The 72,089-nt window shown below is 43.5% G+C and overlaps 1 protein-coding gene across 1 annotated transcript; it reads left to right on the top strand.

Moving 5' to 3' along the window:
- Positions 1 to 41,686: 41,686 nt before the first annotated feature.
- Positions 41,687 to 48,777, top strand: LOC132569063 (zinc finger and SCAN domain-containing protein 29-like). Its single transcript, XM_060235248.1, has 8 exons — positions 41,687 to 42,152; positions 42,778 to 42,861; positions 43,366 to 43,443; positions 43,779 to 43,949; positions 47,534 to 47,617; positions 48,012 to 48,164; positions 48,425 to 48,526; positions 48,630 to 48,777. The coding sequence occupies exons 1-8, from the start codon at positions 41,687 to 41,689 to the stop codon at positions 48,716 to 48,718; spliced, it is 1,227 nt and encodes a 408-aa protein (XP_060091231.1). The 3' UTR covers positions 48,719 to 48,777.
- The last annotated feature ends 23,312 nt before the right edge of the window (positions 48,778 to 72,089 follow it).

Genomic DNA, 72,089 nt, shown 5'->3' with positions numbered 1-72,089 from the left:
TATACATGCAGGGTGTACGTGTGTTCACCATAATGTGTGAACATGGATTGTGTACAGCAGCCTGGGCTACTTAGGTAAGACAAAAATGTAATAGGTAAACATAGCAGAGCAGGAGGAATAATATTTTTTCTCCATATTTTTTCTGAGTTTGATTCAGTAATACATTTTAACTCATTTACATTTTGTTTTTGAACTTTGTATGCTTGCAGTTCCCTACTTTACAACTTCTGTGCAAAAATATATGTTCAGTTATATTGACCAAATCAGCACTAGAACCATATCTCCTACAGAGTCTGCATCCCTGTCTTTGTCTAGTGCACACAAACCCAAGGATTGTTCAGTGGCTACACTACACTTGGGATATGATTTTTTTCCACAGACTGTCCAGAAAGGTCCTTTGAGCTGGTAATAGCCCATCCATATTTAAACGACCTGTCCTTTCCATGTTGATCACTAGATGGAGTTCCTAATGGCTTGGATCCTAAGGCATCATTTCCTTTGTGCTTTTTGCTGGCTGCTACCCAGGTGTTGTTTTTTTGTAGTAGAGCTGGTTTCCTCTGCTGCTAAATCTCTTGACTATCCAGGGTCTCTTGAAAAAAAATTGACCTTACATATGTGGAAGTTCCAGTGGTGAAAGGAGCAAAGCACAGAGGAGAAAGGCCTCCTCAGTGGCTGGAGAAAAGTGTGAGGGGAACAATGTCATAGAATCCAAGCAGTACTTTCTAGAAATTTACGTTCATGATCCAAACCTATATTTTCGGTCAGTATGGCTTTCTATAATTCATCAAGTTACAAGCCAGTACACAGCAGACCTCTTATTCTAAAGGTGTTTTAACAAGTGCTGATAGTAATAATGACATTACTAATGCTTTGCAGTGTCCCTGCACTATGTCTAAAGAGTGTCTTGACCTACCAACCATAACTTGCTTCCCTCTCTTTTTTTACTGTTGGGAGCAGGGTCGGCTCCATTCAACAGACAGAGATTTGTGGATTTTCCAAATCAAATGGGAAACCAAGGGGTGGATGTTATACAAGTATTTCTAGCCCTGTGTTGTTTCCCATACTTAGTATTGACACCCTTCTGAATTTCAAAGCTGTTTCTTGTAGGTCATACTAAGGAGCTATGGACGACCATCACTTCCAGCTATGAAACTACTTGTCTCATTTCTTGTTTTTGTGCGGCAATGAAGCAAATGATTTCTGATCCAATACCAACTTGAATAGTCTATATTCATTTTAATGTTTTTTAGTTTTTGATACGTCTCTTATGAATGTTGCTAATAAGACAGTCAACCATTTAAAAAACCAATATGTGTACTAGCTAATGCCATTCCTCCCCCCCCCCCCCTCAGATAGGGAAAATCACAAAACAGTTTAAATGACACATAGGAAAGCAAACTTAGATAAGGATGCTGTTTGTATATGTAATCTCCATAGTCATGACTATCAAGAATGCTTTAGGGAACTCTGATAACAAATAGGAAGAGGAGCTGTCGGCCATTATGAGGGACATGTTATTGCTGAGACAATTCCTACCATTTAGAAGATTGTCAGAATTACTCGTCTTTTCTGATAGGTTTATCTCATTCAGTTGCTCAATTGAGCAACATGGTTGTATTGGGACTGTAATGTAAGAAGGCTTGGATTTTTACTGGCGATATCAAAGAAAGCAGGGTCAATTCCACACTAGACCTTTAATCCTGGTCCAGTCCTGTCCCCAAACTGATTTTCTACACTAGAATCATTGAATCATAATCTCATAGAGTTGGTTTCTATGATTCCATGATTCAAGTGTAGAATGTCAGTTTGGAGACAGAAAGTATGGTATATTTGCTTTAATATAAAGATGAAACTTGTGAGGAGCGTGGAAAAAATGGTGTAGACATTATTTCTCCACTGCTGTATCTTCCCCTGGGCCCAGCTCCCTTTCAAGGCTCAGACCTTGGCAATGGATGCCCAGGAATAATTTGCAAAATACCAATGAGCCTGATTGGGGAGAGAGTTCGAGCAGCAGTTTTCTGGTGTTTTTTTCTCTAATAAGTAGGGAAGATTAGATAAGAGTCCTGCTGTCCCTGACCTCTGAGGTCATCCATGTGTGAACAGAACAAGTTTTAAAACAGGGTGTAGTTCTTAGTTGTGCAATAATAAAGCTTTCAGTTAATCATCTTACTTGCTTTTGAAAAAAAATGAAAAGTTGGAGAATCAAACTGCAGAAAAGGGTTTCCCCTCCTTTCAGTCTAATCACAGAAAAGAGTTTTGATCTATGACCAAGGGTTGTGATCTTAGGCCACAGGGATACCTAATTTGGTGTCCATAGGTGCCACAGCACCCACTAAATGTTTTTAAAAGTTGGTGGGGCTTTTACTCAGCAGGGCTTCTGATAAGCTGTGTGTATGCAAGAAAATGTTTTTAAACAAGTTCATTTTAAAAGGCAAACTGCTAAACAGAGCATCTGCCTGAGATGTTGAAGGATTACTATTGAATTATCCATAACTACACTCCTTGACATTCTGTGGTTGGCTCCACCTCCTGCAACAGCCATTTTGTAGTTGTGCCCACCACCGTGTCAGTATTCAAAAGGTGCCCATAGATTAACAAAGGTTGGAGACCTCTTCCCTATTGACATAACATTCAGTTCTTTGAAATCTGTAGTGTTTAGTTTCATGTGTTGGTTTCAATTCAACCAAAGTTAGTTGCGATCAATTCCTGGTTAAACCAGTGGTGAATATTTACCTGTAACTAAAGTCCATTGGGAGGGGAGACACCATGGTATAGTCAGATCTCATCAGATCTCACAAGTTAAGCAGGAAAGGAGACCACCAAGAAGGACTCTACAGAAGAAGGCAATGGCAAAACACTTCTTGAAAACTCTGTTGAGGTTGCCATAAGTCAGCTGCGACTTGATGGCACTTTCAACACACAAAGTCCAATTATTTTCAATGGAGCTGACATAGGATTGGGGCCACAATGTTAGGACCAGAATGACAATATACTGAAGATTCAGCCCTTATAGTTTCTCATGTATTTCCTCCCCTTCCCCGACATTTCAATGAAATAGTGTTTGTTTGCATCGTGTTTTCCAACTGGTGCATGGAGGCCTTCAGACAGGTTGCATACATCAAACTGGCAGGGTGGTGAGTTAAATGAGGTGAAAGGATGTTGTGATTGATGTTGCCCAGCATGGTGCCTGTGTATCACTGAACAGTCATTACCTAGGAAACTGATAAAAGATACAATTCCTTATGCAACGAGATCCTAACACTCTTCTAGTGGCGTTACCAAGCTGTCAGGGGAAACTCTTTAACACTATGAAAAGGGCCATGTTATTAAGAACTTGTCATATGAATGTGAAAATGGATGAGTTTTCTGGATGTTTCAAGTCTGTCTGTATTGACAGATAATAAAGGCTGATTGCACAACCGTTCTTTGGGCTTCTCATGTATTTGTAAGGACTGTTTTAGTCACCACAGATGGAAAATTGAATAGGTTGTCTGAGTACGTCATTATGGGCCCAGCTCCAGATTTAGTGTATCACCACAAATATAATATATGAATCATCTCCAACATTAAATTGGGAGATTGACTTGCATACAGGACTCAACAAATTACTTCATCACTTCAATTGTCTATCTTTGGTGGCAAAAGAAGTCATTTCCAGTTTAATTGAACAGTCCAGAAAGTGTTGTGTGTTGTGTGAATGCTGACTGTGCGGGAAGATATTATTACTGTTATGGTCTGCCTATCTTTGTGGAACTCTAGTTGTGTGTAGGATTTGTACAAGGTCTCACTTTGGGTGATGTCATACAAAATATTTGGCCTAACTTACCACACCTCCCTTTTAGATGTAATGTGTGTGATTACATGCACACATCTGCCCCTGAGTCCCATCTGTACTTACCTCGTCTTACGACTGGCTGGGACCAGACTAAATAGCTACCGGGAAATTCCTAGTAGCAAATCTCTAAAACATATACAGGGCAAATTTCCTGACTGAACAGCCAGGGCACATGATGCACCCACCCGGAACACACTGGAGCAGTCTGGATGCTCCCCTTGTGTGTGTGTGGCCCATGCCTCTCCTAGTAGTAGAGCGGGGGCTGTGTGATTGCCATGTCATGCATCAAGGAGGACTGGCTTTTTCAAAGTCAGGATACCGCTGCACCAAATTCCCAGTATGATCCTACCATTCCAGGCACTGACAAATATGGATGAGGCTTACCTCCACCACAGATTGCCAGTCAGGAGACAGGAAGGACAAGGCCAAGTCTGGATGGCCCCTGGAGGTGGAAGGGGTGTGGGCTGGAGGTGGGGGAGGCTTGCCAATTGAGCTGTGAGGTCAGAGTCCAAGGAAAGAACTTTTAGACATCTCCTCTTCAGACTCTGCCCTCCTTTGTCTTCAGCAGTAGCTTGCCCACCCTCCTTCCCTTTGTGTTCTTGCTATTAGTGCTAGCGTTCTATGTAGTTCCTTGCTCTTTTTATTGTCACAGCTTGGCATTTGGTGGTATTAGGATAGCTCCCAGGGGGAAGGCATGACAGCATGCATGCCTCCCCCATTTTGGGGGTCCCCATAAGGGGCCCTAGGGCATGGAGTCACTCAGCTACAGGCCAGGTGAGAGGGGCTGCAGGTTGGCTTCCACCTGACGTGGCAGGGGGACCATGCAGAGGTCAGCGCCCGCATATGTCCCAGTATCTTGTCACTTGACAGACAGCCCTCAGCAGACATGCTGGGGGGTGGGGCTGGGGATATCAGGAAGCCAGCAGGTTGCCCAATATTAGGACCTGTCCCAATGCTGAGCCACTGCTTTTTCAAACTTTAGAAAATAAATAAAGTAGCTGTGGCCATGTTTGCTCCAAAATAGATGTGATGTGCGTGATCTGTCCTTTGGAACCTCCCCCACCCCATACCCTCTTTGAACCCACAATGGCAAAGTCATTGCTAGCTTTCCTCTTCTAGCAGGATTGAAACATTTCTAGAGATGACCAGACTCTCTCCCTTTAATGTGTGTGTGTGTGTGCGTGTGAGGGGAGGTGTAGTGAGGTCATGGCTGGGATGATCTGTTTCCCCCAGGTGAAGCTGGCTATCCTTGCTTTAAGGCAACCATTATATTGGAGAACAATTTTGCCATGCTCCCATGTTTGGTAGCTAAAGGGGAATTTTTTTATTATACAGAATTTTGTGTATTCTGAAAAAAAGGCTCCTATTTTTTTAAAAAAAGTTTATTTAACACATTCTCTATACATATCACTCCACAAGGGGGGGGGGAGGATGGAAAGAAAAAAGTTAGAATATTCTGGTATGTGGATTAAATTTTGACAGTAAAAATTATAAAAACAAAAACTTTATACAATCAAGGAAAGTATCAACAGAAAATCAAGGCAGGGAAGATCAACATTACATCTCAAGTTTGATTGGAAACACAATATTTTTGAATCTGCCTCATACCTCAGGGAAAGGATCTCTGCTTCTCCCTTCATCCCTAAAATACCTGGGACCTACCAATAATAAAAAGGAAAAAACTCCAAAATTCACATGCAAACTAAGAGGAGAAAGGAAGAGACCAGAACAGTGGACTCACCATCCCAAATTCATATATATATACATAGTACACAATGAAAGAAGAGGAATAAAAAAAATGGGGGAGGGGTATTTTGGGAGGTGACAAATTTTAACAATAAAATTTATAAAAACAGAATTATACAAAAAACAGGTTCCTGTTTTTAATGGGAAAATGTCAAATCACAAATTCAAAACCAAAAAGTGGAGGGAAGCAGTGCTCTAGGTTGTGCGTGGCACACTCTGTGCTCCAAATTTCCCTACAACCTTTTACATGCCTTCAAACCATACCTTGGGATTTAGAAATATGTTTAAATTTTGTGTTTCAAATTATGGACAGAGATTAAGGAGTTTTCCTAACTTTGAATACACTTGTTTTTGTGGAAAGAGTTAATTAGATCTTTCCTCAGATTTTGCATGGGTGGCCAGCTGTTATCAAGGGAGTGCAGGTCACACAAGCAGCAGGAGTTTGGCCAGCTTGATCAGAAGTCTCAGACAGTAGAAAGAGCTTGGCTGTAGCACAAAGATAAGCCTGAACTCCAATCTGTGTTAAGCATCTCACTAGCCTAAAGGCAAAAGCACTTCAATGCAAAACAGGTAGCAGTAAATGTAATATGGTACACCACACATAACACCAACTCATCATAGGACTTGATTTCTGATTGTTTTTTTGGTTGGAGAAACATTGGTTTCAAGGCTCAACAAATTACAGAAGGAATTAATGGTAGTTAAGTAATCTGGCTCCATCTATAGAGTGGTTCTGTCTGCTAAGCAGTCATCTTTCCTTAAGAGGGACCTGAGGGACTGTTGTGTATTGCTTTTAACTGCCTTTGAACTGAGCAGATCTCCCTCTGGGGGCCCCAGACAGTCTGCTTCCTGGGATTGTTCCTTCTGTTTTTACTTCATTCATTAGATTGTAATTCTTTTAACTTTGTTATTGCTTTGTAATGGGAAACATATACCAGTTTTTAACTTCTATGTCTTCCCTCAATTTTGTATGAAATTTTCAGGGATTTGATTCCACCCCAATCTGACAAATTTCAGAAAGAGGAGACAAAAGACCCCGGTTTTAGAAGCAATTAAAATTCTCACACAGTAGAGGGAGGAATCTGAAACCCTAAGAAAGATGCTGATGGCTGCTTACAGACTGCTGGCTCAGGGCAGCAACAAGCCAACCTGGAAGTGAAAAGGAGTGCCCAGGAGCATGCAGACGGCATGTGGCCTGCCCCTGGAACAGGGATGGGCTATGGTGTGTGGAGGAGCGTCCAGAGCATTCATGCACCCGTCTGCTGTTCTCTGACCACTCCCCAGGTGCTTCCCAGCCATCCAGATGGCCAGGGAGGTGCCTCAGAGACACTTCAGATTTTAGGTACCACTTTGGACATGATGCCTTTCTGAGGCGACTCCTGGCCAGACCAGGATGGGGTGAGTATGGAATGGGAATGGCAGGCAGATGTGCGCGTTTGGATGTGCTTTTTAGATCCACTTGCCCGCCATCCTTGGGGTGGCTTAAAGCATCCATCTGTAACCAGCTGCTGATGCCCTATAAGATCCCAGTGAACAGAATGCCCTCTACTGACATGGGAGCTTTTGTCTTACTTGTAAACTTCCTCATTTATATAGCGGCAGTTATGTTCTTTGTCAGTTTGATCTAGGGGTGGAACTAGAAAGGGGTGTCCATCTTTCCTGTCTTCTTAGTCTTTTTTTCATTGACTTTAATATACATGTTTAGGTAATATGTTTGCTAATTTACTGTATTAGGATGGAGAAAGCTGTCTTGTAATTTTGAAAGCATCTCGGGGAATGACTGTCTGTGGGCAGGGAGAGGGGCAATCCCAGTGAGGAGGTTGCTGTACAACCCACCCATCCCATAGTTACAGGCAAACTTCTCATTTTAAATGTTTCTTTCCCACAGTATACTACACTTGACTTCACACCCTTTTAAATAGAAGTCAACTGATGTTTTACTATTGATTTTGACAGCAGCAGGTTTGGTTTCTTACTGATGTGTGTTTTAGATAGTACTCAAAGAAGCCAGGAGTGAGAGAATATGATAAATTTGTTCTGGCACATAGATGAAGAATTCAGTGAACATTTTAGAAAATGGTACAGAGATTATTTGCAGTCAAAACTCACGTATCATGAAAAGAAAAGGGTAATGGATTACCAAATGTTATCCCTCAGTTCTCAGAAGCTATTTGTTACAATAGTAAAATAAGTATCCCAAACAAAACTGTCCTTCAAAATTAAATTATTCCAATTCTACCAAAGGAAACACAACAAATAAAAGTTTTCTATGTATTTTCCATCTGACTACAATCAACAGAGTTAGGCTGGAAATATTTATTTTCATGCACAGTTTTCAAACAGTTACTCCTGGAAATATTTGAATTTCTAATTAGGGATGGGCATGAACCAGGGAAAGGCAGTTTGGTTGATGGTGTGCCCAGTTCATGAACCACAAACCACTATGAACTTTTAGCTACCAAATGAACTGATTCCGTTATGAGGTTTGTGATGCAATAGAACGGTCCCCTAGAGTGTTAGAGACACCAAACTCCCAGGTGATCTCCAGCTCATTCTCCCATGAAAGTACTTTTGGGGGACATTTCAGACACAGGTACAAAAGTGTATAGAATGGACCCCCTGCAAGCTACATACACTGCATAGGGAACCTCACCCTGCTGCCTGCTCTTCTATAGTATCTCCAAGTTGGGGCAGATTACTTTTTTGGGGTCCCAATTACAGACCCCCCCCCCCAAAAAAAAGGTCTCGCACATTTATACCCTCCACCCCTCCTCTCTGTGTCATGAGGGGGAAATTAGGTGCACAGGGTGGTCCTCATGGGGAGAAGAAGTCCTCCATCCCCTGGGTACCATAGGCCCCCATCTCTGGGCACCAAATCCATCCTGCCAGCCCACTGGAGCCCAGCCCTAGCATGGCATCACCAGGGGTCATAGAGCTTCCTTCCCCAATCTGTTCCTGGGTTCTCCACAGAGACAAAAAAGTGTTAGCACTGCCCAGAGACACCAGCACTTGCTAACAGTCTTTGGAGAAGAAAACTTTGACAGCAGCAGTTCAGAGGGTGTTTCCACCATTTGGAAATGTTTCTGCACACTCTCCAGTGACTCCTGTGTAGCAGAGTGCCAGGTTTGAAGAAAAAGGAGTCACAAAATGATGATGAAAAAACAAATTGGTGCAGAGGAAAATAGTGTTTTTAATATTATACAGCCCCTATGTGTTTTGCACGCAGCTTCGTCAGGGGGGAATCTAATGAAACAATAAAAAATAGAACATATTTGATACATAACTTTTAAAAAAAAATGATAAAACACAGGACATCTTCACAGAGCATGTGCAGAGTGCCATTCAAAATTAGTTGTTGATATTAAGAAAATCAAACCAACATTAACATTTACTACATATTGCATATTTACAAAGGAATCATAATTTAAATTGTTTCTTAATGTGGACACTAAAAAAAAATCATACTGACTTTAAGATTCGTTTTAGTCCCATTCTCATAAATACACTATAACAAAATCCAGGCTTCTTCTGCTAGGAGATGTTCTAATTTAACTCTTTAGAGTGCAGAATTTTAAACTTCAAAATCAACTCAGCTTCTTTCCTTAAAAGAATTCTATCATCCTGTCTATCAGATTTGAATATAATCCCAACAAGAAGTCTGTAGGTTTTTGCTTGTACTCTGAGAAACATTCCACCAAAGGAGTACCAATTCTTTTATGAGATATATTACTTTTATGTTCAGAGAGTCTTAATTTAAGAGGTCTACTCATCTTGCCAATATACATTTTTTCACATTCACATGATATTGAATAAACCACATGATCACTACTGCATGTTGTGAATTCTTTAAGATAATATTGTTTATTGTCAAGTCAAGGAAAGGAAAGGTCCCCTGTGCAAGCACCAGTCGTTTCTGATTCTGGGGTGACGTTGCTTTCACAACGTTTTCACAGCAGACTTTTTACAGGGTGGTTTGCCATTGCCTTCCTCACATTATTCCATCACATTATTGTCAAGAGGATTAGTTAAATACTTCCTGGAGTTTGTATTTTTGCAAAAATAGCAATGCCCGCAGGGAAGTAACTCAGTGGAGGGCTGGATCCTGTCAGAACAGATGTTGCTGTGTACTAAGAGATCTTTCAAAGTAGCTGTGTTGGTTTTTTTTTTTTAAATAAGCAATAGGTACTCTATTGTGAATTGAAATAATGTCCATTATGTTCCAATTCTTGTAAAGGCTCTTTTTCAAGGCTGCCCTTATAGAATTGTAAGTCAAACTGTATACAAGCCTTCCAAGGTCACTTTTTCCTTTACCCAATAGAATCTCACTTCTATCTTTAGCGATGGCCTTGGTAAGAAATGTTCATAGAACCTGCTGTGGGTATCTTTTCCCTGCCACTTTTTTCTGTAATATTGATGCTTACCTTTGAAAATCTTGTACATTTCTCCTAATTCTGAGAAACTGACTGAAAGGTAAATTATTTTTCACATGTGGTGGGTGGGGTCTGTGGGGCAGGGTGGCAGCATTCGCACTTGGATCCAGGCTCCCAGTGTGCCTACTGCCATGCCAACCCCACTGAGCCTTCCCAAGACCCTGGTCAGAGTGGGGTCAGTGGGGGTCAGCGGGCACCCTCACAGCCAGGCTCCCAGTGTGCCTGTTGCCATACCAACCCCAATCAGCCTTCCTGGGATCCAGGAAGGCTGACCAGGGTTGGTGGGATGAGGTGGCAGTGGATGTGCTTGGTTCCCAGTGCGCTCACTGCAGTGCTAACCCCTGCTCAGTGGTCTCACTGCCTCCAGGCCTTCCCTCCCCCCACCGCTCAGGTGCATGCTAGGGTGAAGCCCTGGCTGTGCATGTGGGGGGGGGGGAGGAAGCGCATGCTGTGCAGACAATGGGAGTGGGGGTCCTGTCTGGGGGTTCAGAACCCCTAGCACTGGCCCTGATTGTAGGTGGGTACATTACTCTTCTTCCAGGGGTTTCAGGCTGACACACACACATGGTTCCTGCTGTCTATTTTATCATCACAACAGGCCTGAACATCACCTCAGCAAAAATGACTGGGTCAAAATCACCCATGGAGCTTCAAGGCTGAAAGGGGATTTGAACCCTTTCATATCTAAAAATATGTGATGTGAGGTGCAAGATATTGCAGGCTAGGAACCTTGGCTCTTTCTAATGCAGTTAGAAACTCTTATCTAGGAGAACTGGGTTTGATTCCCCACTCCTCCACTTGCATCTGCTGGAATGGCCTTGGGGCCATAGCTATTGCAGGAGTTGCCCTTGAAAGGGCAGCTGCTGTGAGAGCCCTCTCAGCCCCAGCCACCTCACAGGGTGTCTGTTGTGGGAGGAGAAGATACAGGAGATTGTAAGCTGCTCTGAGTCTCTGATTCAGAGAGAAGGGCGGGGTATAAATATGCAGTCTTCTTCTTCTTCTTCTGTATATTTGGTAATGCTGGACAGGTGGTGCATACTAAGACAAACACAAGAGAACAGCTATTAAGATGGCTTTCTTTCTTTTAAATGAATCCACTGAATTTCAAAATGGCTATTACAGAACTTACGTACTTAGCTATTGGTACTGAGAATCTAAGGTACTGAGGTATTGGTTTTCCCAACGTCATGCTGTTGTCAACAACTGCCCCTCCCCCACATTTCCCTTGACCTCCCTATGGTTGCCACACTGGGCTGGCAACCCCACCTTGGACTGATTAAAACAGTAGACTTCATTTCATTTTTAAAAGGGATTATCATTTTTGCTTTATCAAATCTTCTCCACCATATCATTTCACTGTTTGCTTTTGAATCCTTACTTTGTTTTCTGGGCCTTCTTGCATTAATAAGCCATGTATCTTCTACAGGAGCTCTTCTTCGCTCTTCTATTTTCTCTTCACAGCAGGTCTGTGAGATAGCTAGGCTGAGAGTGTGTGAATGACCCGAGGTCACCCAGCAAGCTTTTAAGGCAGAGTGGGGATTTGAACCTGGGTCTTCCAGATCCTAGCCCAAGACCCTAAGCACTATACCACATGGGCGCTCAATTCATTTGGCATACCTATTTAAATATATGTATAATTGTGTCATTATGTATATTAACCTTTTATTTATTTATTTATTTGGTTTTTATCCCACCCTCCCCACTGAAGCAATGAATAATGGATAAATATAACAATACCAAAGATTTACTGCTGAGAAAGATTTCTGTCAGTGGAGCATAACTTTCTTGCCCCTACACTCCTACCGCAGGGAGAAATGCCATCTGAAATGCTGTTTCTGAAGGATGGGAGACCCCCAAGATCAGCATGAGTGAGGAGTCCATTCTGCAGTGGGAAGGGGAATGAATGAAAATTGCCCCATTTCTGTCATTAGAAATATTAAGTGGGATCATCCAACTCACTGAATGAAGATGTGAGGTATGTTAAAGAATGACAACTACATGAATAATGCATGATCAAATAATGAATAATAATTGCATAAAATGGGTGAAAATATGTGACAATATGTTAAACAATGAATATATGAATAAATGATCAGTGGAAATGATGAATAATAATTCGTAAGTAAGTGAATGTCACTTAAACACAAAGTCTCTGTGGGAGAGAAGGGTGATGTTACCAGTTCTCTTGTCCTCCTGCTCTTTCTCACACTGGTGCCAGGGGTATTCAGCTCTTTATAACCAAGGTGGAGGAAGGAATGTTATGAGTCCTTCCCTCTTTCAGCTGCCTTCCTCCCATACCTGTCACAGTTCACTGTTGACAACAAACCCCAGAGCAATGAATTCCACAAATCAAATTATTTTCTGACTGGAGAAGTACCTCCTCTTGTCAGTCCTGAACCTGCTTTTAACATCCTGCAGTCTTGAGCTATGGTGACAGCAGCTGCATGTGCTGTGAGTGGCCAAAGGGGGGGGAGCATGTTTGGAGACTCCTTCCCAGTGATGTGCAGAGGGTCTGCAGTGCAGAACAGAGGGCAAGGTGTGAATGATGATGCATACAAGGTGAAAGCATAGAGAGAGAGAGAACTAAGGCTTTTTAAAGAAAAAGCCCAGCAGGAACTCATTTGCATATTAGGCCACACCCCCTGCTGCCAAGGCAGCTAGAGTTGCATTCCTGTTCAAAAAAAGCCCTGGAGAGAACTGACTTTCATATGGAAGGGAAAGTTTTGGGGCAAGAAAAGGAGAAGGCAGGGGAAAACAATGGAAGGGAGGAGTTCTTAATGCTGGGGAGGGCTTTTTTTGTAGTAGGAACTAATTTGCATATTAGGTCATATACTCCTGATGTAGCCAATCCTCCAAGAACTTACAGGGCCTACTGTGAGCTCCTGGAGGAGTGGCTACATCAGGGGTATGCAGCCTAATATGCAAAGGAGTTCCTGCTACAAAAAAAGCCCTGAAGCTGGGCATCCAAAAAAGGAGGTGACATAGTTTTAAACAGCAACACAATTTACAGAAAGTCCATTTTTTCTGTGAGTAGAGGCTCTAATAATATCTTCCTTTTTCTCTGTTCTCGTACTTGCTTCAAGTTTTCTTACACAAGATGTGAGACCCAAACAGGTTGGAGGCAACTCAAATCATGTTTCACATCTGCCCAGGTTTCACCTTCAAAATAGTTGGAGGGGCAAATTGGCTGTAAAGAATGACACAGCAGCTGGCGGTGCTACCTGTTATATAATACCGTAAATAGCTTGAACCCCACAAAAATGTACTGGTGGCATAAGGATTTCTATCAGTGGAGCACAATTCAACAACAAAAAAAAGGGTGGGGGGAGGGAGCAAGGTATTTGTCCTGCTGCTGGTTACACATGTCTGCCCACGTGTCCTAGAAAGAATCCCCAACCTGATTCACATTTCACTTCTCAAGTCATGAGATGTTCAGGCCTGGAGTGGATGAAGGTAGTCTGAAATACTGGTCTTGGCAGGGCTTTTTTTGTAGGAAAAAGCCCAGCAAAAACATATTTGCATATTAGGCCACACCCCTGATGTCACCATTGTTTCACACTAGGCTTTTTTAGAATAAGCCCAGCAGGAACTTATTTGCATATTAAGTCACACTCCGTGATGCCAAGCCAGCCAGAACTGCATTCCTGCTCAAAAAAGCCCTCGGTCTTGGTTGTCCCAAACACTACAGGGAGAATGGGAAGAGACAGAAGTAAAAACTGCAGGAAATTAAGATGAAAAGTGGGCTGAAACTAACAAAATTCAACAGAGTCAAAACCAAAAAAGAATGCAATGATGTGGATGGGGGGCGAGTACCTGATTTGATTGAAGTGGGAAAGATTTCTGAATCACAAGCAGCTGGAATCCAGTTTGTCTGCTTATGGATTGAATTCAAACTATAAGGCTGAAAACATGAATAGTATGCAATTCATTTCATACTGTTGATGCCTACTATACTTGCCTCTGGCTGATGTTTATTGTCAATGTTAAAAATTAAGTTAAAACAGGTTAAGTTCTGCTTCACACACCTCATTATAAAAAGTGCATTTCCCCATACAACCGTAAGATGGCAGTCTTCTACTGTATTTGTTCTAGCCGCCAGTTTCTAATGTACCGATGTGGACCGAATAAAACAAAACCCACTTGGAAGTGATGTTAGATTTTCAGCTAAGATTATCAGAGTTAGTCTTACTTGGAAAAGATCAGAAAACGCGTTTTTCAGCCTTGTTTCAGATTATAGAAAGAAAACCCTTTCTGGAGCAAATAAATTGATTTTTTTCTTTTTAAAAATTCACCAATAAGTACCAAAGAATTGTGGTGTTCTTTATTAGCCACGAGTATCTCCTCTATGGACTCAGGGCTATATTTTTATAATTCCAACCATATAGGTCAGCCATAGTATAGACATGTCCAGAGACAATTCATCAGGGAGGGAATGATAGCAACAAAGAGGAGTGAAATAACAGGGAGTTCTTTGACTTGGCGAATATATGAAAATAATTTTAAATTAGAACATTTTGGGCCATTTTGGTATCAGATTTCTTGATGTCTGACAACTGTTTCCTGCAGCTTCTTGGGCTGCTTTATCTTGCCCTAGAGGCTGAAGTATGACAAAGGATCAGATGGAAATTAACTTGAGCACCTTTGCATTGCACAAAAACGGGGAGGGGGGATGTTAAAATGCCAGTGAGCATATTATGCCAGACAAGTTCAGTAGAGCCTGTTGTAGAAGCTGCACCAGGACCTGCACACCAGCACCCTTATAAGGCTTGGCTACACTGCTCAGGCAGGAAGAAGAGGAAGGAGATCGACGGATCCTATGGAAATGCTTTGCATGAGAACAAATTTACAAAAACATATTTGGGGTTACACCAGTAATGGTTCCCTCCAGAGAATCCTGGCATATTTGATGAGACTGCTGAAAATGTATACATGGATAATAGGCTTGCCAATCCCCAGGTCCCAATGGGGGTTCTTCCACTTTCCCAGGCTCCTTCCCGCTCCCAGTCAGCTGGCCAGAGGGGGGAAGCCCCGCCCCCACAGCCATCATGTGCCTTTCCACCTCCAGAGACTTCAGACTCCGATTGGAAAGGCTTCCTCTTGGGATGGTGTGTCTGTGCCTTAAAGGCTGAATGAGGTCAGGGGCAGAACAGTGGTTGTGAAAGCAGCCCAGACCCTCCGTTGGTTGCACAATCTTTTCAGAGGTTGTTTGCATAGGAAAGGTAAACTTGAACCTTTGTTTGCTCTGTGTTACTTGGAAGAAGTTGGAAGTTCAGCAACTCATAAGCAGAGATGCCAATCTCCAGGTGGGTAGTTAGGCAAACTGGAAACCACAGTGTACAGATTGATAAGAAAACAACAAAACACTGTGTAAATTACACGCTTCAAATAAATATTTATTTGAAGCGTGTAATTTCACAGTGTTTTGTTGTTTTCTTGTCAATCCCCAGGTGGGAGCAGGCCCCCTCCTGCTTCAGAGTCATCAGCACCAGGCCGGGGGGGGGGGGGGAGGAATGTCTGCTGGGCACTTCATTATTCCCTATGGAGATTGAGTCCCATAGGGTATTTTGGAGAATTGATCTGGAGGTATCTGGGGCTCTTGAGGGGCTGTTTTTTGAGATAGAGGCACCAAATTTTCAGCGTAGCGTCTAATAACTCTCCTCAAAATGCTCTCCAAGTTTCAAAAAGATTGGACCAGGGGGTCCAATTTTATGAGCCCCAAAAGAAGTCGCCCCTATCCTTCATTATTTCTAATGTAGGGAAGGCATTTAAAAGGTGTGATGGCCAGAACTCCCTTTGGAGTTCAATTGTGCTTGTCACAACTTTGCTTACGGCTCCACCCCCAATATCTCCTGGCTCCACCCCCAAAGTCACCTGGCTCCACCCCCAATGTCCCCAGATATTTATTGAATTGGACTTGGCAACCCTAATGGAGAAAGAAAAATTATACAGATAATTTAATATTTTGAATTTCTTTCTATATATTTTGATATTTTCAGTTATAATTAGAAATGCATTATTGGACGTTTGCTACTTCAAAATGGGAGCAATGAAGCTTAACCATACAATACAGACTGATTCTTCTAGGCCAGGGGTGTCGAACTCATTTGTTATAAGGGCTGGATCAGACACACATGAGAACTTGTTGGGCTGGGCCATGTCGGCTCGGGCCATGTGTGTACCTATTTAAGATTAGGTAGCAGAGATATAAACTGTATAAATGACACAAACACAATTAAAGATTTTTTAAAAAAAAAACAACCCTTAAAATAAAGCATGACTGTGAGCCGCCCAGAGTCCTCCTGGAGTGGGCGGCATATAAATTTAAAGTAAATAAATAAAAATAAATAAATGCTTAAAACATCAGCACTCATTGGTCTTAAAGGTGCTTTCTTTGTATTTCTCTCATGGGATCCAGGGAACTGGGCAAAGGAAGCTCTGGCTCTTTCCTTCCTTCCCCAGGGAACCAGGAAGGAGAGGAGCCTCAGCCAATAGAAGGAAGAGAGGGTTGGCTCAGTAGCTCTGTTGTGTGATTGATAGAGCCAGACAAAGCAAGCTCTCCTTCCCCCCTTCCTCTCCAAGGCAGAAGCCTCAGCCAATGGAGAAAATAGAGGCTTTGCTCTGTAGCTCCTTCGCAATTGAGCAAGCTTGACAAAGCAAGCTGTTATGCAGAAGGAAGCAAGAGAGAAGGAGAAGGAAACAGATAACAGCCAGTTGCTCGGGGGCCTCATAGGAGTGCTCTGGGGGCCTGATTTGGCCCAGGGGCCACATTTGACATCCCTGTTCTAGGCTGTTATGGGCCCTTGGAAAGGAAAGAGGAAAAAAACCACACAAAAGAGATGTATGTCTCCCCCTCATATGTCTGTCTCTGTGTGTGTGTATGTATGTGGTGGGTGTCAACTTTGATTAACTAAACCACTTGGGAGGGAATAGCTGCACTCTCTCTCTCCCTGCACAATGTTCCCAATTCAAAGCAGGGATTCACATTGGTTATTTTCTTTCAAAAACTCTGGGAAGATTCAGAGTTTTTAAAAGGCCTGACAACCTTACTCTCTAAAGGTGCCTATCTTCCATGAATTTGTCTAATCCCTGTTAAAGTCAACTAATGATCATCACTGCATGTCTACATCCTGGTGCAAGGAATTCCACAAACTGAATTATTTTCTGTGTGAAGAAGTACGGTACCTCCTTTTGTTAGTTCTGAATCTGCTGTCCATCAGCTTTACTATGTGCCCATGAATTCTGATACTAAGGGAGAGAGGGACAAAAAGTGCTCTCCATCCACTTCTTCTACCTCATGCATAATTTTATAAAGACCTATTCAGTTCTTAAGAGCAGCAGATAATCACTTGGAAAGGTGGTAATATGATGTCTCCTTTTATACAATAGTTGCCTTTATGAATACTGCCAATCATCGTTTGACTTGGTTATTGCAAATCCTGGACTGACACATTCTCTGCACATATTTTCATTCAGATGCTGTGTATCACTGTTTAGAAATCTAAATCACAGCAAGCCTCAGGAAAGTCAACACAGCCTAATCAAAATTCATGTAGGCACCTCGTGAATATTGTATGTATCTGAGCGCAAGAAAGTGCATTTCCATTTCATCACTTAGTCCTTTTCAGGGTCCTTTTAAAAATCATTATTATAACACACTCTTTTGTAATTCAAGATATGCATTGCAAAAGAGCTAGCAAACCTGCTCTCTCGCTATACGAATGCCTTTCCAAGCCCACACTTGAAAAAAGCTCTCATTGCTTAAGCGATTCCTGCTGTTCCAATGCAACTGGACATTTTGCCAGACAATGCTAGGAAGGGTGACTGCTAACATGAAAGCCTGGCTTAATATATAACTTAGGGCTTTGACAGAAAGGTATTTTGGACACGGATAATCCCAATTACAAATAATCATGAAGTTGTTTATCCCAGAGATAATGGCCACCAAGCATCCTCATGGCATGCACTGGAATCACCCAGTAGCAGAGGTGGGGTTAGCAGTATCCTGGAATGTACCCATTTACTTTCTGGTTATAAAAGCAAGTGGCTACAATTCATTAATGAGGCAAAAATCATAATGCTGCATGTGAAGGTATTGCTATGGGGGCAATTTCTGTTGCTCTTATTACTATATGCCCCGGCTTCTACTGACAAGAATCTCCTTAGATAGATGTAATGTTTAAATGGTTTTAATGGTTTTAATGGTTTTATGAATGTTTAATGGTTTTATGAATGTTTATTTAATGGTTTAAATGGTTTTAATGGTTTTATGAATGTTTATCCATTTTAGATGTATTTAAATGGTTTTAATGGTTTAAATGGTTTAATGGTTTTAGATGTATTTAAATGGTTTATGAATATGTGTGTTTGATGTGTTGGTATGTTTGTGGAAGAGCACCTCATTTCGTTGCTCTCTTTTTGTTGAGAACAATGACAATAAATTCATCTATCTATCTATCTATCTATCTATCTATCTATCTATCTATCTATCTATCTATCTATCTAATGTGTCTCTGTGTCTTAGCATTACCTCTGGTGTAGAGGCATTACCTCAACACTCACTCTGGCCATCAAAATCATGCATGTTTTTTCTAGAGAGGGCTGTAACCAGAATGGGGACGGTTAGTTCACTGCTCCACCTGAATCACTGTTTCTTCCAACTTAGGAAATGGTTGACAAACAGCAATAACAATAGGTTTTTAATTTATTAAATGTCAGGGTTTTTTTAAAGAATGGAAGTTTTTTCAAAGGGTAGCTCTGTAGCACTTCCTTCCTTTTAGCTACATATCTTAAAGGGGAGGCAATGGGTAAAAAACATTATCATACCCGCCTGAACAGAGAAGCTATTGAGATATACAAACACTAGCACAATTTTAACAGAAAGGAAGAAGGCATTTTCATCCACCAATCTTGGTACCCAGCTCTGCAAAACACCCTACAGACTATAAATTGCAGAAAGTCACAGAACAACCAGCACATTCCACAGAACAATCAGCACAGTCAACAACTATCTTCCTTATCTTCACACCTCTTCCAACCCTCCCAGCAATTAACACAGAACAATGGTCACATTCAACAGCCAGTTTCCTTATCATTACCCTTCCAGGAAGCCCCACCAAACAATGGGCACATCCACAAACCAATTGCCCTTTCACCACACCCCCTCCAGCCTAGAAATAGCAGCTCTCCAGCAGCCCTGGCCCCACTCAATGCACAGCAGCCAAGAAGGTCAGAGCGCCTGCTCCGGCTGCAATGCCACTGAGGATGTTCTCCGCAGCTGAGAACGAAACGTCTGGAAAGAAAACTTTCTCCAGTAGAACATGGCACTTGAGCCCGAAAGATTCTACAAACCCTAATTATGTGTTTCTCCTTAATTTCCCTCTTGGGAGTTTTGGCACCTCTTTTTCCAGAAAAAGGCCCTGTTTACATTAATTATTATGTGTGCATACCTTTCACACAGCACAGCTCTTGAGAAAACTACTAAGCACAGGAGGGAATTGGTGGCAGGAAATTCCCATATATGAAAATGTAGCTCACACTCATGTTAATTGTTATATTGAATATGTTCATAAAATATAATAAGGCATACATTATTGTAAAGTAAAATTTTTTTTTTCCAATATTCACCACTGATACATACAGAGAGTGAAAAAGGGAAAACTGTGACCATCTGACTTCCATCCTACTGTGATATGAGACAACACATTATGTAAAAATAAATTTCCCAGATGCTTCAGGGCACTTTACATGCTTCAAAAGAACAGGTGATTTAGATCCCCCCCCATCCCTTTATAGTCATACTCACCACTCTCCTCATCAAGTTATCCCACAAAGTGAAAGATGTCCCTGAGTGAAGACTTGGTAGATTTGAATTTGATCACCATGATGAATTCTACTGATCTCGAATGCAGTGAGAGCACAGCTGAATCCCCAGAGTGATTGCCCTGCTATAAAGACGATGCTGGCATAAAATGTCGGCCTTGATTGAAAGTTATCCTTGTTGTTAACTCAAGCTGTAGCAATTACCAGGGGACCAATTCAAATTTCTGCAGAGAGAAGCGTCATTCAGCTAAACAGCACACAGAGGCAGTGTGTAAGACAGAAATACAGATCTGTGGCAAATCCACCCCCCTTTTGTGTCAGGTTTAGCAATATTTATCGCATGGGCACCATCATCATACTGTGATTTTCCTCACCCCTGCTCCACATCACTGGCTATGTTGGGGAGGGTAATAAAACTAGTCATGGCATGACTTTAGGGGGAAATGTTCCCAAGTATTATCAGGGTGATACTTTGTTGCAGGGGACCAATTCAAATTTCTACAGAAAGAAGCATCATTCTGCCAAAGGGCACACAGAGGCATTGTGTAAGACAGAAATATAGATCATAGCTGCATGAGCTATTTAGAACTATGTGCGCTTAGAAAGAGCTCTCTTTTGGATTCCTAACATTAACATCTTTGATATGGAGGAAGTAAGAAGCCTTTGGCTTGGCAGGTCAACCAAAAATATAAAGTCTAAGTCTATGTCCTGTATTTTTGTAACAATATCAGGTTGGGGTTTGTAGAATCTTTCGAGCTCAAGTGCCGTGTTCTACTGGAGAAAGTTTTCCTTCCAGACGTTTCATTCTCAGCTGCGGAGAACATCCTCAGTGGCGTTGCAGCCGGAGCAGGTGCTCTGACCTACTTTCTCCAGTAGAACACGGCACTTGAGCCCGAAAGATTCTACAAACCCTAATGATGTTACCAGCTGTGAAAACCTGAAATCTTTAATATCAGGTTGGATCTGGTCAGGTTTTTCACTCAACCTTACCCAGTTCCTGGTGCCGGGATTAACTATTAGGCAATTCCCCTGTGGCATATGTATAGCATGTCCCATAGGTGTTCCTTAAACCTGATTACACATGGCCTGATGTAAATGTGAAGCTGACAAGGCAAATAAATAAATAAAATAAAAACAACTCTCACCCATGGGACTTGATGTACATGCACTTTCTTGCTTCAACAGAGCTATTATCTGTGCAAAGCAACTATACATGCTTACCATGCCAGATGAGGGTAGCCCTGGTTGGTGCTGCATTGGTATGCTAATTAAACACAAGTAAGTGCTTTGCCCAGGCAAGCAGCTCACCTTAAATCAGAAGCTGGGTGCATGTAAAATCCCCATGGGTGAGTTTTGTTGCTTCACCAGTAGCAGTGTTTAAATTAAGCCAAAGTGGGTGGTGGGGAAGAAGACTACCTGGACTGCCTTCTCTAAATGAGCCAATGAAATTGTCATGACAGTTGGAAAAATATCAAGCCATTCTGATTATCCCATCTGAAAATGGAAACAAAGATTGTGGCAAGATAAAGGGCTGGAAAAGTGAAGTCCGGGGGTGTAGCGTCGCAGCAGCCATGTAAAGACACCAAAAATTGTGCTCTGTTTCCTTCCCCACAAAACCCCTCCATTTTGACTTTTAAAAATTGCTAGAAGAACATACCCGTATGAAGACAGCTGGCCAAATGAAAGGGGCAGCAGCCACTAGTCCTAAAAAAATGCAGAAGCCTTTAAATCAGCTTCCAGTGGCGACGAAAGCAGCCGACCCAATCAAAGCAGCAATCTCTAAAATGGCGCCCGGAATGAAAAAGCAGCCTGACTCATCCACATCCAAAACGTCAAATCTGCCTCCTCTTCATGAATCTTTCCAAATAGCCTTAAAACAAATGGAAAACTCTCTGCTGGAAACAATTTCAGTCAAAATTTTATCGCTTCTCCAACCTATAACGGAACAGATTGCAGACCTGACAAAAGCCATGACTTCACTGGCACAAACAACAGAAATAGCATACAATCTGGGCCTGGATAATTAGGAAGTCACACAACATAAGAACATAAGAGAAGCCATGTTGGATCAGGCCAATGGCCCATCCAGTCCAACACTCTGTGTCACACAGTGGCCCCCCCAAAAATTATACACACACACACACACACACACATATATATATATATATATATATATATATATATATATATATATATATATATATATATATATATATATATATATATATATATATATATATATACACACTGTGGCTAATAGCCACTGATGGACCTCTGCTCCATATTTTTATCTAACCCCCTCTTGAAGCTGTCTATGCTTGTAGCTGCCACCACCTCCTGTGGCAGTGAATTCCACATGTTAATCACCCTTTGGGTGAAGAAGTACTTCCTTTTATCCGTTTTACTCTGACTGCTCAGCAATTTCATCAAATGTCCACGAGTTCTTGTATTGAGAGAAAGGGAGAAGAGTACTTCTTTCTCTACTTTCTCCATCCCATGCATTATCTTGTAAACCTCTATCACGTCACCTCGCAGCCAACGTTCTTCCAACTAAAGAGCCCCAGGCGTTTTAACCTTTCCTCATAGGGAAAGAGTTCCAACCCTTTAATCATTCTAGTTGCCCTTTTCTGAACTTTTTCCAATGCTATAATATGCTTTTTGAGGTGCAGTGACCAGAATTGCACACAGTATTCCAAATGAAACTGCACCATCGATTTATACAGGGGCATTATGATACTGGCTGATTTGTTTTCAATTCCTTTCCTAATAATTCCCAGCATGGCATTGGCCTTTTTTATTGCAATCGCACGCTGTCTTGACATTTTCAGTTAGTTATCTACCACGACCCCAAGATCTCTCTCTTGGTCAATCTCTGCCAATTCACACCCCATCAACTTGTATTTGTAGCTGGGATTCTTGACCCCAATGTGCATTACTTTGCACTTGGCCACATTGAACCTTATCTGCCATGTTGACGCCCACTCACCCAGCCTCAACAGATCCCTTTGGAGTGCCTCACAATCCTCTCTGGTTCTCACCACCCTGAACAATTTAGTGTCATCTGCAAACTTAGACACTTCACTGCTTACTCCCAACTCCAGATCATTAATAAACAAGTTAAAAAGCATGGGACCCAGTACTGAGCCCTGCGGCACCCCACTGCTTACCGTCCTCCACTGTGAAGACTGCCCATTTATATTCACTCTCTGCTTCCTATTGAGCCAGTTTTTGATCCACAAGAGGACCTGTCCTTTTACTCCATGACTCTCAAGCTTTCTAAGGAGCCTTTGATGAGGAACTTTCTCAAAAGCTTTCTGGAAGTCAAGGTAAACAACATCTATTGGGTCTCATTTGTCCACATGTTTGTTCACCCCCTCAAAGAAATGTAACAGGTTAATGAGGCAAGATCTTCCCCTACAGAACCCATGCTGAGTCTTCCTCAATAACCCGTGTTCATCAATGTGCCTACTCATTCTGTCCTTGATAATGGTTTCTACCAACTTTCCCGGTATTGAAGTCAGACTGACTGGCCTGTAATTTCCCGGCTCTCCTCTGGAACCCTTTTTAAAGATGGGGGTGACATTTGCTACCTTCCAGTCCTCATGAACGGAGGAAGATATCAATGAAAGATTACATATTTTTGTCAGAAGATCCACAAGTTCAACTTTGAGTTCTTTTAGAACTCTTGGATGTATGCCATCCGGACCTGGTGACTTATTAGTTTTTAATTCATCTATCAGTTGTAGGACCTCCTCTCTTGTCACCTCAATCTGACTCAGGTCTTTCAACACTCCTTCCAAAATAAGTGGTTCTGGAGCAGGCAACAACTTCTCATCTTCCACAGTGAAGATGGAGGCAAAAAATGCATTCAGCTTCTCAGCCATTTCCCTATCCTCCTTCAGTAATCCTTTTACCCCTTGGTCATCCAAGGGCCCCACTGCCTCCCTGGCTGGTTTCCTGCTTCTAATATATTTGAAGAAATTTTTATTGTTGGTTTTTATGATGAGGTACGGGACTTGACAAGATGAGGTACAGGACTTGACTGATTGGACCACCCTGCTTGAAAGCTCCATTAGACAAGGTAACTTGAAGTTCCACAGGATGGAAGAGGAAAAGTGAAGTCCTGGAACTCACAGTAGAGCTTAGCTGTGTGAGTAATCCAGGACTATGCGTGCTTAGAAGGACTCAGTGCTCTCTTTTGTGTTCCTAGCATTAGCACCTTTGATATGCAGGAAGTAAGAAGCCTTTGGCTTGGCCAGGTCAGCCAAAAATATGAAGCCTAAAGAGGTACTAGTCTATTTCCTGTGTTTTTGTAGAAATACCAGCTTTCATCTGGTCAGCTTCATCAAGTTCCTGTTCTTATTATAGCCTGAATCCCATATGGCTTTTGTCCATGCAGGGCCCATAGCCTTTTGGTGGTCGCAGGGGAACCTCTCCTCTGTTTTTCATCAGTAGGGAGGCAGGCTGGGTCAGGGAGGGACTGTGGCTCTGCTTGGAATGCAAAAGATACCAGGTTCAATCCCCAGCATTTCCAGTTAAAAGAATCAGGCAGTAGGTTATGCAAAGACCTCATCTAAGACCTAGAGAGTAGAGATAGGCACCAACCAGCTCACGAACTAAAGTTCATGATGAATTTTGGCTAGTCTGTGGTTCACGAACTGAAGTTCATGGCAGGTCAATAGGTACAAACTTTTAAGCAGTTAATGGAGGTTTGTGCTGTTTTGTGAATGGACAGACTGTCTCCACTCAAACAAAATGTTTACTAAACTCTAAGTGTGTGTGTGTGTGTGTGTGTGTGTGTGAGGGGGGGGGCGTGTTTTGAAAATTTCCAGGTTTGGAAACACTGGTGTCAGTTTCAAACTAGTCATGTAAGTTTCAAATGGGGTTTGCTGGCATTCCTTTTGCTTACTTCCCATTTCCTTACACAGAGCTTGCAAAATCCTATTCCTCTTGCTTGGATTTGTGACACGGTGCTCTAAGATCAATCCTTTTCAGCTTGCAATGCCAGTGAAACTGGGTTATGCTGGACACGCTGTGCATTGTACTGTTTTCTAGCTTTGTGACACTTCATGAACTGGGCATGCCACAAACCATGAACCAGACTGCATTTCCTTCGTTCATGCCAAGCTCTACTGGAGAGCTGCTGCCAGTTTGTGTAGACATTAGTGAACTTGATGGACCAAGGGTCTGAATTAGCATAGGGCAGCTTCATATGTGTACCCAATATGCATAGAATCATTTTTTAATCATTCCTCACTGCTGAAACTGGAGTTGCTTCTCTGCATAAAATAATGAGGTATAATAATCATTGGGCCTTAATAACCTGTTTTTTCCAGGTCATTAATTATGATTCATAATTAAAATACTAGATGATTGTTCTTGATCATAGTAAGCAATCTGATGTTGTATGTGCTTGACTCCATGGAATTCATTAAGAGGTTGGGCTATTCATAATCACTCAGATAAAAAGATGACCTTCCAGACCAGGGGCAGACAAACTTATTTAACATGAGCCACAGAGAATAAATGTCAGATGTTTGAGAGCCACAAGACATCAACATAGCCTGACTCGCTCTGGCCCACCACTCCCGAGACACTGACCACGCCCTCATCCAATTCACTGCGCAATTATATATATATATATAATATGAGAGAGAGAGAGCGCACATCAGGCAAGAATTCGACAACCAGAAAATTGACAACCACTGCACTAACGTGTAAGAAGAGGAAATACGGATGAGAAAGAGTTGCCCAGAATACAGAAGAATCCTGACCATGCTGCTGCTGCTGCTGGACATGTACTGTTGACCTAAACAGCCTTCAGTACCAGCAAAGACTCCCTCTTTCAGCATTTCAGTGACATTTAGAAATGTTGTATTCTTACTGTAGTAGTTATAAATGATAAGGTCAGTATAATGTTCTGGATGTCATTGGCTGGCATGCTGCATAGGACAACATTTAAGGAAGAAGAAGAAAAAGAAAAACATAAGCTGCAGCTAAGCCCCTGGTAGCTATGAACATATGAAGCTGCCTTATACTGAATCAGACCCTTGGTCCATCAAAGTCAGTATTGTCTTCTCAGACTGGCAGCGGCTCTCCAGGGTCTCAAGCTGAGGTTTTCCACACCTATTTGCCTGGACCCTTTTTTGGAGATGCCAGGAATTGAACCTGGGACCTTCTGCTTCCCAAGCAGATGCTCTACCACTGAGCTACCGTCTCTCCCCTAATGTAGGCTAGTGTGGAAGCATCTGCTATAGTCACAGGAGCAGGAGCATCAAGGGTAGCAGCCTACAAATGCGTAAAAGTTTGGCATGTGTTTCTAGAAAGGGGAGCTATAACTATTTAAAGTGAATACATGATTGAATAAATAAGATACAAACCAAGTTCAGACCAAACTTCTGAAATTTCAAAAATTAGGTAAGCATTCCCAATGTAGCTCTTCAAAGCTAATAAACAGTTCTTTAAAGCTAAAAAATGGAGGGGGGGGGGCTGAGATTACTGATTAGCCATGCAGAAAGATTGGATTGCAGAGGAGTGTGCAGAAATCTCTAGCCTTCCAGAAGCAGTTTTCATAATAAATTAAGTTGTAATTGCATAGCAACTTCCAAAACAATCAATTTAGAGAAGTAGAGGCTATTACACAAGTGTAATATGTTATTTACTGATACAGAAGAAATTATAATTGTGTCCAAGGCACATGCAACCAAATCAGTAATGGAATGATTCATTTCCTAACTGTTTCAAGACCATTCTCAGCTTTCAAGCAACGTGGCAATTATACTTGAAGTTGTTTGGGAAAACCAGGAAGTCATTAGTAGTTATCAGCAAGTAATTGCTAAGGGTTTGTCGATTTCTGGCCATGTGTAATGTATGGTTGTAATTGCTGAAAAGATCTATAGAGTTTTTCAGTTACTTTCCATTAGACAGAGTTAGCAGATGAAAGTGATTTCTCTGTCCTGTTTTACAGCATTAAAAGCTGGTACATCTAATCTCGGGTGCACAGTGACTATTTTAAACACTAAGGTAGGGTGGGGTCTGTGACAGCTCCTAGCTCCTATACCAGTTATGCAAAATAGTTGCCATGCACAAAATATATGTGCTTTAAAAGCTGTTTTTGTTTCATTGTACTTCAGAAATTCATTATAAGATATGACTTATTTATAAAAATTCATTTAGAACAATTTGGTAATCTGACATGCTTCATTATAACAGTAGATAATATTGCACTTCATGAAATGATTTCCATGCCTAAAGCAAGACTATTTGGTCTGTATTATCATGTGCGATGAGAAAGGTGTTTCTACACTAGACACATGTCAATGTGAATGCAACCCACTCTCCAATTTGGGTCCCAAGATCACACTAAAATAGCCTGAAGGCAGGGCTTTGGAAATGGGTAATTCTATCCCCCAACAGGATAAGCCCTATGCCAAAGTAGTATAGTTAGGTTCCCCCCCCCCCTTGGGAGGGTTATGGCTGTTTTTTCTTCCCACACTATGCCCTGCCTATACGATCTGTGCCAGTATCATATTTATAATCTGCCCTTTCTCTAAGAAGTCAAAGACAGCCCACATGGTTATTCACTCCTCCATTTTATCTTCACAACAACCTTGTGAAGTAAATTGTGGATCTAATCCAAACACCTGTTCTCTTAAGGATTCGTAAGAAGTTCCCTGTTATTTCTCTTATATGAAAAAGTGAAGTTAAGAAGAATTGAATGCTAAACATCATGTGCTTGACCCACCCAGCTTTTCCACTGTATCCCATCACATTTATCTTCTTTTTTACAGCCCCCTTTTCTCATGGCTTTCCTCCATGCAGGTGTCATAGCTTCTTTGGGTGGTCAAAGAGGACTCCCCTTTCCTTTTATATTAGTGGAAAGGTGGTTGGCTTCAACCTCATGGATTTTTTTTTTAATCCTGAGAAAGCTATTTGCATTTCAGTAACATTTGGAGAAAGATCGTGGCTTGTAAACTTGTTATTTGGAGTAATAATCTCATTAAGACATCCATAAATGCCACATAAAATGATCCACCAGCCACATTTTTCATTTGCTTTCCCACAGTTGTACTCTACCAGGACCTTTTTTTTTGTTAGTTAGTTATTAATCTTAATGACATCATGGTCTTTGGAGAAAAGAAACACCCTGTAAATGCTGAAGTATGTGCAAGTCATGTTGCATTTTAGTTTTTTAGAAGTAAATGCCATTGAAGTAAATGCCACTGAAGATAACTCCTCACAGACCCACTAACGTGTGGGATCATTTGACAAGTTTTGAAATGGTACCCTGTTAATTTACCTCAGTCTCTGATGCATTCACAAACTCAAGAACTTGATGCAAAGCAAGCTGAATGGAGGTCTCATGAACATACCTGTAAGCACAGCAGTGTAAAGATTGGTGGTGCTCTAGAATTCTTATGATCACAGAGGATGCTATGTGTATCTCCAATACTGTATGATGCTTCAGTGGTGCCCCTAAAATTGGTGCACCACTATTCTGCTCACCATTGCACAGAATTCTAGGATATACCTCTTGAATTACATGCTGCTTCTCTGGTACTTACGAGAAATATTGTCACTCTGCTTGAGTGATAATGAAATTCCAAAACCCCCAAATTTATTAAAACCAGTAAACCATAAAAAACAGAGCTGGAGCATAAATCAGTGCAATACATTTAACAGCCTTAAATGGCACTTGCAGGACAGCCCTTAGGCTAACAAAGGACTGTAAAAAAGGTTTTAAAAGACTGAAGCCCTCAATTAAACCCTTTAAAATCTGGATGAAAATAAATGTTTTGACCTGCCTCCTAAAACATAGTAACATAGGTGTACCCTCAAGAAGGAGGACATTCCATAGGTGAGGTGCCACCATTTAAAAAGCTCCATCTCTTGTCATCTTCCCCCTTCATTTCTGCAGGTGGTGGCATAGAGAGCAGGTCTTGTGGTGTAATGTTCTTGATTCAGAGCAGTACTTCTGGAATGAATATATGGTGGAATCTTTCATGATGAAACATTCCCCCTCCCAGTCCCCATGGAAGAAAAATGTATCACTGCAGTTCGAAAGAAGCACTTTGATCCACTCATCCTCCATGGACTAGATCCAAAAGGAAACCAGAGTTTTCCAAAGGAGATTAGGCTGAAGTACTGAAGAGAAACATACATGCTTAACAGGTGCTTGGTCCTTTAAAAAGCTGTGGAAGTTCAGAGAATAGTATGGAATCACTTTTTCTTTACTCACAAGTGTTTACTTTTCACTGGGTAACAGTCTCCTGCTGACACCTGTGCAGCACTTAGAAGAAACTGGTTTATATTCTGCCAAGTGGCAAGACTTTGGTTATGAGTTAAAAAGGGATGGGGGGGGCTCTAAAAGTACTTTAGAGAGCCAGTTTGGTGTAGTGGTTAAGTGTGCGAACTCTTATCTGGGAGAACCGGGTTTGATTCCCCACTCCTCCACTTGCACCTGCTGGAATGGCCTTGGGTCAGCCATAGCCCTGGCAGAGGTTGTCCTTGAAAGGGCAGCTGCTGTGAGAACCCTCTCCAGCCCCACCCACCTCACAGGGTGTCTGTTGTGGGGGAGGAAGGTAAAGGAGATTGGGAGCCGCTTTGAGACTCTTCAAGGTGGAGGGCGGGATATAAATCCAATATTTTCTTCTTCTTCTTCTACTTTTACCATTGTGCATATTCCACAGAAAGTGTCCCCACTGGAAGACCCTTGAAGAACAGGCAAAACAATAAAACAGAATCCCTCTCAAGATGCAATCACACACACTAAATAATGCACTTTCAATCCACTTTCAGTGCACTTTCCAACTGGATTTTACTGTGTGAACTGGCAAAATCCAGTTAGAAAGTGGATTAAAAGTTGATTGAAAGTGCATTATTTAGCAAGTGTGATTGCAACCTGATGTTCAGGAATTAGGTTTTCATCACAGTGGTAAGGCATAACAAATTGTATTTTTAATGCAGTTAGTGACTTTTTAATATAAGACACATTTATTACTATTACTTACAGCTGACTGACATGAAATCTCTCTACATCCAACAATGTGGCTTTCACATTCTGAGAATTTTACAATGGCTTTTGTAAATAGAACTAGTAATTTAAGTAAGTTTACACAAAAATAAATATACCAGATGTCATTTGGCAGAGTTTCATTCTCCTGGGTACCTGAAGTTGTCAATGAAACTGTCATGGTGGTTTCCTATGTTAGATCTGGAATTTGTGTGAATGCAAATTAAGAAGTATGAGGAACTCTTTTATTGGGTCAAGTGAAATTATTTAAATTGACAAGATTTTCCTAGACAATTGTTTTCAGAAGAGTTGGAAATATAATTTGTTATTATGTGTAAGAAATACAATGCAATTCTAAACAGAGTTACACCCTTCTAAGTTAATTAAAATCAATAGACTCAATAGGAAACCACTCTGCTTAGGATACCACTGTCAGTTTGAACATTTGGGTTCATGTAGGATTATTCTTCTAATCCCTTTCAAAGGAGATTCCTTTGGAATGTCAGACATTGCAGAAGAGATTTTGAGCAGAAGGCTGTCTTTATAAAATTATTCTCTAGCTTTCAGGGAAACAGGCAATGTGGCACAGTTCAAAGGAGAAAAATAGCTCCAAGAATCAGCTGGGCAAAATTAGAAAAGGATAGAAGCTAAAACTTGGTAATTTTAAGACTATTTGGTCTGTCTCTTAGCATCGCAGGGAAATATGTTTGAGACCTAAGGAAAAAGGGTTGTGTTTATTTATTTATTTTATTTATTTATTTATTCGAGATTTATATCCCGCCCTTCCCACAAGTGGCTCAGGGTGGCTTCCAAAATTGATCAAACATGAAAATTAAACAATTTTAAGTATAAAAACAATTAAATATTTAAGCAATTAAAACCTTAAAAACCAATAACATTTCAATTACATATAAACAGATGGCTGGCCAAGTTACATCAAGTTTTCATCCTAGCTAAGCGTATGCTAGCTGGAAGAGGGTCGTCTTACAGGCCCTGCGGAACTGAACCAGGTCCCGCAGGGCCCTCACCTCCTCCGGCAGCTGATTCCACCATGTGGGGGCCATAACGGAGAAAGCCCTTTCTCTGGTGGATTTCAAGCGGGCTTCTTTTGGCCCGGGGATAGTGAGGAGATTTTGTGTTCCTGACCTCAGTGCTCTCTGGGGAACATGTGGGGAGAGACGGTCCTTCAGGTAGGCAGGTCCCAGGCCATATAGGGCTTTAAAGGTAATAACCAGCACCTTGTACCGGACTCGGTATATCACTGGAAGCCAGTGCAGAGTCTGAAGACCCGGCCGAATGTGTCCCCACTTTGGGAGACCCAATAGCAGCCGGGCCGCGGCATTCTGCACCAGCTGCAGTTTCCAAGTCCGGGACAGGGGCAGCCCCATGTAGAGGGCATTGCAGTAGTCCAACCTCGAGGTGACCGTAGCATGGATCACTGTTGCTAGGTCATCGCGCTCCAGGAAGGGGGCCAGCTGCCTTGCCCGCCTAAGATGAAAAAATGCGGACTTGGCAGCGGCTGCTATCTGAGCCTCCATCTTTAAGGAAGGCTCCAACAGCACCCCCAAGCTCCTGACCCTGTCCGCCACCGTCAGCAGCGCACCATCAAAAGCTGGCAGGGGGATTCCCCCCCCCCCGGGCCGCGGCAACCCAAGCAAAGGACCTCTGTCTTCGTAGGATTTAGCTTCAGCCCACTCAGTCTGAGCCACTCAGCCACGGCCCGTAATGCCCGGTCAAGATTTTCCGGGGCGCAGACCGGCCGGTCGTCCATCAGTAGATAGAGCTGGGTGTCATCAGCGTACTGGTGACACCCCAGCCCATACCTTCGGGCAATCTGGGCAAGAGGCCGCATGTAGATGTTAAATAACATCGGGGAGAGAACCGCCCCTTGGGGCACCCCACAATCGAATGTGCGCCTCCGGGATAGCTCCCCGCCAATTGCGACCCTTTGTCCCCGACCTTCCAGGAACGAGGAAAGCCACTGTATATTATTCTCAAACATTCTTTACTTGGTATTGAGGTCAAGTGACTTGAGCCATGAGCTGTCTGGTAAAGTTCACACACAGCCTGGTAGAATGAGGCACCTGTAGTCCTATTTTACTAGAATACCTTATCTGAATGTAACCAACCTCATAAAAGCATCCTGTGGCCATACATTGCCGATACTTTATGCAGCCCACCTCATAACATGTGCCTCCTCTAGGAGCAGTCACTAAAGAGCCAGGATGGGTTGCAATTCCTTACTGAGTTACAGCATTCCATGGAATGTGTGGAATGACCTCCAGAGATTTAAGTTCTAGACATGAGGGAGAGAGTGCTGAAAATTAATTAGTATGCCACACTAACATCAATTTTAATATGGAATTCAATATGTAAAACATTAACATAATTGGGAATCTGATTTATTAGAAGCAGGTAGCTGAAAATCAAAACTGTCACTGGAAAGTAGTACCCCTTAACCAATTTGAGAATAACAAAGCATTCCCACTTATCACTCTCATATTTAAGAATTACTGTTCCATTCTATGTTATATATCCCTTCCTCTTGTCAAGTAATGTCCCTATAACAGTCTCTGATTTCCTGCCTAGGAGAAAGAAGTTCAAAATCCTAGCAGATGCCATTTATTTGCAGATATGTGAAACACTGAAATCTATGCTGCTTTTTTTTACAGGCTATGAGACTGTAAGAAGTTGAAACTTATTTACTAAAATGTTGGGAACAACTGGAATGTCAAGGAGATCCCTGTTGGATGCTGAAATGAATGTATGCATGGTCACTGAACCTTTGATAAGAGAACAGATGCTGTTAGCGCAGCCTGCTCCCTCTCACATGTGACATCTGGAACGGCAAGCTGTTTGCTAAAGATAGTAGTAGTGGCTGCTACAGCTGGGGACTGTTTGTTCTAATGCAAAACAGATTTATAGAGCTTCCAATAGCTTTTGCTTTGTACACTTGGAGAGATGTATCAGCATCATGGCCAGAAAAAAAACATTCCAATGACCAAGTCAGATATTCTGCATGATTAAGGATGGGGGGGAGGGCTGCATATGTATGTATTTATGTGGCAGTGGTTACAGTGCAGAACAAAGACCAGTGTCCTTGTACAAGAAGTTCCAACAGTATCTCAAGAAATGCAAAACATTTCTTTTCATAAAAGAGCTAGGATCTATCCAGGATCTATAGTTTAGTAGTGAACCAAAAGCATGTCTGGACAGACTCTGCTGAATACCTATAACAACTTTCAAGCAGGATCTTTTGGCCACCAACAAGCAAAATTTTTCAGAGGTTTGAGGAAGTGATATGTTTGCATGGTCACATTTGATTTGATCTTTAACCAGCTCCATTTCTAGGATTTAGAGTGTGTAAAGTGACAGCGTAAAATGACAATTTTATTTCCACCCTTTTAAAGGATTGGGGTTGTTTTTCCTATGGCCCCCTTGAAGGGATGAAAGTAGTTTGGATTGGAAATGTTTGGGCCATTGGACACTGGGTATGCCATGGCCAATGAGCAAGAGAGAGGCAAGGTGCCCCTGCCTCTACTATTCAGACTTTTACTTGGCATCCTCCTTCCTGCCCACTCCATTTGGCAGTATGCAACTAGTTTGTTAACTTCAGGGGTCTGACAAATTGTCAGATTGGGACTGAATGCGGTCTTTTTTGCCTGCCTCATACTGCCATGCCAGAGATATTATAAGTTAAATAGGCTGAACTGTATATAATGAGTTGGCAAGAACTGTGTGGGTTATGATAATGTAGATATCTGTGAATGACTTCACCCAAGGCAGCCACTTATAGGGTATTGTGGTCAGAGGAGTTTGGGGAAAGGGTTTCCTTGCTGTTGGGCAGTGTAATGGCCAAGTTTATGAATGATATCAATTTATTCAGGATGATGAAAACCAAGCAGATTTTGAAGAGCTACAGGAAAATCTGTCTAAGTTTGTTGAGTGTGAACAATGTCACAACTGAAATTCAGGTTGGTAAGTAAAAGGTAATGCACACTGGTGGGGAAATTCTAACTTTAATTATATTCCAATGGAGTCTGAATAGGTTGAGACTGAGGGTGCGATCAGATGGGTAGGTTGCCATGGCAGTATCTAAGCCACTTGAGTTTGGGCCGGTTTCTGTCAATCAGACAGCGCCCCCTAAACCAGCATCATAGTGCCATGGCCCTGTGGTTGGTTGTTCACATCACTAACGCGCCACAACCACGGACCCATGGCTGGGTTGGTTTTTGCTAAGTCTTGCTGTGCATGTGCAGAAGCAGACAAGTGCACACATGCTCCTGGCCATGTTCTAAGGGGGTGCTGAAGTGCACGTTGGAGTGGGGCTGGAGGGGAAAAGGACACACTGGAAATGCAGTGGAACGATCACCCTGCTCATGCATTTCCATGCTATGCCAAGGTGACCTGACACCTGGAAGCACTTCACTGAGATAGCCACCAGAATTTGCTTGTGGCTATTTAATCTGCATTTTAACATGAGGTAGGGACAAGTGGGACACAGGCGCCATATATGCATGTTTGATTGTGCCCATTTGATCCAGAGGGAAGGGGTGGCTATGTTGGGCCAAATTGCTTGCGTGATTAGATACTGATGAGATCTTACGATGAAATAACTCAATGAAAATGTCAACACAGAATGCAGCAGTGGTGAAAAATACAAACTTCATGCCGAGGACTATTAGGAAATAAAATGGCCAATATTGCTCTGACCTTATATAGATCTATAGTGCAGCCTCTTTGTAAAGCTGCATACAGTTTCAGTTGCTACACTGCAAAAAGGATATTGAAGAGCTGGAAAGTACAGAAGAGGGGATCAAAGATGATTAATGGGTAGGAAAATCTTTTCCTGGGGAAAGGTTAAATAGTCTGGAACAATGGTTTAGAAAAAAAGGAGGGATTACATGATTGAGGTTAATTCGATTATGCATGCACACAATGAAGCGGATGAGCAATAGATTAAGGACCAACAAAAAACCCAAAACTTCTTTACTCTTCTTTGTTCAGCTGTTTCTCACAAGCCTTATTCTATGTGCCCCCCATGTTTGGAGGTGAAGTTGGTGGCAACCAGAGGCAGATTTTTTTCAATGGTGGCACCTCACCTGGCACCTTGTGATGGACAGGCTAGGTTCCTCCTCTAAAAGCAACCAATGAGAGCCAACAGAATGTTGAAAAGGGGGGGGGGGTAACAGCAGTAGGAAATGACATTTAGGAGTTAGTATCAGAGGAGCTGGCAATTTAGGAGCTGAGAAGAAGGGTTCCTCCTCTAAAAGCAATCAATGAGAGCCAAAAGAATATTCCGGTGGGGGGGGGGGGACAACAGTATAAAACAACAGTTAGGAGTTAGTATCAGAGGAGCTGGCAACTTAGGAGTTGAGAAGAAGGGTTCCTCCTCTAAAAGCAACCACTGAAAGTCAACAGAATGTTCCGGGGGGTGGGGTAACAACAGTATAAAATGACAGTTAGGAGTTAGTATCAGAGGAGCTAACAACTTAGGAGCTGAGAAGACAAAAAAGGAGGAAGTCTGACGGAGTAGAATTGTGCAAAAGATCTGCTTAGAATAGGCTGAAAATATTAAAGTTGTAACTAATGGATCCTAGTTGTAGGAATAGGACCTCAGTTCAAACTGAGTGAAACACTCAGTGAAAGTGAAACACTGTTCCTTTCTTTCCTATCATAAATTATTTTTTTCTTGTTTTGATTAACATTGTGCGCTGCATGTTTAAGGTACAGAAGCACACACACACAATTGAATAGAGCCAATTTGATGTAGTGATTCAGTGATCAGGAGCCATGGATTCTAATCAGGGAGAACCAGATTTGATTCCCCACTCTTCCACATGCAGCCAGGTCCACATGCAGCTTCACATAGAGCTGTTCTCTCAAGAGTAGTTTTCTGAGTTCTCTCGGGTATACCTACCTCACAGGGTATCTGTTGTGGGGAGAGGAAGGCGAAAAGATTGTAAGCTGCTCTGAGACTCTAAGTGAATCCAACTCCTTCTCCTCCTCTTCTTACTTCTTCTACCTCAGTCTATATTCATAGGATATGAATAAACGGCGGCAGCAAGTAATTGGAACTGTGTTTGAGCCGTAGTTCCAATAATTCTGTGTGAGGGCTGGTTATTAAAGAGAGATGGGCTACACTGTCTATGGATTCCTCTAGGAGTAAGAGAGAGGATCTGAGGTGTGAAACGGCCATGAGGTTCTGTATATTTTTGAAAAGACAAGAAGGGTAGCTTGTGATGTTCTGACCTATGTTTAACCCATTACCTGAGAAAGAGGTTTAAGAGGATGTTAGGTACTCTGTGTGAGTGGAGAAGGGCATCATACTCCCATACTACTTTCTTTTAGGTGTCAGGTCAAAATATTTCTGTTTACCTAGGCTTTTTAACTATGGGGCTGATCTTTTAAACATAATTTAAGTCTTTTAGCCTGAGAAACATTGAGACCCATTTAAACTTGCTTCATGTTTTAAGTTATTTTATGCTCTACGGTATTTGAATAGTGGATTTTAATATTTTTTTATTTTATGGTTTTAAAATATTTTATTTTGTAAGCTGCCTCAGGCCAGATCCCTGGAGAGATGGCATTCCAATTTCCAAACAAATAAAATATTCAATGAGCAATTTAACTGTGACTTCATTGCCACTGGGTTTAGTGGTGGCCATGAGTACAGATGACTTTAAAAGAGGACTAGGTAAATTCCGGAGGAGAAGTGCCTTAGTGGCTACAAGCCAGGGTGACTAAAGGAAGCCTCCATGTTCAGATGCAGTAATACTAGTGCTAGGAAGCAATATGAAGGGGAGGTCTTAGCCTCTATGGCCTGTTTTTGTGGACCCTCCAGGGCAACTGGTTGGCCTCTGTGTAAATCAGAGAGCTAGTCGGACCACCACAATTAGTCTGATCCATTAGCACTTTTCTTATGTTCTTTGCAGTAAAGAATTCAGGGAAACTGACAGATTTGGTGAAAGCAATGAAAGGCAAGGCATAGCAATGTTAGCTGTGCTGAATTTGGAGTCCTTTGGGAAGCAGTAATTCCAGCCATGATGCTAGTAGTCCAGTTTAAACTACTGTAATGGACTCTACATGGGTTGGTCCTTATAGTCAATTTGGAAGCTCCAATTGATACTACACATAGCTGCATGTTGTTAATTGGGGCTGGTAGCTTTTAGCATATTGAGCTTATTCTCTTTTTATAAACAAACAATAACATATGAACCTTGATCCCAGTTAAGATCATCCTCAAGCTTTGATAGTTTGTACTTCCACTGCAAGACTTAAAACTCAGTGGGCTAGGAAGAAGGCCTTCTCTGAGATTACACCTACACTTTGAAATCATCTTCCATTGATGGTTTATGAGGCTGATACATTACTACTGCTTCAAAGAAAATGCAGATCTTTCTACATAGATTAGCTTTTGGATAGCAGCCAGTCAGATATATGAACATTTATGTTGGGTTCTTGTTATGATAATCATAGTGGGTTATAATATGTTAGAATGTGTTTTAACATGCGCCTATTTTTGGTTGTCTTTGTAAACTGGCTTAAAATATTAGCTGGAAAGGCAGTCTAGAATGTTTTTGAAATAAAGAAATTTAGACAATTACATTTGGCTGAGTGATTACAAAACCAACTAAAACTGAGGGCAATATTTTCTGGATAAAAATATCACCCAAAATGGATAAACACTTCTGCCGCCTTTGGCAGATATTTCTGAAAAATAGCTGCAAAATGGTGCTTTTGTATACAACCAAAAAGATTGTGCAAAAAGCAACATCTGTTTTTTGCTCATCCTTCAGGATCGGTTAATTATACTTCTCTGTTGGTTACCTTTGCTATAAAAGTCCAGTTGCTATAAATTGCTATAAATTCCTCAGTGTTACATCTCTACAATGATTCTATGATCTACCATTAACTGCCCAGTTTGTGAACTCTCCCCATAGAGTGAAAAGACTAGAATGCTAAAGATAGCTCACAGGAAGGGATCACCTCTTGTGGAAGATGTATTTTCAATATATATCTTAAGGAAGCAAAGCTGTCCAATTAATCTCTGAGCAAAGGAGTGATAAGCCAGAATCTTGGAGTCCACAGAGACAACCAGGTACCACAAATTAGCAGCTGATATCAACAGAAATGTAAATTTTGCATTTTTGTAAGATTTTTTTTGGTAAGATGATGCAGACAAACCACTTTAGATTTTCTTAGAACGTTCATTTGTAGAAACTACATGGGCTCGGAAACATGGCATTAGTATCTTGTCCTGAGATGTAAACATCTAACATTATGAATTTACCTACTGGTCAGAGAAAAACAGGAGATAGCCAGGTCTGCTTTTCAAATCCATAGGTGCTAGTTTCGCTTCTTGTCTTTCATGTAGCCATAATGCTCATATTGCATTGAAATCAAACACATAATTTAAAATATCAAGAACTTCCTTGCTACCAGGGATCTTTGTTATCCTGGATCTATTATAATAAGCATGTGCCTGTTGGTAGCATTCCCCCACTTTGGGCATAGACCACAGAACACTACTAACACAGAAGTGGTCATATTATCACAGACGGCTCATAAGGTTCTTGTAATTCTACTTTTCCCATCTCTTATAGAATTTTGGGGTTATTTTTCAACAAAGAGGAAATTGCTGTTTTTTAGAACCACTATTGACACATCTAGGGCAAAAATCAGTGCTGGAAGCATGATACATTAAGATTACAAAGCCCACTGTTTATTGTGCTGTCTTTTGTTAAACTTCAACAGACATTTAGATTGCCTTTGTGTCCTGCTGCTACATGGGTTGTACTGGTATGTGTGTTGGTGCTGGCTTTTTTCCTATAAATTTAAATCTGACAATCTTTCTCCATTAAATCTCTGCTTTCTTTCAGAATATAACATGAAAAGAAAAGTATTGTAAAGTGGATCTGATTGCTCGTGGTGAACCTGTGCCAAACAGTTTCAGATTGTCACTGACAGTTGGTGTTTTTTTTCTTTCCATATGGAAAGGTCAGATATTTATATTGTAACTTGTGCAGCAGTACATTTTCATCTCAGCTCAGTGCAAATTCCATGAAAGTTTCTGTGATGTGAATAATGGACCACTTATCTGCAAATAATCCAGTCTGCTGAACTTCTACAGGATCAGATGTTTTGTTTGGAGAAAACTTCAGAGAATAAGCATCACTATTTACCCTAAAGAGCTGCAACACAGAATGGCCTGGATCAGTTTGATTAATTGTAAATTCCAAAAGCACTTAGTAGGAACGAACAATAGATACTTGGGTGGTGGTCCAGTCCTGAACCATTTTTTTTATTGTGTGAATGTAGTTAAAGATAGTACTGATAAACTATTTTAATAGCTGGTTTTCCAATGCCACACACTATGGGTATGATCAGGCTGTTTGGTCTGATGTCATTCCTTCTCCCTACTGGATTTAAGCTGTGCATCCGGACATTTATTTATTTATTTACATTAAACTTTTATCCCGCCCTCTCCGCAAGCGGACTCAGGGCGACTCATCAACATAGTCTTCTGTTCTGTTCCCCAGTTGTTGGCCCCCCATCCTTACCCTACACTTCCTTGATCCCTGAGAAAGTCTGGTATTTACAGCTCAAATTGTCCCCCCGTGCATTTCCAGCTGTCAGTCACCCTGTTGTATGTTCAAGACATTTGGAGGTCTGCGGCTTCCACTCCCTGGCTGCCATTTTTTTCTCAGCGATATGCATATAACTGCATATTCGCCCATGAAGAATAAGTGATTCTGTGCATGTGCAAATAAGAGGGTGTGTTTTTTCTTTTAAAGAAGGGTAGTGTGTCTGATTGTTCCCTCTCCAGAAAAAATAGTTTTGGAGAGATTAGGGGTGCAGCCAGACTGTGCCAAGCCTGTTGTTTGATTGCAGCCGGGGACTGGCAATTATGATGAAGAAAAGAGGTTCGGGGATTGTGGCTGGTTTTTCTTTTTTACCTTCTTCTTCTCCCTTGGGGAAAATTTTTCTTTCCCCTTTTTTGTTCGGCTTCATGTTCTTTAATGTGTTGTAAGCTTCTTTGAAAGCTGTTGGCTAGTAGTCTGTGTATAAATCTTATAACAAACAAAACTATCATCCACTGGCTTTTCTCCTGCTCTTTCCCATAATAATAATAATAATAATAGATTTTATTTCTACCCCGCCCTCCCCGCCGAGGCGGCTCAGGGCGGCTCACAACAATTCATACATTAACATAAATGATAAAACATTAAATTTAACAATTAAAATTAAACATATAAAAACCAGTTAGTTAAGTTAAAATACATAATTTAGTTATATTATATATATATATCTGGCAGCAATAAAACTGTTCTGGCGCTGGTTCTGCCAGTTAAGGTAATATTAAAGATGGCGGTTCTTTGATCCTAGCAACTCAGCAGTCGGTATCGTAATAAGCTTGTCTAAAAAGGGCGGTCTTGCAGGCCCTGCGGAACTGGTCGAGGTTCCGCAGGGCCCGCACTTCCTCCGGAAGCTGGTTCCACAGTGCAGGTGCCACAACTGAAAAGGCCCATGCTCTGGTGTTTTGGAGTTTGACCTCTCTCGGCCCAGGGATCGTCATTTTATTTTTGCCCGTTGACCTCAGTGCCCTCTGGAGTTCATATGGGGAGAGACGGTCCCTATCATCCACTGGCTTTTCTCCTGCTCTTTCCCATTCTATTAGTGCCATCCTAAACAGGGTTATTCCCTTCTAAATCCACTGAGTCTACTTAGGACAACACTGTAGGTCTGTCCCTTCACAAAATGCTGCATTTTATAACCTCATAAGAATAGACATCACACTGGCAATTTCTACCCTGTGGTAAACACTGACCCCTTTCAAAAGCCTTTGTAATTCATTTTAGTAGTTGGTTGCTATCAGATTTTTTTCTGTCATTTCAGACAGCCATTTTAGTGAATGGGTTTTATTTGCCTTTTCATACACTTGCATCTGGTTGACAAAGCAGGATTGAGCCATTTTTTGCGGTAAACCGCTTTCTTCCATTTTCACCTCTTATTTTCACTTCTGAATTGCTGTAGTCTGCTGCTTAAAATGTCTGCAGTGGTTTCAATAGTGCAGCTTTCCCCCCTCTGCTCTTTTTTCACTTTTTGCACTGGTGTTTTTCTTCCAGTTTTTAAGAATTGTTTTAAGTTGAGCACTATAGAACTTAGAACAATTTTTTTTAAATGCAAGAAAGACTTGCAGTTAAAAAGAGTGGTGGTGGGGAACTGCACTGTTTGAAATTGCCAGAGCACTTCAGACAGCTAGTTAACGGAATGCAGTTTACTGTATGAAACCCAGGGTGCGGTCAGACGTCCCAAAAACCCCACTACGGGCATGAGTTGAGCCCGCAAGCATCTCGGATTTTACCCGGACGTTCACACGTCCGCATCTGTCAAGCGTGCTTAGCCCGTGCCCGTCCCACGCTGATGCACCTTGCTCGCGGATTAATTTGCTACCGCTTTTAATCCGGAACAAGACGCTTCCTGAGCGCTTCCTGAGCGCTCTGGAGCATCTGAACGGGCAATCGTCGCTGAGTCGCAACAGCGCTTCCCGCTTCCAGCTTCCCGCCACAAACAAAATGCATATCACTGCGCCATCGAAGGAAGGAACTCGAAAAAATTGCTTATTAGCGTGCGTGCCCGGCTTTTTTTTTTTTAAGGCTTTAGTTTATTGCGTAATAGCGATATATCGAAATTTCGATATGTGAGTATCGAGATTTCCAGTATGTGAGGCGATCTTTTTCGAAAAGTAGTGCAAACGGAGAAACACATCTGCAACACATCTGTGTGAATCGGCACATTTAAAAGCAATGCGTGCATCGCGATCCTCAGCAACGAGGGGACATGGCTGCTGCACGAGGTCTTTCGTGGAGGAGGCATGAGACGCTGGATCTGCTTGCCATCTGGGGCGAGCGAAGGATCCAGGTAGCCTTAAGGCAGTCTCACAGAAACATCGATCTGTACGAGGAGATTGCTTCCGAGATGCGTTCCCGCGGTCACAATAGGACTGCGCAGGAGTGCCGTAACAAGACGAAATCCCTTCGTCTTGAATACAAGAAGGTGGTCGGGCTCAATGGTAAGTCAGGGCAAGATAGGAAGACCTGCCCATTTTATGAAGAGATTGATGCCATACTCCATGGGGATGCAGATGTGTGGCCCAAAAGGGTAACGCAGAGCTCTGATGCTCCGGAGCCCCGCAGCTCCGAAGAATCCAATGCACCCGCACCTACTGAAACGACTGAAACGCTACTTCTTTTCACGGGGCCGACTGCAGATGAGACGGTGCAAGTGGAGCCAACCGATGGCGCAGGTGAGTCCTGATTACTGCGTGACCGGCCATTTTTTTATTTATTATATTTTACTGCGTAATAGCGATATATCGAAATCTCGACTCGTCATCACGCAGTAATGGCCACAGACGCGCTTATTAAAGAGAAAAAATTAAGGGCATCGCACTCAAGTCGATGCTACTGCGGGAACGATTTGAGCGTGGGGTTGTTGGAAGCGCGACTGTGCAATAGATTAATTTGCTCCAACTAGGAAGGTGGACGATCTCCGTGCCATGTGGAAGTATCGCCCCCTCACCATCGAGAAGCAACGCAGCCTCTCGGTGCCCACCGGGTGTGGGATTCTTCCCTTCACTTTTTAAGATCTTTCTTTTACATTTTAAGGGAGGGCTGTAAAGCCCTGGGAGAGGGGGAACCGAACCAGAGAGTATGCCAGCAGTAGCAAGAGATACCTTGCATACTTCTAAAACTTATCCTTTGCGGCCATTTCCAGCCCCACGAGGCTTGGGGTCCCTATCCCAGGGACTGTCTAAAAGGTCATAAGCAGACAAAAGTCAGCCTGATTCCTTTTTTGTGTATCAACTCCCCGTATCCAATCTGTAGACAGCTAACTTTTCATCCGAACTGTGCATTATTTCCTTATTTTAGATGTTGTGTACCTTGTTTCAGACGTTGTGGATGGCTCGTTGGAAGACAGCGACCCAACCCAAATCGAGGTTCTACTGCAGGAAGGTGAGTCTTGGCTAAGATTCTTCTATAGCTGCTTTATAAGTGGGGGTGATGCAGATTTCTCCCTCTCTGTCCAAGGATGGCTATCTTCAAAGTCAAGTGGACCTTTCTCCCCAGAAATGCAACCCCAGTGGATGGCTGGTATGCAGCAAGTCTATGTGCATATCCTACCTAGCTACACAGGCCTGCAACGCAGATTCTCCCCACCTCCCAAAAGACCTGCTATCCACTTGAGGGGCAGCTGCCTGACTGCCTTTGCAGGGCCAACACCACTCAGGAAAAGTTATGGTTTTCCTCATCTGGCAAAGGGAAGGAAGGATACCTATTGGGGTGCATGGGATGGCTGCCTGCCCGGGCTGGAAGGAACGGTTGAGAGTGCTCTCCCACTGTGGGGGCTCACTCTGCCTCCATGCCTGACCTCTCTACCAGACCAGGCAGCCAGGCAGTGAAGATGCGCCATTGCACCACTAGTGAGAGGAATAACACTCCGCTCATACTCTGCTTTAGAACCAAGAAGTGAAGCTGCTGGAGATCACACAGCCGAGGGACAAGTTGCAGTCATGGATAAGGGCAGTGCTGGGGATGGTGAGTTTTCATGTCGAATGTGAATGGGTTCAATTTTTACATTGCACTAGCAGCCTGCTTCATTGCACTGCAAGGCTTCCTTTCCTCCCTCCCACCAAAGCCCTGGCAGGAAAGCCCCCCTGGCCCAGGTTGACCAGGGAGTTTCCTGGGGGTGGCCAGGGGAGGCTGGGCTTGGCTGGAAGGGAGGCAAGGAAGGCTGAGAGTGCTCTCCCACCTGGGTGGCTCACCATGCCTCCCTGCCTGGCCTCTCTACCAGACCAGACCAGGCAGCCAGCGAATACGAACGATTGCGAATCAAGTGAGAGCACTAACACTCCGTTCATATTCTGCTCTAGAACCAAGAAGTGAAGCTGCTGTAGTTCACACAGCAGAGAGACACGTTGCAGTCCTGGATAAGGGCGGTGCCGGGGACGGTCCAACTCCCTCTACATCTGGAAGGAAGGCAACAAAAAAACCCAACAACACTTCAACAGGCAAATCTAGGAGCCCAGAAAGAGACCCTGATCGTGAGTATATCATACTTGTTTCCCTTTAAAAAGTGAGCTTTCATCGTTCCACCGTGCATCAGGCAAGTGTGTATTAACGTGAATATTATTTTCTTTCAACCTTAGGTATTCCGCCTGGAGCAATAATGGCGGAGTTGTCACCCAAATCCCGGCTGGCTCTCATCAAGGCACGCCACAAGAAGGTGTCTGCCATACAGAGAGTGGGGGAGACACTTGCAACACAGATTAGCAAGGAAAACGCCTTAATGCTTGAGGCTGGAAGAGCGGAGCACCAAGAATTCATGGCTGAGATGCGGGCATCCTGGGAGGCGGAAATGGCCGCCAGGCAAGAGGAAAGGGCGGCCAGGGAAAGCAACAGTGCTCTTGTGCTCGCTGCAGTGAACTGCTTGAGGGACCTTTCAAACACAATGGTTCCTCTTGCACAAGCCATAGGTGCGAGATATTCCTCCCGTGGTGGTACACCGAGGCGTACGCCCCTTGAGGGCAATCAAGCTGCGCTTGCAATGGGTGATAATGATGATTCTTAATCTGCTGCACCACAGAGGACTGTGTCCAGCAGTCAGCAGAGGTCACGTAGGGCCGCCAAGAGGAAGATTCCATATTTGCCTACAAAACAGTGACACAAGGCAGGTGCTGCTGATGTCTGGAGTGTGATCCCTGAGATCATTATTTTCAAACCTGCATCGCTTTATCATGGCATGCTGCTTTGCTGAGCAAGGTTGAAAATCCTGCTTTGATTCAATGTTTTGAATGCCGCCTTATTGTTGTTCATTGCTTAAATTCCTAGATGCTCCTAAGCACTTTAGTTACTTATTACTTTGAGAAGAAAACAGCTATGCATGTTGCCTTATAACCAGTTCTCTGTTATGCACTTTGAGGTAATCTGTTATTGAACTTTAATTTTTAAATGTAAACTATGGGAAATTGACAAGTAAATGCAGTTGTCAAGAAATAAATGATAGGCTAACCATTGTTAGGAGTCTTTCCACAAAAAAATAAAATGCTGTAAGCCAAAAAAAATTGCAATCAATCTCTGCAGGTTATAATCAGACACACATCTGCGGTTCTACACATGGGGAGAGCATGCGAATGCATGGCACATGTGTCCTAGGGTGCTTGCTATGAAATCCTGAAGCCATTTCCCCATGATCCCAAAAGGTTTATTTATTCAACCCATCTATCTTTTACCAATTAAAGGCTGGGCTTGATAGACCAAAGGGGTAGGTAGGCATGGGGGGGGGGGAAGAATTCCAAAATGGCCAGGAATAACTCCTGGCAACCAAACAGGTGGAGGATTGCTCTGTGCAGACTTGCATGGCAGCTTTGGAGGTCCATCACCACAAGGTCCAGAGTTATCTGTCAAACAAAACCAAGGGCACAGGAAAACATCTCAGATTTTTCCTTTTCCCACAAGATCTTTCTTTTACTTTTTGGGAAGAGCATGAGAGCCCAAAGAATAGAAGACATGAACCAGAGAGTGTATGTCAGCAAGAGGGAGATGAACCCCAGACAAGAGGATATGGAGCCAACACGCAAAGACCATCTCCCCCTCTAGCCCAAAGGGGTAGGGAGGGTGGTGGGGGAACAAACTCCAGGCACCCTGGCGAGGGCGGGATAGCTATGGGCAGAATTGCATTTGCATGAACTCCTCCCCGCTTCCTCCTCAAACAATCGTATGTCATCCCCTCCCTGGCGCCTCAGCAAACTGCCCTGTCTGCCGGTGGGAGGCGGTGGCCGGCGGGATGCATGACATGTCAGGTCGCCGGTCGCCATCTCCCTGCCTGGAGGGGTAGCTGAAATGGGGAAATGTCCGTGTTAGCGAGCAGTCTACCCAGTTAGAATGCCTGCAGACATGTGAGAACGGGCCTGCTTATACAATAACTGCTTTTCGGTTCCTGGATAGACGTGTGCGAGCTCACTCCTCCACGCGCCCTGTCAACCATGCAACAGAGATGTTATGCGCTCTTGCCCTGCATAGTTTGTGCCCTCTCGACCTGACTTTTGTTTTGCCGCCTGATTGGATAATTCAAAAGAAGGGTGGGCGCTATTTATTTCCTATTTGCGCTAAATCAAAAGTGCGTTATTTCGTTATATCGAAGTTATGGCTGCACGGAGACGACGCGGGACCTTCTGGCAGCGGGAGGAAGTCCTTGCTATGCTGGCCATAGCGGAGAGTAGCGGCAACGCTGACCAGCTGATGTCCAGCACTCACCTGAACACCAGGCAGATTTACAAGGGCATGGCCAGGAGCTTGCAGCGGAGGGGGTTTGACCGGACTGCAGAGCAGTGCCGGTCAAAATTCAAGCGCCTCCGCTGCGAGTTCATGGCCAGCCTGCAGGCCTGGGGCGGGATCCCTAGGGTGTCCGGTAGGACACCCTACCATGACGAAATGATGCGTCTGTGGGAGCTGGCGGGGAGACCGCGCTGGGAGGACAGGCACCCAGAATGTGAGTAATAGCAGAACACACAAAGCCCCCCACCCCATTCTCCAGTAATGCTCAGGCCCCCCCACCCCACAGCGATGCAATGAATGGAGCTGAATGTGAAGGTTAATGTGCACAAACATGGCTTCTCAAATGCCTGTTATTGCACTGCCGTTTAGCCAATGGTGGCCCTTACACGTGTGCTGTCACTCACATAACTTGCATGTGCTCATGTAAGAGTGTTTTGCATGTGCTCATGTAAGAGTGTTATCACTTGCATGTTTTTCCATATCATAGCACAACACACAAAGCCCCCCCCCCTTCTCCCAGTGTTATTAAAAAAATCAGAAAGTGACGTATAACTCTAATGGTAACTCTTCAACCTTTCAGGCAGAATCCCTCTTTAAAAGGATGCCTTTTAATCTGTATGGTCAATCAGAAGCCCTGCTGGGCAAAAGCCCTACCTAGCCTCATCCACTTTCCAAAATATCATATAGTGGGTTTGACACATCAAGGAGACGAGGCAACAGTGATAACAGCTCTTTATTAGAGGCAGCATGGTATAGGGCTGCTCGAACAAGACTGGAGTATGGGCCCACGGGCCAAATCTATATACAACCGCTGGTTCCCACACAAGCACATTATTGGATCACTCAAACAGGCAGGGGGCCTGTGATTAGTGTAGGGCAGCAGGTATTTGGATCCTACTGTCCATTGTTCCCAAGTCCCCAAGCTCTGCTCTCATGGCTTCAATGAATCAGGCAGGAATCACCTACTAAAACCATATACATAACACAAAACCAGTTGGTAAGTACCAGGAAAGGTGTCAGCAAGCACCATGGTGCCCACAGGGACTTTGCTAGTGACCCCTGGGTCAGACACATCCTGTATTCAGCAGGCAGCTTCTTGCTTACTAGCAAGCATCATGAGCCAGACCTGTGGGTCATCAAGCATGTTATTGCACTGCCGTTTAGCCAATGGTGGCCCTTACACGTGTGCTGTCACTCACATAACTTGCATGTGCTCATGTAAGAGTGTTTTGCATGTGCTCATGTAAGAGTGTTATCACTTGCATGTTTTTCCATATCATAGCACAACACACAAAGCCCCCCCCCTTCTCCCAGTGTTATTAATTGCATGTTTCTCTATATCATACCACAGTTCACAACCGTCCACGAGGTGCGGAGGAGCAGCCAGGGCCACCCGTGCAGGAAGAGGAGCAGGATCCCGAGGGTGATCCCGAAGGTGCTCCAAAACCTAATATGTGTACAAAACCTAATATGTGTCTTAGCGAGTGGATGTGGAGCAGGTGCTCCAAAACCTAATATGTGTCTTAGCGAGCGGATGTGGAATTAAAATGGGCAGTGCTTAAAATCATGCACTGCGAATATTGCCTCTCACGCATTCATTTAATGAGCAAGGGAGGGTTGGTGAGGGTTTGAGGAAGGGTTGGTGAGGGGTTGAGGAAGGCATTCAGTAATGCAGGCAGGAGGGAGGGAGGGTGGCAGGTACAGAGCTTACAGGTGGAGCCAGGAAGTTAGACTGAGAGGGCCATAAGCAGGAATGTATATCATATATATGCGTGCAGGTGAGAACTGCTGTTTCCACAGTATTAACAGATTAATGTTACAAATCTTAGGTGCAAGTAGCCCAGCAGGCACACAGGAGGAAGCTGTGCAGCCTGCAGCAGAAGCAGCAGCAAGTAGCCCAGGAGGCACACAGGGGGAGCCTGCATCTTCACCATCACCAGCAGCAGCAGCGGCAGCTGTGGCGGCGGCTGAAGAGGAAGCAGGTGGGTTTGGGCGATCATGGATATGAGCTGCAGATAGAAAGCAGTAGCATTTGAATGCAAGGTTGAACTTGAAATGATGTGCAGCTCTGTTTTAGATGATTACAGGATTGCACTTCCTGCTGCAATACTAATTTTCCGTTCGGAGCCCTGCGCAAGCAACAACTCCAGTTTCCTGAAAGCAATCAAAGTAGGCAAGGCTTATTGAGGAATGCATCGCATTCTTAAAATTTTCCAATATTCATGGTGTGATTGCGTTTCAGGGCCATCCAGAGTTGCACCGGTGGCAGAGCCTGAGCCTGTGGTGCCTGCAGAAACCTGGCTGGGAGACATCAGGCGTATCGAGGCACTGTGTCGGTCTACATGTGAGTGCTAAATGTTTTGAATAGATCGTGTGAGTGCATGATTGAGTGCTCTGATTGCATTCCAGAGGACTTTGCACTGACTTGCTTTCATCTTAACTTACAGTCAGCGCCTTAACAAGACGGATGGACGCATTTGACCGAAGGCTGCGTCGCCTGGAAAGGCGGGTTCAAGGGGGGGGGGCTGTGAAATAATGTTGCTGTTGTTGTTGTTGTTAATTGTTTGTTTTGATAAAGTAATGTTATTGTTGAAATCCTGAGATATTGTTTTCCTTTATTTAAGCAAAAAAGTAGGCAACATCAGCTGTACAGCTGTTGTGCATTAATAGTTAAGGTAGGGACACCCTCAGCTATAACAGCATGCACAACAAGTAAACAAAGGCTGCAGCTCACTACCACCCTCTCCGAAAAGATTAAATCATCGCACATTTGGAATCAGCAGCATGTAGGTAGCCACATAGGTGGTGAGGTGTACATTATCTCCGTCGTCCACGACGTTCCCAAATCAGTCTTGTTATGGCAGCTCTGACCCGCCTTCCCTCCTGCAGCTGTCTTTCATCATCGAGCGGTGGGTCAGGCTCCGCCTCGTCATTGGCCACATTGCTGTCATTTGAGTTCACCGATTCGTCAGGTGCAGTGTGCCCACGTTCCTCACACAGGTTGTGTAAGATGACGCATGCGGCTATAACTGAATTAATGTTCTCCTGCTGCACTGGTAGAAGAGTCCCAATGCATCTCCAACGCGCCTTTAGACGACCAAACGCCCTCTCCACCACGTTGCGACAACGACTGTGCACAGTGTTGAAACGAAGCTCTTGTGGGCCTACATGGCCACCATAGGGTGTCATCAGCCAGCGTCTTAAAGGATATGCAGAGTCCGCAAGAACGACAGGAGGCACATGTACACCGTTGATGGTGATTGTGGGGTTCCCTCGCACCCAAACCCCCGCATCCATTAGGTCTATAAGGTTAGAGCAACGCAGAACGTGAGCATCGTGATTTTTCCCGCTGTGCCCAATCACAACGTCGGTGAATCGTCCACGATGGTCAACGGTGCCCTGCAGCAGTACCGAATAGAACTTCTTCCTGTTGATATATTCATTCGCCTGCCCCGGGGGGGCGCGTATCGCCACATGACATCCATCCACGGCCCCAATGGCTTGCGGGAATCCCATGGCTGCAAACCCAGCAATAATCTAAGTGGGGGGGGGGGGAAATTATCCATAATGGCTGATCAAATCCGGTAAATTGGTAGTTGGCCGTTAAGTAGGAAGCATGCTAGTCACATTGTTAATGCAGCAATATAGAGACATATTACATCACCTGATAGTGCTGATCAAGAGAAGATGATATTATTAAGCAATCGTGAACATCGCTAGCACCCTATAAATATATGTAACTCTATGCCATAACATCATGTTGTGCTTGTAGATTTCTGCTATGAGAACTAACGCACATCTGCCGGACATCTGCATGAACAAGGAGCTGTACAGCAAGTTGCAAAGGCAGAAGAGGGGCAAATGAAAAAACAGAAGTCATTGTTATGTAGGCATGCATGCACATGTTATTTGTGACCTCACTCACCTGTTCATGTGGTCCCAAATGCACCATTTTCTTCAGCAGCTTTAGCTCCATTGCAAGTGCCACCTCTGCAACAATGCCTGCCACTGTCGAACGTGCGAGACCAAATTGATTGCCAACCAAGCGGTAGTTGGTAGTGTTTGCAAACCACCACAATGCCACTGCGACACGTTCCTCCACTGATACTGCTGTGCGCATATCCGTGTCCGATCTTGTGAGTTGCTCACGAAGCTCGTCCACCAGCCACTGGAATGTAGCCCTGAGAGGTGTGATAGGAAAAAAGGTGTTGTCAGCAAATGAAGACTGGAGACCGCACTCCTCCCCCTCTCAACCGTCATGGGATAATTTCTGTGATGGCACATGGAGTTGACTCTCAATGAAGAAGCTGCATTCAACAAGCAGGTTGCTTGGCAGAGAGGTGATAGACAATGTTAAAAAGATTATTCTATTTCTTAATAAGAGAGCAGCTACCAGATTTCCCACTTTTACTTCTGATTTACGTGTTCTTGGGGTAGGGCAGGAATGCAATTTCCAGGCAGACCACTGTGCTTGAAATAAATGGCTAGATGATCATGCAAAGAGCAATTTAAGAAAGATGTGTTTCATGGCCATGCCATAGTTGGGGTTGCCAAGTCCACCTGCCAAGTACACAGGCATAATTGAACTCCAATGCCTTCCTTCAATAGGAGATAATGAAGTTTAGAGGCACATTTGGGGCTAAAAGAATGGGACGGCCTTGCCCAATCGTTTTGAAACTTGGGGAGTATTTTGGGGATAGGCACTACATGTTGTACTGAAAATCTGGTGCCTATATCTCAAAAAGCAGTCCCCCACATAGCCCCAGATACTCGGCAGCAAATTTGGAATAGCAGGTAGCCCCCCCCTCCCCCTTAGCCAAAGCATTGCACAAGGCGGCAGCACGCTTCCCTATTCATCCCTATACATATACATATATATTCATCCCTATACATATATATTGCTGGATGGATTGGAAATGGCTTTACGCCCCCTTAAATATGTATGCCAAGCCCAATTAGAGTCTCCACTAGTTAAAATATATTGTTAGAATTGGACTTGGCAAACCTCCCATGGGGATAGACCATACAGCGCAGCACCTACCTGGACATCCTGAAATTCAGAATCCACTGCTCGTCCTGCCAGACCCAGTTCACGAAGACCCTCCACCACTGCGAAGACCTAGGGAAAACCCACCACCGGCGGGCAGGCACCTCCTCCGCTATTCGAGTTATGCTGGAACAAGAGAAGGCCCAACGAGAATGCAAGTAGCAGCAGCGAGCTCTGTGAATGGCGATATAACGACGCATCAAAGCAGCACGCCGCCGCCTCATAACAGCACTCCTGTTCAATCGGCGTCTCTCGGAAAGCAACGCACAAAGAAGCATGGCAATGAGAGCCATGGCATTTGATACCGCGCACGCCAATGTGACAAAGCCATCAGATTCCATTTCGACACAACGATATATCGATATATCGATAGAGCTGCCGGGGAAACAAAAAAAAAAAGGTTTAAATAGCCGGAAACCCCGCTACTGCAAACGCGCATGCGTTCAGCAGAAACACACCCTCTGCAGCAGGCAGCGGTGCGCCTGCGCAAACAGGTAAAACAAACGCGCATGCGGCCAGAAAGAAACATAGACCGCAGCACCGCGCCTGCGCTACTTTGGATTGGCACCATTTTAAACTTGGCCAGCCAGCGCAAACACAACTGCGCCTGCGCTAATGTGGATTGCCGCCATCTGAAAGAAGTTCCGGGAGGGCGCTGTGTGATCCAACAGGGGACGGGATCCACACAGCATGCCATCGGAACAGCATCTGTCTGATCGGGAAACAGGATGCGGCGGATTATCTGACAGACGAAATGACGGCGCTTTAAAGATGGGTTGCTGATGGATTTAATGTAAGTGTGACCTCACCCCCATTCTTGTATCACTTTACTCAGAATTGGGCCAGCAATGGATAGCATCCAATTTAGAATGGTAATGTGAAAGGGACCACTATCTCAGAGATATCTGATTCAAATCCTTGGCATATATAGCTGTATGTGTAATGGTTCCATCTGCATGACTGTTTTCCCTCAGTGGAAGAAGTAAGATTGCATAGATCAGACCAATAAACTGAAGCTTAATCCCAACAAGGAGGAGAAGACAGAGTAGGAGCAGTTTACAATCTCCTTCTTACTTCTCACAACAGATGCCCTGTGAGGTAGATGGGGCTGAGAATGCTCTGAGAGAACTGCTCTTGAGAGAACAGCTCTGAGAGAACTGTAATTGACCCAAGGCCATCCCACTGGCTGCATGTATCACAGTCTGCTCTGAGCCCCTATGGGGAATGGGCGGAATATAAATAAACAGATAATAATAATAATAATAATAATAATAATAATAATAATAATAATAATAATAATAATAATAATAATAATAATAATAATAATAATAATGTGGTGAAACAGGGAATCAAATGTGGATCCCAGATTAGAGTCCACCATTCTTAGCCCACCAAGCTATTGAGCAGAAGGTCTGACCTAGGACTTAGCTGTTCTGAACCTAACTGTTCTGGACAAGATTGTGCTCCCCTTGAAGGAACAACTATAGTATGGGGGTACTTTGGGATTGGGGCCTACTGCTGGATAAGCAAGAGGCAGCTGTGGCCAGGAGTGCCTTTTACCAGCTTCAACTGGTTAGCCAACTGGTTAGCCAACTAGACAGAAAAGATCTGGCCACTATGGTATATTCCTTGGTTATATCTAGCTTAGATTACTGCGATACCCTCTATATGGGACAGCCTTTAAAAAGTGCTTAGAAACTTCAGTTAGTGTAAAATGTTGTAGTCAAGATGTTGAATGGAATGGATCATAGGAATCATATCATTCTAGTCTTGGCCCATGTACACTGGCTCCCAATCTGTTTCTGGGTGCAATTCAAGGTGCTAGTGTTAACCTAGAAAGCCTTATATAATTTGAAATCAGCATACATAAAATACTACCTACTCTCTTATTAACCAGCCCAATCACTATTGGCTTCTTCTGAGACCCTGCTTCAGGTATCCCCTGCCTTGAGATTGGGGAATGGCAACCCAGGGCTTTTCTGTTGTGGCACCAAAATTCTGGAACGCTTTCCCCAGGGAAACTTGTCTGTCCCTTCTGTTGTTATCTGCCACAAGTGATAGAAGTCTTTTTTGTTTCATCTGGTGTCCCCTCAATGAACCTTCCTTCCTGCTCTCTGTTTAATTGCAGCTTTTTTGTTTTTGTATGTATATTTCAGCTTTGGTTTTAATTGTTTTAATAATATATTTTTGTTTAGATTTATTGGTATCTAAGACATGTATTTATTACATTTATTTTTAATCTGTTAGCTGTCTTGGTGGTCCTGATAAGGGCAAAAAAGCAGGGCATAGATTTTGTAATTAAATAAATAAATTCAGAAGGGATGAGAAAGACAAGTCTGAGTGATGGGGGCATTAGGGAGAAGCAGTTCCATCAACAAACTCCCAGGGTTTATAAGGAACCATTTTATGCGTAGCAAAGGTCAGCAGGAAGCAATTGCAGTTATAGCAGTTCAGTGTCTTATGAAAGCTTCCTGACATAATTCAGTCTCCAACCAACCATGCCTTCCTTCTGAGTTCAGGGAAATCTTGCAATTACCCAAAGTTCTGCATTCACATTGTGCAGGCAATTAAATATATTTTCTTGTTAGCAATGATATATTCCTTCACTCTTTTTGTAATTTATTTCTTCCCATCATGGTTTGTTTAAAAATGGAGAGCAGCTTGGATCCATCCTATTCTGGGTGCAACTTGATGTGTTTAGCAAGTCTGTATGGTAATAACTTGTCACATAGTTGAGCTCTGTCAAGGAAGTCTGCTGTGAACGAGAACATTAACTATTGTCTGGAGAATTTTAATAATCATCAATCATGTGTATTTGAATCAGTAAACAGAAATTGCAGATGCAAACATCTCTGTATAGACCCCTTTGTATAAATGCTAATATACTTTGACTATGTTAGTAATATGTTATTAATAAGTATGGGAAAGTAATTTTGTTTCCTCAAACTACAACACTGCTTCTGGTTTGCAATGGGCCTCATAATTTGCATCTTCTGGAAACTGATGGTTAACGGGAAACATTTCATAGGAAAGACCATAGACCAAGAGCTGTTTTGAGCTTTGCATTAAACTGAAATCATTTTAGCTGGTGGACAAGAAAAGCTCATGCTAGAAGATCAGACATAAAGTAAAGCCATAAAAATGTTGGAACTGTCATCCTCTATGAATTACTCATTCCATCCAAAGACCCAAATGCTGTTTAGTCTATTTTAAAAAAAATTGATACACACAAGTTGAGAAAAGAAAAGGGGTTATTTTTGTTTTGTTTTTTTTAAAAATGAAAGGTCATAATAAGCAAAGAGACAAATGCTCTCACTTTTCTGAAACTGTGGGTCATTCATTTTTTTTTAAAATGAAAATGGCCAATTATAACTTTATAGGTACATTCTCCTGTTTTATTTGTTACCATTTCCACACAGGTTAATGATCTAGGTATACAATACAGTTGGAAAGTTTTTTTCTTGCTTCCCACAGTATTATGGCCAGAGTTTCTCTGATCTACAAACTACTATCCTGCAAAGTTTTGAGAGAGATCCCAGTAAAGCCTGAATGGCTGCTGTTTGGGTGCAGAAATGTAGCCCTGCCCACCTAGCAGCTGTTTTTTCTGCTTCTCTTCCAGTAGCCATTCCCCCACCAGCAATGGGGAACTTTTTGCTTTTATTGTCAGTGAATATTGCTATATCATTATAGTGTTATAACTATCTGTCTATCTTGTTCTCTGAACTCCCGGTTTTCATTTTTTAAATAAGAAAGTCTTTATCAAGTTTAGCTGTGGAGATATGAGGTGAAAGACATATTTCCATAGTGAAAGAGGTGACAAATTGGTTTAAAAGAGCCACTGCTTGAGGACTAAGCCAGAGAAATTATGGGGAAACCTGCTATATGAAAGCCCTGTGGTCCTTGTGCTGTATCAGCAGCCATAGCAGTGATGAGGGAAATTGCACAAGCCTGTCCCAGTTTGGAAAGCATCTTAGAAAATGTTATTATTGTTGTATGATTCAACGGCCACACTGAGTAGGTAGCACCAGTATACAAACAGTAATTTTAGATCATTATTTCAGGAGCATCATGCAGTCATAGTAAAATGTCGGGGTTTTTTTTTCTCAGAGTGCATATGTTGGCCAAAGCACAGGTTGCAATTTTCCATTACACTGACTTTGTGATTTAGATTGGCACACATTACACAACTGACCCATGAAAAGATGAAGTAGATATATTTAAGCTTTTTTCTTTTAAGAATTAGTGTTGTGAGGTTTTTTTTTTAATCCCATACTGCTGCTTGGCACTCTGGATAACATTTTAAAAATGCTAAAGGGAAAAAAAAATCTAATTATAGCTTTTTTGGCAATGCAGGAATAATTTTACGCTAAGTGCTTTCCCATTCATTCTGATTACAGCTAATGTTTTTAAATGGTTATGTAAGGAGATATATTTGGAAAAGGTCAAAGTTGCTTATGATATAGATATGTTTTAGACTTTATGAAACACCACAGTAGAGGGAAAAGTGAAAATAAACAGACACCCCCCCCTCAGCAAAATGTGTGGCTCTGTGACTAATGGTAAGTGTGTGTAGTGCCAAAATACGTCAAGAACCCTTTTTACACTGCAACCCACCCTTCCACAGGGCACCCATGCCACAAGTGGGAGGCAGGTTTTGCCCTTACAGCTATGCTCCAAGGATAGCCCTTTGCTTACAAAAGTCTTCTCCAACTCCATCTCTTTCCCTCTGTCTAAAAACTGTTTGCTTGCTTATATAAAAGAAAGGCTTCAGAGCATGAGATGAAGAGAGTGAGAGAGATGGGACTGGAGTTTCAATTGACCTGCTTGGGACAACTGGCATCCTCCCTTCCTTTCTTGGGCTCTGTCAGCCACCAGCTGTACTAGGGAGGGACAGTGAAACTCCTTTTACTGGTCTGCATCAAAGCTTATGTCCTTTACATGTCTTTTGCTGGCCAAATCGAGTTCTTGTGTTAAACAAAGGAGGGGGGTAAAACTAAGTAACATTTGAAGTGAGGGTGAAATGTACCCTACCCTTGATGACTTTAGCTACAAGAATCTGGCTTGCCCTGTTGCATAGCCCGGTCCTCAGTCTTCTTCCTTAGTCACACAAGAGTGGGATGAAATGTTGGTAACTGGTTATGTGTATGAGCGGGTTTTATGTATGGGTTTTATGCACATTCCTCCCACCCCCAATCAAGTTATAGCTGATTTATTGCAACCTGATAGGGTTATCAAAGCAAGAGATGTTCAGAGGTAGTTTACCATTGCCTGCCTCCATGTCATACCCCTGGTATTTTCTTGGTGGTCTCCCAGGCCAGGCCTTGTGTGCACATATGTTATATTGCCTGTAATTATATACATATATTTCTTGTGGATGACACTTTTTCTAACAGGAGCTCCTCTGCATATTAGGCCATGCCTCCCTGATATAGCCAATCCTTCTGGAGCTTACAGTAGGCCCTGTACTAAGAGCCCTCTAAGCTCTTGGAGGATTGGCTACATGGGGGGGGGGCATGACCTAATATGCAGAGGAACTCCTGCTAGAAAAGAGAAAGTTGTGGCTGTGTCTCTGGCATTAACAACTGCCAGGGTTAGTTTATCAGTAATACCTCATCCATTGACTATAACTGTCGAACAAAGCCTACTGAACCCAACATATTTTGTGAGTATTGTCTCTGATGAAATAATTACAATTGTGAGGTGAATGTTCTTTTGGCCACATCCCAGAGTGTTTTCTTCACTAATTCCTTGCAATGGTTGTGCTTAATGAATCTTGTAAAAAATAAATGCCAAAGGAAAAGCCCATTTGTCTCTGGGCAGCTTTTTTGTGTATTACAGATTACAATCCAGGCAAAACTTAATCACTATTTATGCACAGCAAGCAACCAGCAAGCATTACCATGGAAACAGAGTCATTCTGTTTCAATTTCATTACTATGTGGGCTTCTAGAAGGCATCTTTTTTACCTCGCACTTGATAACTTCCTTTTGGTAAATGGCCATCCCAAGAAACAGGACAGCGTGTGTTAAATTTCATTAATCCACATGGGGGAAATGGCAGAGCATTCCTGGCAGTATTTAGACCTCTGGCAGCAATGATGCTGCAGTTTTACCAGCTCAAAAGAGCAAGGGGTAAACAAAATTGACACTACAGAGACATTTAATACAGTCTTTAAAAGAATGACCTTGGGGAATTCCTTTCTTTTGTTCACTCTACACCTTCCTTTACTATCACACAGTTGATCTGCGCTTTATATTGGCAGGGCAGCTTCATGAATCCTCTACAGGCACTTCAGGCCCCAGGAATGTGTAGTTAATTAAAGCACCTCAACTCCATTATGTTGTGGTGTCTCAAAATGAGCTCAAAGAAAGGTCTACTATGTACAGCTTCAGAAGACAGCATGAGCTTTTTGGCATTTCTCACCCCATTCCAGAATAGCTTTGAATTTCCTTCCTCAGTATGAGGTAAGATGGTACACTTTAATTGCCTTTAAACACCAAAGACAGAGACACTGATACGTTGCCCAGATAGGATAAGGAGGGTCCATGCTGAGTTTGAATTTGTTTGATCTCAGACTTTTACCCAGCAGTGTATCAATAAAACCTCTGGAGCTGTCCTGATTTATCACCAAACAAGAATGAAACACAAAATGTATAAAGCAAAAGAGCTGAATAAAAAGCCACAGAGAGAACACAAAGCTGTTGAATTACGTCTCCCCAGGACTTTGTGTTAATTCAATGTATTTCATTAGAGATCATTTACAGAAACAATTCAGAAAAGTCTCACAGTGCCTTTCAGTTACTTTAATCTACTAGAAAAAGAAAGGAAAGGTCCCCTGTGCAAGCACCAGTCGTTTCCAACTCTGGGGTAATGCCACTTTCACAACGTTTTTATGGCAAACCTTTTTACAGGGTGGTTTGCCATTGCCTTCCCCAGTCATCTACACTTCCCCCCCAGCAAGCTGGATACTCATTTTACCGACCTTGGAAGGATGGAAGGTTGAGTCAACCTCGAGCCGGCTACCTGAACCAGCTTCTGCTGGAATTGAACTCAGGTCATGAGCAGAGGGCTCTGACTGCAGTACTGCAGCATTACCACTCTGCGCCATGGGGCTCCTTAATCTATCGGGGAGAGAGGTAAATGTTGCCATCTTTGTGGAAAGAGAGATGTTTTCATTCTTTCCAGTGAGGATACAAGTCATCTGTTGTGTTGAATGAAGAGCAGCCAGAGCTTGGCAGAGAAAAGCACTTGATAACCATGGACAGTTGGCTGATGTTTTAAATGCCTAGAATGTAGATTAGACCTTTCTTCTAAGGTGTGGGCAAAGGCCACTGTGGTAAGGAGAAGGGATTCCCCCCCCCCCCATTTGAAATCTGCTCAGAGAAATTGAAAAAGAGAAATCGGCCCCTCCCAGCCGGGCTGGCAGCGCCAGCGATAGGCTAGGGGCCACTGTTGCCCTCCTGGAAGGAGGGAAGGCTGGCCCCCATCATCCCGGCATCCGGGAAACAGCCGTTGGGCGTGGTGCCAGGGCTATAAAGGCCCTGGCCCCGCCCAACACCACATAGTTGTTTTGTCGCTCTCGGGAGGAGAGCCACGTCAGGAATTCCCTGCCCGTGCGACCGGGACTTTGGCGCAGCAGTACGTGCGAGCGGTAGCCTCGGGCAGCTGGGAGAGCTGCTCAGGACGCTTTCACGCAGTGCGGCAAGGCTCTTCGGCACAAGCGGCAGTGGCAAGCAGTGGCCTGCAGGAGAAACCAGCCTTTTTAGTGCGAGAGTGTGGGGTAGTTGGGCTGGGTTTTGGGGCGGCTTGGAGTGTTAGGAAGGGGTTCACAGGGCATGGAGGTTAGGCCAGAGGCCTCATTCCCCCCACTTTCTGCCGGGGCCGGGGTGAGCACACATACCCCTTTTTTAATAGGGAGGTGTTTGGTTGGGCTCTGTGGCTGCCAACCCCCCCCACACACACACACACATTTGGTTTCTCTTTTGGAGGGTTGCCCCAAGTTGGTAGGCTAGGTCACATGTGGGGGGGCGTGTTAAAAAGGGCGGTCAAATAAGGGAGGTTATGGCTCCCAGGAAGGGTCAGGGCCCCTCTAAGGGGAAACAGCCCGCTAGGAAGAGGGGCAGCAACCCATTCCACCGGGTGACTTGGGCAAGGAGGCCCAGTTATAGCAAGCCATCATTGGTCAGCTGGATGCTTTGAAGCAACAGAGGGCGCTCTGGGGGCTCCCACATGGGAGGGGCGCCATAGGGCAACAGGCCGGCCGTCTAGACTAACTTTTGAAAAGAAGGTCCTGGCTCGCCTTTCTGCGTTACAGGGCGGGGCCGTCAGCATGGACATGCAGCAGGAACCAGACCAGGACGATGTGCATACAAGAGAGGTTCCCGGCGGGGAGCCCGTGGATCTTGGAGCAGTGGGGGAGGTGGTGCAGACAACCCTGGCTTTGGCAGTGGCTGTTACCCCCTTGGGGGTAGTGGGTAAGTCCCCATTGCAACATCAGCTGCCGACTTGGCCTTAGGGCCTCCCCCAGTTGATGGTTCTCCATAGTACACTATGTATGGCAGTGCCAATGCTGGGGCAGCCGGGGCCTTTGGGACAACATAGTCAGGCTGGATCCTCATGAGCTTAGGGTGCACCTTTTGCACTGCCTCAAAGCCAGAGTATTGTTGGTTCTGCCTCACAGCCCCCTTTGCAATCAGTGGCTACGGCATCATCACAAGGCACCACAGTCAGAGCCGGGCGTACTGCCATGGGGGGGCAACAACAGTTGCTGCAACAAGGGGCGTGGCCAGGTTGTCATTGGGGTATGTGGAGTTATCCCCCAAATCCTTACGGGTCCATACCTTTCAAAGTCCTTCCTTACGGCAAAACCGCATTGCCCTTGGGTGATCACCTGGCGGTGGCCACCCAGAATAAGATATTGAGAGGTGAATATGTGGACATCCTCAGCCTCCTCTTCAGAGAGCTGGAAAAGAAGGACAAGGAGGATCCAGATGATAAGGAGAAGGAGAAGCTGAAATGGAGAAAGGTGGACAGGACCTGGTCCAATTGGCTGCCAGGTTTCCTGATTTATGCCAGGGTGATAGCGAGGGCGCAGCCTTTTCGGGCTGTTGCGCTTTTCCAGTATTGCGACATAGTGCACTGTGCATATACAGATTTCGTCGGTGCTGCATGGTTGCTATATGATGAGGCCTTCAGGATGAGGGCCGCGGTCAACCCCAGTCTTCCTTGGGATCAAATTAATTAGCAGCTGATGTCCCTGGCGAAGCCAATACGGGTGATAGGGCCGACAGTGGGCATTTAGTGCACAGACAACAGAACACCATAGGTGCCCGTAGTGCAGCGGGCCAGTCGGTTCAACCCCGGCTGCTCTGCTGGGAATTTACATCCAAGGGCGTGTGTTCCAGAAATGTCTGTAAATATAAACATGAGTGCCCGCTATGTGGGGGGTCACATGCCTTCTCAGCCTGCAGTAAGTTAAAAACCAAGGGGAGTGCCAAACGCCCTGGTGGGGGGAGCAATCAGCAACCGCCTGGAAAAGGGACCCAGCCCCATATGTCTGAAGGTACTTAGGCAGCTGCTGGGTGATTATCCCCTGGTGACTGATAGGGCCTATTTACTGGAGGGCTTTAGTTATGGATTTAGGATTTCGTATCAGGGACCTAGAATACCTTGTCTGGTTCCTAACCTTTGTTCAGTTGTAGAGATGGAGCATGTGGTTAGGGCAAAAATAGCCAAGGAGTGTGCGGAGGGGAGGGTCCTAGGCCCCTTTGATGCTCTGCCAGTACCTACTTTACGGGTATCTCCCTTAGGGGTGGTGCCTAAAAAGGCGCCAGGGGGATATCATTTGATATACCACTTGTCCTACCCCAGGGGTGGATCAGTGAACGATTCCATTCCGGACGTTCTCTGTTCGATCAGGTACACTTCATTTGACCAAGCAGTCAAAGTGGTGTGGGGTTGTGGTGTGGGGGCTGAAATGGCAAAATGCAACATTAAGTCAGCATTTCGCCTTTTGCCAGTACACCCAGAGGATTTTGATCTGCTGGGTTTTTCCTTTGAAGGAAAATATTATATGGACAGGGCCCTATCCATGGGATGCTCAGTGTCCTGTGCCGCTTTTGAGCGGTTTAGTTCGTTTGTGGAATGGGCGCTTCGGGCCAGGTTGGGGTTGAACGATACAGTTCACTATCTAGATGACTATCTTTTCATAGGCCCCTGCGGAGTCCAGGCAATGCGCCAGGTTATTGCAGTCATCTGAGGGTCTGGCACGGGAACTCGGGGCTCCATTGGCTCATGAAAAGACAGAGGACCCCAGCTCGGTGATTACGTTTTTAGGCATCGAGCTGGATACTATGCAGCAGGCTTCACAGCTGCCTATGGATAAAGTGGAAGGTCTGAGGGATCGTTTAGCTTCTATCAAAAAGCAGCGCAAGGTGGCGCTGCTGGAGCTGCAGTAGTTGGTGGGGCACCTCAACTTTGCATGCAAGATTGTTTTTCCGGGGAGGGCCTTCTTGAGGCGGCTATGTGACACCATGGGGTCCTTGCGGCTTCCTCATCATAGAGTTTGGATGACCGCAGGCATGCAGAGGGATCTAGAGGTGTGGGAGGAATTTCTGGAATCCTTTAATGGAATTTCAGTTTGGCGTGATGACTTAAAGATAGAAGTGGAGCTCCATATTTTTTCGGATGTGGTGGGCACCACTTGATTCGGAGTATATTTCTGGAGACACTGGCTCACTGCGTGGTTGGCCAGTGGGCTCTGTTGTGACCTCACCTTTTTGGAGTTTTTTCTCATTGTAGTAGCACTTTAGCTTTGGGGGCAGCAGCTAGCCAATCATATAGTCCATTTCTGGTGTGATAACATGGCTGTTGTACATGTTATCAACTCCTTGTCATCCAAATCAACAGTGGTTATGAATTTGGTGCGGGCATTCACATTGCGATGCCTCCATTTGAACATTCTATTCCTTGCAAGGCATGTTCCGGGAGTGTGCAATGGGGTGGCGGATGCTCTATCTCATCAACAGATTGAGCGTTTTTGCCAGCTTGCTCCAAAAGTGGACCCGCAGCCAGCACGAATGCCACTGGAGCTTTGGCAGCTTGGAAAGCTGAAGCCGGTAGGGCAATTCAATTAGCTTTGGCACCGAGCACTCGTAAAGCCTATGAAAGGGTGGATTTGCAGTTCCGGGTTTTTAGGAGCGCTGCTTAGCTTCCAGATAGTTGGCCAGTCCCGGTGGTGCACATTTGACAATTCTGCATTCATCAGAAGGACAAAGGGTTAGGGCTTAAGTCAATTAGGGGACAATTGGCTGCACTCTCTTTTATAAGTAAATCGCAGGGCCTTTCTGAGGGCATTGGTGAAATTAGAGTTAGGAAGATGCTGGAAGGTTGGGCAAGAGAATGGGGGCCATGGCTGGATACCCAGCAGCCCATATCTCCTTCAGTGTTGAAGGGGCTTTCCAGGGTTTGGCCTGATGTATGTTTGTCTTCCTTTGAGGCCTCTCTTTTTCATGCAGCCTCTTTGTTTGACTTTTCCGGCGCACTTCGGATCAGTGAGTTGGTGGTGCAGTCGAAAAAAGACAATTCTGACCGGGCGCTTCGTACCAATGATGTTAAATTTGTAGGGGGGCAGGTTCGGCTGATGGTAAGGCGGTCCAAAATGTACCAGCATCAGAAAGGCACAGTCATGGCGTTTGGCCAGTGTATATCGCCAGAGTTATGCCCAGTCAAGGCACTGGAGCAGTATATACCACTCAGGGGAGAGGGCAATGGCCCCTTGTTTCGTCATAGGGTTCCCCCCTTACGAAATATCAATTCTGGGCGGTGACTGGTAAGGCACTGGTGAAGTTGGGGTTAGGGGGTGTTAAATTTGGAACACATTAGTTTCGAATTGGTGCCGCATCCACTGCAGTAGTTATGGGTTACACCCCTCCGGCCACACAGTGGACGGGCCGGTGGCGGTCAGCTGCCTACAAGTAATATGTGTGCCCGTTGGTCTTTCAATAAGGACGTGGGGGGGCAGGTTAGCAGTATGTTGCCCGTTGGCATGTATTTTCTGGGTCGTGACTCTTTTCTGTTTTTCATGTGCTGTAGCTCGTAGGGAGAGGTGTCGGATCCTCATCTGCGGGCACAGTATGGTGTTCTGGGCTGCCCACCAGGCCAGGAGATCACCAGTTGGCACCCAGCTGGGTCTCAGCGAGTGGGTGACAGTGGAGTGGCTGGGTCGCCGTGGCCTGCATTGGCTAGGGATCATGCCACTGTTGTTCCATGGTAAGAGGGCGCCTCCTCCACACATCCTGGTTATCCACCTCGGTGGTAATGACCTTGGATTTATGAAAGGGAAGGCCCTTTCATTGCAGGTGCAGGAGAATCTGTGGGCCATTAAGCAGAGATGGCCAGGAGTTCTTTTGGTCAGCAATTCTGCCACACAGGGTCTGGCGGTATGCTCTGTCCCCCAGTGGGAAAGAATGTGCCAGACGCAAGGCCAATTGGGCCTTGCAGAAGGTCATGGAAGGGGGCTTAGGGATATTTCTTCCCCATCCGGCCATACGAGTTGAGAATGCCGACTTGTATAGGCCAGATGGGGTTCATTTATCAGATTTGGGCAACCGGGCCTTTTTGGAAGAGATAAGGCAGGGGCTATGGTCAGCTCTGGGCTGTCCAGTGGGCGCTAATGCCTAAGCAGAGAATTGGTATTGGCGGTGGCAGGATGAGGTATGGACTACAGTGTTTTCAGGGGAGCACCTATGGCTCTGCACCAGTTGGTGCGGGTGGTCTGTATGAACTGCAGATGGTCTTTACGGCTCAATACTGGGAGTGCAGATCATGGCAAAGCCTCTCCGGGTCAGATCTTTCCAGAGGGATTGATGCTGGCCTAGGTGGAGGTGGAGTTTGGGCCTGGCCGCTCAGCACCAGCCAGAATATTGGGCTCATGCTGGGGGCAGGGTGGCTCGCCCTCTGAGGATAAGGCGGGGTCCTGTGGTTGACCCTAGGGCTTGTCCTGTTTGGCTATACCCCTTGCCGTTCTAGTTCGTTAAGTTATCTTCAATAAAGCGGCCCAGTTTATCCAACACACTATGTCAGCCTCTTCATTCTGACTGGGGGGGCAAATGGAGCCTGAATTTTCTGGAATTGGCCTGTAATAACTGGGCAGTTTTGAAGATGTGCTGCTGCTATCAGGATACTAGAATAAGCTTACTTGGGAGCTAGCACAATGTTCATATACACCTTATTCATCTTGACTCAACCTGTACATTTAGAAATAATTACCTTCTAAACTCTGGTGGTACTAATTTGAGTACAAACATGCTGCCTTTAAAGGATCAAATTTCAAATGCATTTGTGCATTCAAACCACTCCCATGCCTGGTTTTTACCCTATTCTAGTGCTCTTCCTTAAAATAAACTAAAATATATCAACCATATAAATGGTTGTATGTGGAACTTTCCCCCATTAAGTAAAAAGGGAAGTGTAAACCAATACAAGAACAGCTCAGGGTCGTTTGATGCTGTAGCATTATTGAAGCTAAAGACAAAGCAAACAAAATGAGAAGAATTGTTCTTGTATTCTGGTTACATTTTTAATGCTTTATATTAAGTGAAGTCTGTTCTACAGTCCCAGCACCTAGCCACTTCATGGCTGCCTCCTTACTTTGCAGGTCTGAGCCAAATGCAAAGATGTCAGTAAATATTGGTAAGAAAGAGGCCAATTTCTGAGAGACAACCCCCCCCTCCTTATTTAGGGTAATGGAGGGGGAACAATCTGGTTACATGGTGTCCAGGCAGGAAGAGAGAGAGCAAGCATGGCTTACAGTCCTGTATATAATCTTTAGAGGGGGTGAGACCAAACCAGAAAAGGGGCTGACTTGTGTGGTGGGCAGTGGTTAGTCTATTCTGGGTATCTGATTGGGTGCCCACCTTAAGCCAATGAGTAGAGCAGACTCTGGTCACCTGGATGGATTTTCAGGTAACAGTAGTGGGGCTGATTTAGTAATGTCCTCCCAATAGGTCGCAAAAGGTCAGAATGTGTTAATGGTTTGAGCGGTTCAGCAAAGATACCCCTGGGGAGAGACAAGCATAGAAAAACAAAGAATCTGCCCAGATGTCAGACATTACCATAGCTGTAAACAAAGAGAAACTGAGTCGCAGGGAGAGTCAAGGAGATGGCTGATTGATCAGTAGCTGAGGATTAGGGTGTGAACAATACATACCAGCAGTTCCCATGTTATTATGCAGCTTGTTTGGGCAGAGGTGTTGGGGAGGGCAGAAATAGGTGAGACTACACTGAGATGTCAGACGATGGAGGTTCAAAGTAAACAGACTTCAATTTGTTGCAAATGTTAAGGCGTTTATTTGATATCTCAAGGTTCTGGACAAAGGAGCATTGGAACTGATACCAGTTGACGGGAAGGGCAAAGCTTTAAGCCATTTACATCAAAGGGTTTCTAAATACTACATTCTCCCACTCCTAGAATACATGTAACACCCTCCCTTCCCCTTATCTCTTGTGGTTCCTCTTCTCACGGAGGAGCCCTGCTGGCTTTCCTTGAGGCATGCTATCTTCAAAGGACTGTTGCTTTTGTTAGTACTATGAAGAGGAATTCACAGCAGGGATTAGTAACATCTCTATTGCTACTTTGATATGCAAGGCCTCTGTTTCATGGTTAGTAGTAAATGCTCAAAATGGAGTTAGTCATGTCAAGCTACACATTGCATTTCAGTCATGTTCATCATAACACAGTATTAAGATTATCCAGTGTCTGACATGAGAGACAGAATTCAGGTGCCAACCAGAACAAGCTCTCTGCGGGGATCCACTCCACCTTTTTAGATGGAGTGTTTTCTTGGCCTGTTTTTGGTCAGACTCCATTTTGTTTAACAGAAATAGGAGACCCGCTCTCTCTCTAGGCACTGGGGTACTCCATTTTATCAGGCAGCGCCTCTCAGTAACAAATGGACCCCACAACAGGCTACAGCTAATTGCAACAAATCACTGCAAGCATTTGCAAGAATCACCGTAATATTAAAATATCAGAAAATTTCAACCAAACTTGTTGCCATACTCAGACTCTATATTTGAGGAAAATCAGTTTCTGAACTTCTTTTCCTGTGGAATGCTGCTGCTAATAAATTCTCATTATCTGTTACTGGTGTAATTGTGTCATTTTTAAAAATTAAATTTGGTTTGGTTTTTTGGGGGTTTTTTTTGCTGTCAAATTAGAGTCAACTTGTGGCAACCTTGTAGGGTTTTCAAGTCAAGAGATGTTCAGACATGGTTTGCCATTTCCAGCCATGGTATAGTAACCCTCATATCACTTGGTGGTCTCCTATCCAAATAATGTTGCCAGAGCACCTGCCCTCCAGCCGGGGATCTTTCCTCATGAGCATATGAACATATGAAGCTGCCTTATACTGAATCAGACCTTTGGTCCATCAAAGTCAATATTGTCTTCTCAGACTGGCAGTGGCTCTCCAGGGTCTCAAGTGGAGGTTTTTCACACCTATTTGCCTGGACCCTTTTTTTGGAGATGCCAGGGATTGAATCTGGGACCTTCTGCTTCCCAAGCAGATGCTCTACCACTGTCCACTGTTCCAGAGGCACCCCAACACCCAGAGAGACTTATAGTCTCCACAGCAGTGCCCTCAAATACACCAGGCTTGGCATTAGTGATGGGCCAGTCAGGAGCCATGGCTGAATCTGAAAGCGAAACAGGTTCCAAGTGACAAGCTGGTTGCAGTACTCCTCTATGCATTTCCCCCCTTCCAGTCTCCTCTCCTTCTCTGGGAAACAAAAGATGAGCATTGGCTATAATCCAAAGATCCCAGTTTCTAATGGGCCAAGAGGCTACCTATTGTCAGAAAAGGTGCATAGACGATTATGTTTCTAGCATGTTCTCCATGGTATGAATGGATTATGTTCTGTTATCGACTATCCTCTCAGGAATCCTGTCACACTCTGGTACTAATGCCATGTCCTCCCTCTAGCCATCACCTCTTTTACCTATTTCAATGTTTGTGTATATTTGTATTACCAATTCCCCTTCTGTTATACTATGGAACTTCTAATACATTCCTCCTCCAAGTAATCACTTTACTCCTGAAAAATAGTTCTAAATATTTGTCTAAATCTACATTTCCCTCCTTAAGCCAGGCTATCAAGACAGCATTACCTGTGCAGTTCCACCAAGTTGCCTCCCTATAGTATTCCTTATCACACCTATTAAGTTATGCCTTCCCTTTTTGCCTAACACCTGGGAGACTGCAGACCTTGCTTTTGTCAGGATCTCCTAAAAACATCAAGTCTTTGTCATATTAGTTCACCAATATTAACATGCCTTCATGATACATTTTCAAGTACAAATACATTCCACTCTGCCATGCCCCGTGTGTTCTGCTGACCCTCACAAAGCAGCACCCCTGGTCCATATCAGGTCTTGTGTGTGTTTGTGTGTGTAGTGCTGGTTGTTCTGCATGCACTCCTCCCTCACCATCTTCAGGATGAATCATTCTCCAAGATCTGCTAAAATATCACCCTTAATTTCCTTCCCCTCCTATTTCACCCGCTACGTACTTTATTTCGATATCTGGTGTGTATGCTATCCCATCCATGTGTATATATTTAAATTCGATTCTTTTCTTTATAATAAAACTCATTTTATTTTACTATTAGCCTGGTTACTGGATCCAATAAAAGGATCTATCTGGGAGTATCTCCATAATCACAGATAATAGGTCTTGCTCTACCTTACCTCTTGCTAAGCTCTGCCTTTGTAGCTAATTTTCCCCAATTAAAGATCAAAGGCAACATTTAACTATTGTGTGTGTGTGTGTGGGGGGGGGGGTGTTAACAATACTGACCAGGGCAAGCCTGCTTAGCTTCCAAGAACTAATGAGATTGAACTACTTTGGGCTATCCAGGTCAAGGCACACATTTTCATACAATATCATTGTTTAAAATTTAAATTTGTAATATAAATTAGTGTTCACTGCAACTATAAGGATTGTAGCCAGCTGTTGTTTCTGCTAGTGGAAGGGTATTTCCACAAGCAAAAGGGTGACTATTCTTTCTGATTCCCCTTTCTCACTGTAGTGTAATCTAAAAACTATCACAACAGCATGGCATATAAACAGTTTTTTTCTGTCTTCCTGGATACTTGGTCAGAATGAGAGATTGTATAGAAGGTAGCAAGAGGAAAAAACATCTTACTTGCTTCCAATGGTTTTGCTGGTGATAGTTAACTAGGAAAGTGCTGTTTAAATTAATTTAACTCCCTAGTTTATCATTAGGTTTTAATATTTTGATGATAAGAAAGCTAAAGATTAAGAACATAAGAACATAAGAGAAGCCATGTTGGATCAGGACAATGGCCCATCCAGTCCAACACTCTGTATTACACAGTGGCCAAAATTTTATATACACACACACACACACTGTGGCTAATAGCCACTGATGGACCTCTGCTCCATATTTTTATCTAACCTCCTCTTGAAGCTGTCTATGCTTGTAGCCACCACCACCTCCTGTGGCAGTGAATTCCCTTTGGGTGAAGAAGTACCTCCTTTTATCCGTTCTAACCTGACTGCTCAGCAATTTCATTGAATACCCACAAGTTCTTGTATTGTGAGAAAGGGAGAAAAGTATTTCTTTCTCTACTTTCTCCATCCCATGCATAATCTTGTAAACCTCTATCATGTCACCCCGCAGTCGACGTTTCTTCAGGCTAAAGAGCCCCAAGCGTTTTAACCTTTCTTCATAGGGAAAGTGTTCCAAACCTGTAATCATTCTAGTTGCCCTTTTCTGCACTTTTTCCAATGCTATAATATCCTTTTAGAGGATTGCACACAGTATTCCAAATGAGACTGCACTATCGATTTATACAGGGGCATTATGATACTGGCTGATTTGTTTTCAATTCCCTTCCTAATAATACCCAGCATGGCGTTGGCCTTTTTTATTGCAATCACACACTGTCTTGACATTTTCAGTGAGTTATATACCACGACCCCAAGATCTCTCTCTTGGTCAGTCTCTGCCAGTTCACACCCCATCAATTTGTATTTGCAGCTGGGATTCTTGGCCCCAATGTGCATTACTTTGCACTTGGCCACATTGAACCTCATCTGCCACGTTGACGCCCACTCACCCAGCCTCAACAAAGCCCTTTGGAGTTCCTCACAATCCTCTCTGGTTCTTACCACATTGAACAATTTAGTGTCATCTGCAAACCTGGCCACTTCACTGCTTACTCTCAACTCCAAATCATTTATGAACAAGTTAAAGAGCATGGGACCCAGTACTGAGCCCTGTGGCACTCCACTGCTTACCGTCCTCCACTGCGAAGACTGCACATTTATACTCACTCTCCGCTTCCTATTAATTAGCCAGTTTTTGATCCACAGGAGGACCTGTCCTCTTACTCCATGACTCTCGAGCTTACTAAGGAGCATTTGATGAGGAACTTTATCAAAAGCTTTCTGGAAGTCAAGGTAAACAATATCTATTGGGTCTCCTTTGTCCACATGTTTGTTCACCCCCTCAAAGAAATGTAATAGGTTAGTGAGGCAAGATCTTCCCTTACAGAACCCATGCTGAGTCTTCCTCAATAACCCGTGTTCATCAATGTGCCTACTCATTCTGTCCTTGATAATGGTTTCTACCAACTTTCCCGGTATTGAAGTCAGACTGACTGGCCTGTAGTTACCCGGATCTCCTCTGGAACCCTTTTTAAAGATGACATTTAAAGGTGACATTTGTTACCTTCCAGTCCTCAGGAACGGAGGCAGATTTCAATGAAAGATTACATATTTTTGTCAGGAGATCCGCAAGTTCAACTTTGAGTTCTTTCAGAACTCTTGGATGTATGCCATCCGGACCTGGTGACTTATTAGTTTTTAATTCGTCCATCAGTTGTAGGACCTCCTCTCTTGTCACCTCAATCTGGCTCAGGTCTTTTAACACCTCTTCTAACAGAAGTGGTTCTGGAGCAGGCAAACACTTCTCATCTTCCACAGTGAAGACGGAGGCAAAAAATTCATTTAGCTTCTCATCCATTTCCCTATCCTCCTTCAGTAATCCTTTGACCCCTTGGTCATCCAAGGGCTCCACTGCCTCCCTGGCTGGTTTCCTGCTTCTAATATATTTGAAGAAATTTTTATTGTTGGTCTTTATGTTTTTTGCAATATGCTCCTCATAGTCCCTTTTTGCCTGCCTGATCACAGTCTTGCATTTGATTTGCCATTGCCTGTGTTCCCTTTTATTAATTTCACTTGGACTAGCTTTCCACCACTTAAAGGAGTCCTTCTTAGCTTTTACAGCTTCCATTATTTGTTTGTTAACCATGCAGGCCTTCTCTTATACCTGTTTGTACCTTTCCTAACTTGTGATATATATTTTATTTGTGCTTCTAGGATTGTAGTTTTACAATCCTAGAGTGTAGATTCACACAGTCTGTAGTGCTAAGCAATGTTCCCTCTAAGCTGCAGCGTTGTGTGAGCAAAAATTCTACTTTGTGAGCTACTGGCATTAAAGTTGTGAGCTACTGCATAACTTAGTGTGCTCTGGGGCCATCCTTCCTGAGCTAAGACAAAAATGTGTGAGCTGGAGGCTAAAAATCTGTGAGCTAGCTCACACTAACTCAGCTTAGAGAAAACATCCAATTCTCTTGGCTTTCCATCTGTATTCTCCCTTAGAACTGCTACAGAAATTCAGTTTTAACAAATGTTGTGTCAACTCATGAGTCCTGAAAAGAACTTAGGCATTTCTTTTCAGCTTACTGAGTACTCAGTCCCCCCCGCCTCCATTTAAATAAAAAGTCCCACTTCTGTTGGAATTTGATGATCATCGGAATACAGAGATTCAGCTGAATTCTTTAATTAGACCAAATTTCCCTGCCAACCTGATCCATTCCAAGTGATGACTGATATTAGAATAGAAATAATCCTCTCTAAGCAGAAGAATCACCTAGAGAGTGGCAGTACCCATAATAAGAGGAAGACAGCTGTAACATATAGATTGGACTTCCGTTGTATTTTCATCCTATTTTTGTTTTATTGGTCTCTCTCTGGTACTTCTCAGATGATTTTTTAATTAGCTTCTTGTTGATCTGTGGTACAGAGCATGTTGCAGATTTTCTATAATAATGGTTTGCTTTATTGTTGCAGCCTGCACTGGTGCTGGAGTGGTCTAAAAATGAAGAACCTTGGTACATTCAATTGGCTCAAACATTCTTGAGCATTAACAATTTCTTATGTAACACTGATGTATCACAACAAAAAAGTAAATTGAGATTGACATATGCTTTGTAATATAAAAACAAAGGTATACTTGCCCTATATTCCAGAGGGAAGACACTGAAGTATTATGTCCATTGATTTCTTCATAGGCTTGAATAGCTTTTACTCTCCTTGATACTGAAGGACTTGTCTCAGCCTGCTTTTATTGTGTTATTTACCTTGCTTATCTTTCAAGTTTTCCAAGGGCTCAGTCCTATGAGAACATATAATTACTTGGATCTCTGCTCTATGATCATAGGAAAATGTAAAAACATTCTTGGGTCCTATCAGAAGATCTTCTGCTGTCTTACATAGTTAATAAATGCATACATTACATAAATTGGAATGAAACACAGAGAGCACAGGATTAGGACGTTATGTATTCTGAATAGAATTAACCAGTATTATGCTATCAGATTAAAAATGACTTTTAATTTACAAATGTTATCTCTGTAATTTTTATGGGTGATGAGAAATTGGTACACAACTCTTATAGAAAGTTTCATTTCATTTAAAAGGTTGTTAAAATACTGGCTTGTTTTCAGGTTGGGACTGTATTAAACATGTCCATAAAGAAATACAATTATTTG

Source organism: Heteronotia binoei, chromosome 3 (genome assembly GCF_032191835.1).
Source record: "Heteronotia binoei isolate CCM8104 ecotype False Entrance Well chromosome 3, APGP_CSIRO_Hbin_v1, whole genome shotgun sequence".
NCBI lineage: Eukaryota > Metazoa > Chordata > Lepidosauria > Squamata > Gekkonidae > Heteronotia > Heteronotia binoei.
This window is presented reverse-complemented; position numbering and strand designations above follow the sequence as displayed.

Coding starts and splice junctions, on each gene's coding strand:
- LOC132569063 (XM_060235248.1), top strand. CDS start 41,687: ATGGCTGCTGCACGAGGTCTTTCGTGGAGGAGGCATGAGACGCTGGAT. Junction 42,153..42,777: donor GGAGCCAACCGATGGCGCAG/GTGAGTCCTGAT, acceptor TCCTTATTTTAG/ATGTTGTGTACCTTGTTTCA. Junction 42,862..43,365: donor CGAGGTTCTACTGCAGGAAG/GTGAGTCTTGGC, acceptor ACTCTGCTTTAG/AACCAAGAAGTGAAGCTGCT.